General features: G+C 43.1%; 1 long non-coding RNA gene across 1 annotated transcript; it reads right to left on the bottom strand.

The window, feature by feature from the left end:
- Positions 1-4,319: 4,319 nt before the first annotated feature.
- Positions 4,320-48,487, bottom strand: LOC148136658 (uncharacterized). The gene is made up of 4 exons (XR_015754440.1): positions 48,449-48,487; positions 47,705-47,811; positions 6,494-6,563; positions 4,320-4,755 (listed from the first exon to the last, which is right to left on the bottom strand). It is a non-coding gene; the product is annotated as an uncharacterized LOC148136658 (long non-coding RNA).
- Between the last annotated feature and the right edge of the window lie 23,602 nt (positions 48,488-72,089).

The raw sequence follows: 72,089 nt of genomic DNA on the forward strand, positions 1-72,089 counted from the left end.
AGATTTTACATTGACATGTCCTTGTAATAGTTATTATATGGAACCATAATTCCACAGTTACATCCTTGGCCAAATAGACAATTATTAGATATTAGCAACAAATTGATTTTGAAACTACTATTAATGAATTTAAGAATAATGAGGTATATCATCTTACTATTCCACTGAGTAATGTGCAGAAATGAAGAGAAATATTGCAGTGTAAAGTAACTGGTGTTCTCTGAATATCAGTGCCTGAGATGACTGTGATCTTTCAAATGAGCAAAAGTCAGATATTTACAAAGGATGTCGCAAGGGCAGTTATTGGTCTTTTCTGGGTGTATTGGCCCGACCAAACAGGTTTTTATATTGTAGCATTCAATAAGAAATATGGAAGATATTAAAAACACATTAACTTAGACTTCGTAAAAGCACAAAGTGCTATGTAATTATTATAATTGTTCATTGTTTCTAGAATATTGATAGATAAATTAACTTAATATTTTGAAAGCACTTTGCTCTGACGTCGATTGCGTAATAATTAAGATTGATAAACAGAAAATTAATATATAAAAAGTGGCTTTAATAATTCTAAAAAATAAATCAGCAACAATTGACACAGTTCAACATAGGGGATGTTTGGTGAGTCATATTTATTTACTTAATTTTTATCATGATAAATGTTTAGATATCTATGTCAGAATAAGGAAGATAATAATTAGACCGGGAAAGTGAGTACTATTGTGAACAAAAGGTCGAGTTAATGACATTTGGGACAGAAAATTATTTTGCTCAAAATGACTGATAATTACGTTCATTGACAACTAATGCTGAAAGTAAAAAAAACAGATTCTAACATTTCCAAAGCACATTTTTTTCTTATAATGAAATTAAAATACAAATCATTTTAGAGGTCACATGATTTGAAAAACTGTCATTTAATGTGATATTTGAGTTGAAGATTCATTCTTTTTGCCTCAGTGTAGTCTTTTCAATAATTTAAAATTTAGTGTTATTTGAGCTAAAGAACAGATGGGTGTACCTACATTGTTTTCCTCACACAAAATAAGTAAAGTCAACAACATTTTTAAGTTTCGTAGAGTTGATTAGCAAAATGCATTGAAGCTATCATGCACGAAGTGAGATAAGTGAGAGAGAGACAAATTAAATGTTCAAATGAACACGTCGATATTTTGAAAGCATATCAATCTTATGAATTATGAATAGGTGAATGGAAAATAAAAACAAATTCCTGACAATTCATGAATGAATAGTAATAAGAAATTTAATGTTTTCAAAGCATATAACAATATTTAGATGAATTGCAATATTTAGTTACAATTGTAGGTGATCAACTGACCAATGAATAATATGAAGTTGCATTTGGTTATTTTGCTGAAGAGGAATTTCGACTGTTTATTTTTTTCATCTTTATAATAGTGGAGAATAAGGATTTATGTGCTTGAAATGTCAGAACTAGGTTCTTTCAAACAGAAAAAAAAACAGTGAGTATCATTTCTTAGACTCTTCCGACATTAAGATTACGACATTCTCAACTACTTTTCCAAGGAATTTTGAACCAGCAGAATTAGATGCATCGTTTTATTAGTGACCTGAAGAAAATAAGTAGTAGATACGGTGGTGATTGAAATGCACAGCAGATTGAAGTATATTTCATGTTGTTTTGAAAAGCAGTTCAGTCTATGCTCAGGTATTTTCTCAGGAATATTTGGAGCCGTTCTGACACATCTCTGCTGAAGATGGGAATTTAAATCATTCCTCCTGATCTTGTCGTAGAGACACTGTCAGAGCTCCACAAGGACCCTTCATAATTTTCCCACCCCGGAAGGGTAGGACCATAGTCACATGCTTACTGTGGCAACACAAATGAAAACAAATCAGATGTTTATTGTAATAATTTGTATGGGAATTAATTACATATTTCTTGTGTGTAATGAACTGACAAGATGAATTAGTAATTTACAGTAATGATGTAACAAAGCAATAATGACTTTAATTAAATATGAATCTCATGAAGATCCATGATAGGAAAAAAATGCCTAATCATTTGATCATTGTACACTGATGAACAAAGATCAATAAAATAGTTCCATATGTTCAAAGCAAGTTTTTACAGAATAAAAAGAAAATTAAAATGCTTTTGCAACATAAATGAATAGGAAAATAAATGAATTAGTCACACAATAGGACTATTCATCTGAAGACAACTTCCCTTCTTTCCAGAAATGTTCACTTCCCAAAGTTCACAATATATTGTGACTATTTCATGAAACAATAGAGATGTTAGTTCCTTTTGTTGTACTTCAAAACGTCGCAAGAATTTTAAATGATTTTGTTCCATGAAAAATGATTAACTTGTACTGCGTTTATAAATACAGTAAATGTTAACATGTAAACAAAACATAATTAATTCAATTCAACTTTTGCTAGGGTTAAAATAAAAATTGATATTTACAACACACACTGCAAATCTTTACATTATTTCATACATGAGCCATATTCCACAGATATACCCTGAACTATATTGAACAATGATTAGATAATAGCAGCAATTGGATTGTCAAAATTCTATCAGTTAATTTAAGAATACTGAGAAATCTTAGTTGATTATTTCACTGAACAATGTGGAGAAACGACCAGGAATTATTCTAATGAAAAGTAATTACAGTTCTCTGAACGCATCAGGCTGAGATTACCGTGATCATTCAAATGAGCATCATCAAATATTTACAATGAGGCATCGAATGGGATGTCATTGGTTCCAATATAGGATCGTTCACCTGAACAGTAAATGGATTTTTATATTGTAGTGTTCGTAGTCAGAAACAATTGATGCAATTAAAATGCGATTCTCACTATATTTGTTAGAAAGATTAACTCCAATAATTGTGCAATTAATGTAATGGCAGTGACTGGAAAAATAACATTCTAATCTGAAAAGATAAATTGATTTAATATTCTAAAAGCACTTTGCTGTGATGATTATTGGATATTCATTAAGATCGATAAACTGAGGATTACAATATAATGGCTAGCTTTATGGATTCACAAAAATGATCCATTCAGTTCTTATTCAGCAGTATTGTTTTTGGGTCAAACATGCAGGATTACAAGAATGACATGTTTCCATCCATTGGTTTGATTCTTGAGACGTGCTTTTAATTTATATACTTTTGTTCATGACCAATGTTTAGCCATTCCTGTCAGAAGTAAGAAGTTAATCAGTAGATAGTGAAAGTGCGTATGACAGTGAACGTAAGATGCAGGGAACTTCCATAATTTTGTGATGATTGTACATTGATAAATAACTTTGGAGTAAAAAAAATCAGCATGTTCAAAGCAGTTTTTTTGCTCATAACAAATTGAAAATTTAAAAAATCCTTCTGCAGTGCACATGATTTGAAAACACATCAGTCACTAGTCAAAAAAATACCAGTCACAGAAAACATCGGCTTGAGACAGTAAGACCCTTATGAAGAGTATTCTACTCAACAGTAATTCGAGGACCTTGAACATCTTCATGTCGTCCTTGCAAAGAGCACTCTTATTATTCCTAAAGTTTTATTATCGTAAATATTTCGACATTTATACCAGAGCTAAGAAGAAAATGAGAAGCGATTCACATGAGTATTTTCGTGAGTGAAAGTCAAAATAAATTTACAGTGCCAAGTTTCACTATTTTGTCTGAATAAGCAGATAAAGATTTTTAAGGTGCGAGCTCAAAATGTTTTCACCTACAGGTTGTACTAAGCCAAAATGCATTATTTTATTTTGCGATACTTCAACTGGATTGGAAATCTATGTATGCTGATGTTAGCGTCCTCGCTCATTGTTATTGGTTTTAGCGAAATATTTCGTGTGCAATTACTGAAGTGAAATGTAAGAAATCAAGTGCATTTATTGGTTGGAACTGCTCACCAAATGTTTACTGTGGTTCTTGTTCTCAGAAACAATAAGATATTTACTCAGGTTTTTCTCTTGAGAAGTAATTAGATAACCAGGAAGACATTTGAGTGGTTGTATGTGCCGTGTTCAGTGAGCATTTCTTTTCAATTACAATTATATTATATTAATATAGGACGGGATTAATAATCGTGTGTTAAAGATCTTAATTAATGTCATATTTTCTTTTAAAAATTACGAGAATTCCTTTGTGCAACAATAATTTGGAGATGTCGGTGTTGGACTAGGGTGGACAAAGTTAAAAATCACATGACACCAGGTTATAGTCCAACAGGTTTATTTGGAAGCACGAGCTTTCAAGGCTATGGCTCTGCATCTGGTTATCTGGTCTCTTAGGAGACACACTACGACAGCTACACAAGTGCCTTTCATGATCTTCCCAGCAAGGAAGGTTGGGATTATTATCAATTGGGGTTAATCAAATGAAAACTAACCAGCGTTCATTCCGATAATTGGGCTGGGAATTAATTAGACTGTTTCTGTGTAATGGACTGAGAATGAACTTGTAATTCACAATAATGACGGTACTAAGCACATATGCTCTTACTTACATATTAATATCAGAATAATTGGAAGAAAGATAAATCGACATATCATGAGCTTATTGTAAATTCATAAAAAATACAACTGCTGAATACGTTTAAAGCAGTTTTTCTTATAAAGAAAAAGATAATGAGAATGTTTAGCAGTCGGACGGAATCGGAAGAAAAGGTCATTCACTGTGACTATTCAGCTGCAGACATATTCTCTTCCTTCCACAAATGTATAACTTGCAACAATTCCAAATGTATTCTGATTGATAAAGGAAAGAGCAAACACCTGTAAATTCTTTTGTTTTGTTTACAAAAAATGTCACGAATTTAAATTTTTTTAGCTTTAAAATATTTAAATCTTACTGTGATCAGAATTACAATAAATCTTTGTGTTGAAGAAAAATATAATCAAATCAATCAAAATATACATCGATATTCACAATAATTGGGAGAGTGAACACTGCAATATCTTCCCATCAGTTGATGTACTGAGCCATAATTCCACTTTTCTATCCTTTACTAGATTGATCAGTGGTTAGATATTAGCAATAACTAAATTATTAGTATGCTGTCAGTGAACTGCATGTTAATAAGAAACTTCCCAATGTGTTTGTTCGAAATAAAGAGTAATTATTCGTGAAATGTCATTAGATATCTCTTAATCGATGAGGCTGTGATTACTTGATTTTGAAATGAGCAATATTCCAATATTTCCAATGAGCATTGGATGGAAAATCGATGCTTTTTGGTGTAGACCTGTTTTTTTTTATTGTAGTATTGACAGTAATAATCAATGGATTAAAATATGATGTGCATCACACCTTACTGAATATTTTCAAGTTTTCTAACAGGTTTCTAGTCCACTCTTCAGTTTAAAAAGGGTAATTTTGGCTCAGTACATCAGTAACTGCAAAAGGTTTCAACTCATCTCCAAAGTTATTAATCTTATAATTTAAAAAAAATCAAAAAATTATCTCTGTAAATGTCATTGACTCTAACTTTAGATTATAGTCAAGTTCGTTCTCTACTTATTTTCTTTCTATTTCTGACACCAGTGGCTAAATATTGATTAGATTAAATGTCATATGAGTGAGACATTAGTTTTCTCTCAAAGATCTGTGCAGCACAGGAATGGGTCCTTTGGCCCATAACGTTATGCTGAACATAATGCAAAAGGAACTCATCCCTTCTGCCGACCCTTGATCCATATCCATCCAAATTATCTAAATGAACATTAAATAGCCTTAATGTATCTGCCTCCACCACCGACCCTTGAAGTTCCCAGCCATCTACCACTCCCTGTGTAAAAAATAATTGCCCCTCACATGCCCCTTGAACTTTTCCCCCTAGCCTTAAATGCATGCCTCATAGTTCTGATGTTCGCAACTCTGGTGAGAAACCTCCTGACTGACAACTCTACCTATGTATCTCATGATTGTATAGACTTCAATCAATTCTTCCCCCAGCAACCGCCACTCCACAAAAAAGCAGCCTGAGTTTTTTCTCGCCTCTCAAATCCAGGCAGCATCCTGGTAAATGCCCTCTGTACCCTCTCCAAATCCTCCATATCCTTCCTGTAATGTGGCGAACAGAAGTGAATACAATACTTTAAGTATGCCTTAACCAAAGTCTTATGAAGTTGCAACATGATATCCTGACTTTTGTAACCAGTTCCCTGACCGATAAAGGCAAGCATGCCATTTGCCTTCCTTACCATCCTATCTACTTGCATGGACAATTTCAGGGAGCCATGGTCTTGAATGCCAAGATCCCTTTGAACAACAAAGTTGTTCAAGGTCCAGCCATTAACTATCTACTTTTCCTTAACATTTGAACTCCCAAAATGAGACACCTCACACTTGTATGGATTAAGCTTTATCTTTAATTTCTCTGCCCATAGCTGCAGTTTATCTTTTCCTTGCTGCATTCTTTGACAACCTTCTACATTATTCACAATTGCACTGAACTTTGTATCATCTGCAAGCTTATTAACTCACCCAATTAGATTTTAATTCATGTCACTTCTATATATTTGTATCGTGAAAAGAAGGGTTCCAGTGCAGATCACTGTGGAAAAAAGACAGAAAATGAGGGAAATGCAGAATTCTTGAATAAATGAGGTTTTTTTCAATGACATAACAATCCTGATGAATAATCTCTGAAGTTGTGGTTTTTGTTTTCAAATTAATTCTCAGTTTACTGATCTTAATGAATATCCAGTACAAACTGCTTTGAATATATTGAATCATTTTAAGTGTTGAGTTCTAACATTATGGCACAGCAGTTAGCACTGCTGCCTCACAGCGCCAGAGACCCGGGTTCAATTCCCGCCTCAGGCGACTGACTGTGTGGAGTTTGCACATTCTCCCTGTGTCTGCGTGGGTTTCCTCCCACAGTCCAAAGATGTGCAGGTCAGGTGAATTGGCCATGCTAAATCGCCCGTAGTGTTAGATAAGGGGTAGATGTAGGAGTATGGGTGGGTTGCACTTCGGCGGGGCAGTGTGGACTTGTAGGGCCGAAGGGCCTGTTTCCACACTGTAAGTAATCTAATTTAATTGTCATTTCAATTCTCACGCCATCATGAGATTCTCATTTTAGTTGAATCCATTATTTTTTAATGCCAGTGTCATAATGAAATATTAATATTATTTTCAGGTCAACACACCTGCAATTAACCAACGTTTTCTCACCCAACACTCATAGTAACTATCTCATTCTCTTTCATTTGAATTCTCATATTAATTGATGGATTATTAATCAGCCTTATCAATTAAGAGATGGCTAATTATTTTTCACTTCACTATTTCAGTTTTTTCCGATATACTGCACAATTACATTGCAATAAGGATTTTCTTATCAACCTTAAATTTGGTTTCAGCCATTTTAAAACTAATTATTGCGAATGTGTAACTGGTAATCATTGTTTAAATGCAATATATCCAGCTGCCGATGTGGAACAATGGTTCAATACATCAACTGACAAACAATATTGCACTCTACACTCTCTTAATCTTAGCAAGATAATTTTCAGTGTGGGAGCTTAGTTGGATTGAATTGGCTGTGAGCAAAAATACATTCTGAGGAAGGGTCACTGGACCCAAAGTATTAACACTGAATGCTCCCCACAGATGCTGCCTGACCTGCTGAGTTGTTTTCCAGCAATTACTGATTTTGTTTCTGAGTTCCATCATCCACAGTTTTTTGCATTCTTGTACTGATTGTATTTCACTTCAATGCTAACATTTCTATATTTCTGATTATTACAAAAGAGATAACCATTTTTCACATTAAACATTATTTAAATTTCATGTGGTTCTTGTGTAAACAAACCAGAATTAACAAATGTTTGATCTATTATTTTACAATAAATCTTGAATTCTTAGAAATCACAATTTTGTGAAACTGAGGGAAGTTGTCTTTCGCTGAGTAGTCACATTGAATGACCAATGCTTTATTTCCAAATCATGTGCTTTACAAAGCAGTTTAATTTCAATTTATGTATGTGAATAACTGCTTCAAACATATTGAATTATTTGATTATCATGAAACTTATATTTATTTAAGATCATTGTCGCTTCGTTCCATCATTATTAGAAATTACAAATTCTTTTTATCCATTACACACTGGAACTGTCTAATACAATCCTAGTCCAATTATCACAATAAATATCTGAGCAGATTTCCCTGAGAGTAACCACAGTAAGTTTGTGATTATAGTCCTGCCCTTCCTGCATGGGAACATTATGGAGGGATCTGGTAATGTCTGTACTAATAGAACAGAAGGCAGGCGTTCAATTCCTACCTTAAACAGAGATGTGTCAAAGCACCTCAGAGTTGATTTGAAAATATCTAAGTGTCAATTGAATTATTTTTCAATCCAACATTTTCTCAACTTGTATCTGTTGTTCATTATAATGATCACAATATCTTGAATTTATTTGCTTCAGGTCACTGATTAAAGTATGAATGTTATTAAGGTGAGGGGGAAAGTTTTAAAAGGGATCTGAGGGGCAACTCTTTTCACAACGCGTGTTTGGCATATTGAGATGAGCTGTGAGAGGAAAGGCAGCAGCTGGTACGATTACAATATCTAAAAGACATTTGGACAGTTACATGGATAGAAAACATCCAGAGCGATATGGGACAAACACAGGAAAATGGGACTAGTTTAGTTTCGGAAACCTGGCCGGAATGCCAAGTTGGGCTGAATGGCCTGTTTCCGTTCTGTATCAGTCTAACTTTTTACAATTCAAACTTGACTGTGATGGGTACAGGAAAGCAAAAACGGGTGTTAATTCTATTTTCTGTCCATGAAAAAGAGACATAAATTTTAAATAATTGTGTCACATGAAATAGTTCACTCTTATTGTGATTAGAAATACAATGAATCCGAGCATTAAAGTGAAATATAATTAAATTAATTCAACTGTGTTTCCATGGTTAAAATAAAAATTGATATTCACAATGATGAAGAGTTTGTACACTGCAATATATTCACATCAGTTCATTTACGGAGCTATTATTGAACATTTATACCTCTTACTGAACTGAATAATAATTACATATTAACAACACAGATTTTTGAAAATGTATCAGTGCACTTCAAAGAAGGAGATATTTAATGTTACTATGTGACTGTGCAATGTGTAGACATGAACAGCAATCATTGCAGTGAAAAGTAATTACAGTTCTCTGAATTTATAAGGCTGAGATTGCTGTGATTATTCAAATGAACAAAAGTCAGTTTTCAAAGTGTGTTGGATGCAAAATCATTGGTTCCACTGTGGGATAGTTGACCTGAAAACAATAGCATTGCTGCAATGGATTAAATGAAACAATGGATTAAATTAAAATATGGATCTGACTATACACGTTAGAAAGACAAACAAATTATTCTGTAATTATTATAAGGATAATGAATTCATAATAAATGTTGTAATCTGAACAAATAAGTTGACTCAATATTTTAAAAGCACTTTGCTCTGATGTTGATTAGACATCATTAAGATCGGTAAACTGAAGACTAAAATATAACAGCTAGATTGATGGATTGAGGACAATAAATGAGCCATTCAGTAATTATTGAAAAGAAATGACTTTTGCTCAAAATGCAGACAATACAGAAGTAATGTATTTCATTCAATTAGCTTACATGTAGAAACGTATGTTTTTAATTTATTTAATTTTATCCTGATCGATATTCAAACATTTGTGTCTGAATGATGAAGAAAATAAGGACATAATGAAAGTGAATATCAGAGTGACCACAAGATACAGTCCATGACATTTGATAGAAAAAGGAATTTGCATAATTTTGTAATTATTGAACGTTGATAAATAATTAACATCTCAGGTACTGAAGCAGTCCAACAGCAAGAACTACAAAATCTGGACAATATCCAGGTTTGGGCTCACAAGGGGCAAGTAACATACATGCCACACAGATGCAGGCTGCGACCATCACATATAAGAAATGACCTAACCACCATCACTTGACATTCAATGCTGTTACCATCACTGAACACCCACTATCAACACTATCCTGGGGATAATCATTGATCAGAAACTGAATTGGTCTCACCACATAAACACAGTGGCTACAAGGGTAATTCAACTCCTGGCTCCTGAAAGCCTGCCCAACAGCTACCAGGCACAATTCAGGAGTGTGATGGAATACTCCCCACTTGCCTGGATGAGTGCAGCCCTAACAACACTCAAGGAACCCATGGCCTCTTCCATCTCGAAGGACAAGGCCAACAGCTATATGGAAAGACAACTACCTTCAAGTTCCCCTCCAAGGTACTAACCCACCCTGACTTGGGAATATATCGCCATTCCTTCACTGTCGGTGGGTGAATGTCCTGGAAATCCCCACCCCAATGGCATCGTGGGTCATCCCACAGCAGCTAGACTGCAGCAGCTCAAGAACACAGCTCACCACCAATTTCTCAAGGGTAACTAGGGATGGGCAATAAATGCTGGGCCCAGCCAATGACAATCAAATCACATCAAATAAATATTAAAATAATGTCTGCAAGATCAAAACAGCTTCAACTCTGTCCTAGCTGCAATCTCGGCCTCTTCTTATTGACAAAGATAAAAGGTTACCCTGCTCAACTTTCTCATCATTACAGTATTCACCCCAGCCTTCTCTTATACCAACCAGCAGCATTTCCATCACCAATAGCAACTCCACTTAAAATATTTTGTCAGTAACTTTTCATTAACTGGTTACTTCAACTACAATGCAATCTCTACAAACAGACCAAGTACCTTTTAGGCGTCAACAAATTTTGTAACAACTCTTCTTCATCTCTCTCTGCCATTCTTTTTGGTTATATGAGGTAGGGAGGGATGGGATCACCACAGTGATGTAAGATATATGTAATACAGTGAGACAGGAAAGGTAGTATTGCTCACGTTGACTCTTAGACCCCACAGTGTGGAACAACGCATTCACTGCATAATAAACACAACACAGAATTTCAACCCAGCGTGACAGTAATAAAATGTGGATCGGTTGAACCGGCTGGATTTGTTTCAGCTGGAGTTTGTGAGAGTGAGGGATGACATGACTGAAGGGTCTAAGATCTTGAATGGTTTGGTAAGGAGGACGTGGACAGGATGTTTCCTCTTGTGGGTCATACGTGAACTCGAGAGAACTGCTTTAAAATTAGATTCACTCTTTCAGGACGAGATGAGGAGATTTATTTCCTCACAGAGGGCTGTGCAACTTTGGAACTCTCTGCCCCAGAAGGTGGGCTCAATGAATATTTTTAAGACACAGGTTGATAGATTCTTGCTAAGGGACGTTGGGGGAAGATGGAACATCAATCACTAACAGATCAGGCCTGGCCTTATTGAATGATGGAGTGGACTTGAGGGGCTGAATGGTCTCCACCTGCTTCTTTCTCACATGACCCAGGACTAAGAGCTTTGTTGAAAATTCATTCACTGGATGTAGGTGCCACTGGCTATGGGCAGCATTTATTACCCAGAGGGCAGGTAAGAGTCAACCACATTGCTGTGGGTCAGGGGTCACATGTAGACTAGATCAGGTAAGGATGGCAGCTTCCTTCCCTAAAGGACATCAGTGACTGAGATGGGTTTTTCCTGACAATCGAGAATAATTTCATCAATAGAATCATAATTCTAGATGATTATTAAATTCAAACTCCTGAAACTGACTGACCATGTGGCTGTCAGTGAATCCAACACAAGTGAATGGAAATATTGCTCAGAGTCTGGTTCTGGAACATTCAACACAACTAGGAAATGGAAAGTGAATAATTAGCTGAAAACAAGGCCACTGCTCTGATAGGAACACAATCATTCAATGTTCAGTTATTGACCATTATTGACTCTCAGAATATTCTAACCTGCAGAATCACAGTAAAAGGGAAAAGTAAACAACATTCTTGGCAAAGACATAATGAACCAACTGCTTGTATAAAACAGCTCCGAACAAAGGGGCTGAATCCTCCACAAACTGACAAATCAGATTTGTAGATAGAGATTGGAAATCTTTAGAAAAAAAACCCTTCCCTGCTGATGGTGTGTGCTAGAAACCATTCTCAGAGTGATCTGCCACTTATTTCCTTTGAAGAGAATCTGTTTCCCCTCACAAAAGGAGGTGTGTTGCTCACTTACAGACTGACTTACAGACAAAGGAAACCTGATCTGAGACTCGCAAGTTAATTAAGCTATTCGTGACAGTCCACTGCACACAACAAGAGCTCAGACCACAACAGATTCTAGTGAAACCAACAATGCAATGAAAAAGGCGAATTGCTCTTTATAATCATGCAGCCTCTCTCAATCAAATAATCCCAGTCAACTTCTAAACATTTTAAAACTATTAATATCAATGAATATATATTTATTTCCATTCCTAATTTCCTCCAAAAATGCATCTGATTATTCTCTTCAAAATATATTTTAAATGGTGAATTCCAAATCACAATTCATTTCCAATTATTCTTAGAGCAAAACAACTTGCAAACTAAAATAGTTTTCATGTCAATAATGACACTGGAAACTTTGTTATGTCGTTGAACCATATTTCCAAATATTGTTTTGGTTCATTATTGCAGTGAAGCTAAAATTAAAGTCTATTTATTTTCTCTGATATCCTTCCATTACTTTATTCCCTAATAACAATGCATGACGTAATGGGTGACAAGCATTAAAATAAAATCGAATTTTCAATGCAAGAACTGGGACAAGTAATCACATATTATTCAGTTCATTCATTGTCGTTGATTATCAGAGTTATTTTCATTGTATGATCACGTTAAATTCACTTAAATAATCACAGTACAATTTTCACCTCTATAGATAAGTGAAGTGAATGTCAAATTATTAAAATTTCAAGTCAAACCAAATTCACATTTTGTTCTGTTTTATTCAAGGAATGATGGAACATATTACATTATTATGAGAAACAGGAACAAGTGAAGGTGGTGGCTCTCAGATGTGAAGCCTTAAATCCAAAGGGCCAGGTGGTAGTTACAGTGGGGGAGGTACCTAGTCTCTCTCTCTCCTCAGAAGGCAGTGAGGATGGTGACACTGGCAGGAACGGGTTAGATGACAAAGCGCCTACGTATGAACAGAGGGACGGCAATGGGTGGGATGACCCACCGCCCCGTAAGGCCCAGAAGGCCGTGTCTATAGCATCGCTGGGCATCAAAGCTCAAACTTGGACAGACAGGAGGGGGGGCAACAAAGGGAACTGACAGAAACTAAACCTGAACCATTCACCCACTGAACGACAGATGTTGGTGGATGAACACACAGCCTGATAGAAAAAATGGTAATAATGGACCTTATTGGGACAATATGGATGAATTAGTAGAGGTACACAGTCTCACCGAAGATGATGTATGGACCCTCCCTCGGGCCAAGATGCCCTGAAGTGTACAACAGAAACTGTCCCTGCAATGAGAGGATGGGATACAAGCCGGTTCCTCCCAGAGTACAGCCGATCAGTGTCTCCAGGCATTTACAGATATTGCAGGGACACACTGCGGACGGGACAGGCTGAATGGGCTAAAATAACCTTGGTGACTCAGGGGCCCAAGGATAATATCGAGGATTATACAGAGAGGAAGCCTGAGGTGTGTAAGCACCACGGAAGATTACCAAACCCCAACCTGTGACGATGAAATAGGTTTGATGTGTTTAAAAGATGACATGGGATCCTATTTAACTGTAATTATAAACATGGGACTCCCAGTGGGAGATAATTCTAACCACACTCTGAATTGCGTCATGAGAGCTGAGGCAAATGCAGAAACACAGGGGAATAGCTGCAGTACAGGGAGGGTAATCAGACCCACAATGTTACAAGGGAAGCAGGAAAGGGCACATAGACAAGGAACGTAGGCACAGAGAGGGAGATAGGTGTTCATATTGTGAGTGGCCTGTGTTCACCTAAGTATATGCATAGCCCATGAATATTCATTGACGCGCTGTTGAAGGGCCAAAACTGCATGATGCTAACACCGGAGCATCTTTGTCAGTTACCGATAAGCATTTACCCCTCACTCCCCCAATTACTAAAATGAGAGCAGACAGAGAGGGAACCTAGGAAGCTGGATGAAGTAAACCTGCCCCGATGTAGACCGGGAGTATGACAAAATGTATTCAGATATGGAGGTGTGAAACTCAAGAAGGGACCTTCTGGGAGTTGCTCCTATTCATGCAACTATTGACATCAACACCTGAATTTAAACATGGGGATGCTCCGGCCAGGACTGGGACAGAAAGAAAAGGAGAGGCAACCTCTCCGGAGTAGCTACATTGCAGGGAGACTGGGACAGTCAAAGAATCTGGTAGGTTATAGCTCGGACGAACTCAGCAGTGTGCGTAACTCAAACAGGAAAGTGGGTTGTTATCTATCGACCCTGTAGAGATCGATGGCCCTCTCACTCCCCACACAAACAGGATCTCAACAAAACTGGGGATGAGGGGGCAATAATTGTGAGAGTGATAGATTGACAGAAGCTGGAAATAGTCTGGGTCCATACCTGTGGACATTGAATGGCAGATGAAAGTGGTGTTTACTGACTGAGGAGAACAGTCCACCAGGATACTATTACCTCAGGGATCCTGCAATATTCCAGTATATCCCACCGATGTGTGTTTGATGGATTTAGTCACACTGATCTTACCAACACCTCATCACCTCAAACAGTGAGAAAGAACATATCCAGATATTATACAGAGTATTGGATCAGGTTAGCCAGGCTATGCTTAAACATAACGCACAGAGAGTGCAACTGGAAAGGTAGGGAGAGACGGAACTGGGACATCATATTGGGGAGATCAAATCAGGAAGGGAGAGGGGACAGTCCCAGCGGGAACAAAAACTATGATTATAAAACTATCCACCCGCACACTGTAAAAGGATCAGGCAAACTTTAGGATTGTTTAATTATTGTGGGAATTTTGTGAGGAATTATCCAGAAATAGAGAACCATCACGAGCCCTGGCAGAAGCGCGGACATTAACCAGGGGTGAGGGAGGCAAAATGCACACAGTCAGCATGCCTTTGGTATAGTTCAGGACTGGGCTCGGTGAAGGTGTATCACCCTGTCTGGGGGCCACATTGAGCATGAAGGACAGATCAGAGAGTTAGTGGAAGCAGCTAACTTTCCCAGGAAGCAGTAATAATGAAGATTAGAGCTCACAGGAAAGTAGAAACCCCACACCAACGGGGTAGTGAGCATGGGTAGCATACTTACTGAAACAGTGCAAGACATTTGAGGAGGATGCAGTGGCAGCAGCTACAGAAGTGAGAAAGGAAAGTTTAAAGACATTTCCAGAAACAGTCCCATAGCAGGAGAAACAGGAAGGGGAAAAGGGTGGGGCAGTAATAGGACATAGGATGATCCAGCAGTGCCACTGTATAAGACAAACATTATGAAAAACATATCATGGGCTGGCCCATATTGAGCAGGATAAAATGCAATATCAGATGATCAACTACAGGGGTGTTCTGGAACAAGAAGGTTTTGTCAAAGGGGTGTAGTCTGTACACAGTGTGAGCCAGGGAAAACAATCAGGATAAAATGCAGGAAGCCGCAGGGACCCAGGGGCCCACGGGAACAATTACAGATGGATTTTACGTACACCCCCATCCCAATCCCAGGGAAGGAAATCCTGCTGGGTCTTAATAAACAGGTTTACTCAGTGGGCGGGAGCATTACCCTGCAGATTCTGACCAACGGACACCCGTTCCAGGAAACTAAGTTAAGCAGCTCTGTGGCCTGTTTGGTACTGAGCAGAAATCCCATCTCACATACCACCCCCAGAGCTCAGGGACAGGAGAAGGAATGAAGCAGACACTGAAAGCTAGTCTGACTAAGGCCCTGACAGAGACAGGCAGGGATGGGTTAGTGTCCTCCCCACAATCCTAATGAAACTGACGTCAACCCCAGCAAAGGGAACTGAGCAATCCCCCTTTGAATTAGTGACCGGATGGACTATGCAGATGCCAGAGGGTATGGTAGTGGGAGGGCAGGAGATGTACAATGGCAAGGATAGGGTGAAACAATTTGTGTAAGAACTGACAAAGCAACTGCATGAGCTGAGAGGGGAAGTTGCAGACGGACAGAGAATCAGAGACTGGGAAAGGGAGCTCATAAACATCCGAGCTGACATCCCGAACCCAGGAGATCGGGTCAGGGGGGAAGTATTAGTGGAACGTATGAAAGAAACACATCAAAATGCTGGACTTGGCTGGGGGAGTCACAGAATTCCAAAGAGGGAACTCTTCCATCATGCATTAGTAAGGAGCTCTGAATAAACATTGGTCGTGCTGCTCAGCACAGAACTCAAGGCTCCTCTTTGATATTTCCCCCCGCAACAGATGTGCAGGGGTATGTTACCGGCTGGAGGTCTGTGACCAGTGCCTCTGTTCCACAAGGATCAGAGCTGGGACATCTGTTGTTTGTAATACATATAAATGATTAGCCTGAAAATGTAAACGATTTAATTAGCAAGTTTGTAGATGGCACAAAGTGAAGAAGTTGTGAATCGTGAAGAATGTTGTCAAAGGAAACATCAAGGACGCGATCAGTTGGAAGGTTATGCGGAGAAATTGCAGATAGGTTTTAATTCAGACAAGTGTGACGTGATGCGTTTTGGGCGGCTCATTGTCAGAGGAATGTGTACACTAAAAGGAAGTGCCCTGAGCAGCATTGATATACAGAGGTGCAAGTTCACAGCTCCCTGAATGTGGTGAAGGAGGTGGATGGCAGGCTTGCCTTCTTCTGTCAGGGGACTGAATATAAAACTGTCATTAGGCCACCTTTGCAGTATTGTGTACTGTTTTGAGCACCGCATTATAAGGAGGATGTGGAGGCTTTGGAGAGGGTGGAAATGGGTTTACCAGGATGTTGCCTGGATTAGGAGAGGTGGCTGTTGAGTGATCCGAGAGGCACAGACAGAGTGAATAATCTGAATCTTTTTCCAAGTGGAAATTACCAATTCCACAGGCCATAGATTTAAGGGGAGAGGGGGCAAGTTTAAAGGGAATGAAAACCGAAAGAACAGCAGATGCTGTAAACCAGAAAGAAAAACAGAAGTTTCTGAAAAAGCTCATCAGTTCTAGCAGCATCTGTGAAGAGAAATTAGTTAACATTTCTGAGGAAGGGGGACCGGACCAGAAACATTAACTGATATTTCTTCACAGATGCTGCATGACCTGCTGAGCATTCCCAACAACATCTGTGCAAGTTAAAAGGGAGTTGTGTCAGACAAGTTTCTTATGCAGGAGGTGGTCAGTGACTAGAATGTACTTGCCTGAGAGATGGTAAAAGCAGAAACAATCACAATGTTTAAGAGGCATTTCGACAGACACATAAGCGGGCATGGGTTGTCAGGGATATGGATCATATACAGGCAGATGGAATCAGTTTGGAATGGCATCATAATCCACACAGACATGGTGGGCCGATTATTCCGGTGCTGTACTGTTCTGTTTTCCAGGGGGGAGAATGTGTGGAGCGAGAGATAATATTTTGAGTGGATATGTTTCTTCTTTAGAACACACAGTAAGTTGATGCATTTTGAGAGAAGCAATGTAGAAAGGGAATATATATTTGAATGGCACAGACACAGAGAGCAGGAGAGCAGGAATGGGGGACAATGTGTACAAATCCTTAAAGAAGAGAGAACATAAAGTGTTTTGAGTAAACGTATAGGATGCTGGGCTTCATTAATAGAGGGAATGATAACATACTCATGGAAAAGATGCTGACCGTTGACAAAGTTCTAGTTAGGTCACAGTCAATCATTGCATCCAATTGTGGTCAACAGATTCCTGGTCAGGATGAGGAAGTTAAAATACCACAGAGGGGCCTGTTCCATACTTTGCTTCTCTTTCAGGATGCATTGGCGACTCAAGGGTTAAACATTCTCATGCCAAAGGTCTTACTGCCGTATTGTAAGAGTACAAGGCCTGTACTCTTACAATACAGACTGAACACCTCAGTTGGGGTGAGGTGGACTGTATCTTCGAAATAGAACCTCTTGCAGCCACACATGTGGATTCTCCCGTAACCCCAGACAGAGGAATATGCTCTTTCCAGACAAGACTGACAGTCCTGGGCACAACCCTGTTAAACTGCCTCCCGCTCCCATTGTCTTACCTTCCCTCCATATGAGCTTAGGTAAGTGAATCCCACATTTACTGAAGGAAGAACCCTTCTGCCTTAATCTCTTCCCGTCAACACATAATCATGAACAATACGATAATCAGTTTCTGTAATCCATCACACATTATCACAGGGCATTGGCATTCATCAAGCTTTGTAAATTCATAATTACCAGCTTTAAACTACGTAATGGCAATCGCCCATGTGACTGATATGCCTTTGTCTAATTCTTATTAAATACACTGTCTCTGTGGGTAAGGCAGAGATTCGTGAAGATGAGTCTGTTTAGGTAGACACTCGGCTACTTTAGAGATGCTTCGAAATTCTTGCCAGCTGTCCGATAATAAAGCTACTGCTGTTGTACAGAAAACTTGTGTCGTCTGGATTTGTGGAACAAAACAGACATTAACAAGGAAGGATATGAGTGATCTTCAGGGTGTGGAGTAGACTTACTGGAGTGGTTCACTGATGAAGAAAATGCAGTCACTGGATTGATTTGAAGAAATTGCTATTTTATTTGAAATAAACAAGTTAAATATATTTTTGATAAAGCTGTATAAGATTATAACAGACCTAGATATAGCAGACAAAAATATCTGCATTTGATAGGTGATGGCACAAGAATTAAGACCAGATATGAGGTTTTGAGACAATGGGAGATGAGTAAGTGTCTCTGCTGACTGTATTGGCTGGAAATATGCAGAACATGCTGTCTATTACAGTGGTGCAAGCGGAGAAGATGAATGATTGATAAAAACAATTATATCAGATCTGAGGGAAATAAAATCGCAGAGTTTGGGGTACGGATGGGGAATGAGAATGTTGGATTCTGCTACAGAGAGCCAGCTTGGATTTGATGGGCCTCTTTCTGTGCTATAATGCATTTTATTGGACTTGCTTAACTTGCTCTGGTCACCGATTAAGTTGTCATAAATCTGCTCAGTGTTCCTACTCAGACCAACACAGGCTGTCCCCCTACAGCAAGAGATAATGTTTACTGCTTTATACTGGATTCTGGGCGTGGTGGGGGGTGTGGGGGGAGGGTGTAACGGTGTGTGTAACAGTTTGCTAGCATTTATCTGAAATGGCAAAACACAAGTGCAGCCAGACTAGGGACAGACTCTGGAAATGTGGGGAATACCAGAAGGGAATACTTTACCCATCCCATCTGGAAACTGGCCAAACCAGTCAGACTGGGGAGAAGCTGTTCACCTGTTCTGTGTGTGTGTGTGTGTGTGTGTGGAGGAGGGGGGGGGGGGGTGTAGGGATTCACTCAGGCATCCATCCTGCTGAGACACCAGTCAATTTACTCATAACCACAAGTTGAAGGATTTATTTTCTCTTGTACACACCAAGTAATGAACAATAGTTTTGGCAGTTCATACAGTTTTGCATATAGAGAACTTAGCTTTGGAAATGTTCACAACATCGTTGAACGTGTACAGATTCACATTGGGTAGAGACTTATATTTCCCTTTGTTCATTCACAGGAGGAGGGTGTCGCTGGCACGGCAGCATTTTCTGCCCATCCCTAATTGCCCAGAGGACAGGTAAGAGTCGACCACATTGCTGTGGGTCTGAAGTCACAATGTAGGCCAGACCAGGTAAGGATGGCAGCTTCCTTCCTGAAAGGGCATTAGTGATCCAGATGGGTTTTTCTGACAAGCGATTAATGGTGAACATTAGATTCTTAAATTCCAGAGTTTTTTTTATTGAATTCAAATTCCCCCAAGTGCTGCAGTAGGCTTTGAACCCAGGTCTTCAGAACTTTATCTGGGGCTTTGGATTAACTGTCTAGTGACAATACCACGAGGCCAATCCTTCCCCACATCGCTGTCCATCTGCACAGAGTGAACAGCGGTTTTCTGGTTCATCAGAACAGGGTAATTACACATACGTTTGCTCAATGATTGCAAGAGTTGGATGTTGATGGGCTATTGACATCCATCTCTGAACCATGTATTCTGGGGTTTGTTTCTATTGTCTTGTTATCTTTTGGGGATAAAAACAGTTTCAATTAGCTTTCTATTAAATGCATGGCAATCAAGTCGATCCCATAACTCTCAGGCAGATTAGTTTCTTTTGAAGGGCTCTCCATCTCCCCAACCTCCTCTACCCTCACCTCCAACAGTACAAAAATCTCAGAGTCTCTTTGTGACTATGAATGAGACAATCTGATCAGCTTCTTTCCCTACTCCTATGTCAAGTTGGCTCTTAATCTCCCCTTGCTGCAGTTGTGATCCTGCATCATTGCACAGTGATGCTCACATTTCATTTCTTGGTCTATCAGTGTTCATGATACTGCATGTAGCTTCTTGCATATACGGCTTACAGTGCAAGAGTTCAGCTCTTTCCTTCCACCAACAGCAGTAGAATTGTACTCCAACAAAACTTACAGAATCACTACCCAGCATATTCCCCAACTTGCCTCTTACCATCAAACCAGAGAATCAATCCTTATTCAACTGAGAGAATTCAGGAGGGCGTGTCAGTAACAGCAGCATGAATACCTAAAAATGAGGTGTTAACCTGATGAAGTTACCAAAGAGGACTACTTGTGTGCCTAACAGCATAAGCAGCAAGTGAGAGACAGAGTGAAGCAATCCGGGAAACAACAGAACAGATCTAAGATCTGCAGTCCAACCACATCCAGTTGTGAATGAAGTCAGAGCACAGCTGGAGCTCTGAGGACAGTTCTCTTCAAGATATTAACCAACAAGAATGTCAGACTGGATTAATCATCATAAAACTCAAGTCCTTTTGATATTCATATATTTACAATCAGTGATCAATTCACCAAATGTAGCTGAAGGTAAAGATAATCTTCAAGTGATTGTAACAGTGGAGACATCTGAATACTTGATCAGCAAATTAAAGCCTGTTGTGTTTAGATAGTAATAATTTTAAAGAGATTTTTAAAAGTAAGGTGACTTGAGTATAATGGAAGAAGTTGATTGGTGTGTAGCTGATAATCTTGTTTTAATTTGAAGTTAATTTAGGGTTAGTTAACAAATAAACACATGGTAGGGAATTCCAGCCCCATGGAGTGCACATCCAGTTCCATGTGGAAAAACCAGGACACTTCTTGTATCAGCGACAATCACAAGAACACGGAGGTGACACGGGAAATGTCAGGAACACTCGTTTGACCACAGCTAAAGTACTGCACACATTTCTAATCTCCATATTCCAGGGTTGATGTGATCACACCAAAGAGGGTACACAGGAGACTGATCAGAATGTTTCTACAATTGGAAAATTTCTGCTCTGAGGAAAGGTTGGATAGGCTGGGGATGTTTACTGAGGAAGATGAGCTGAGATATAATTGAAGTGACAAAATGCTGAGGAATCCAGATCAAGTGGATAGGAAGGAGCTATTTATAACAGAGAGGTCGGTAACTGGAGGTTTTAGATTGAAACTAATTCTCAGAAAGGTCGGGGAAAGAATTCATTTAACTCGGAGATGGTGGGAGACAGGTGGCAGAGGCAGTAACCAGCATCACATTAGAATAAAAGGACATGGATGTAACTGAAATGCTGGAACATGCAGGGCAATGGACTAAAGTCTGCAGAATGGGATCAATGTGATTTATTTGACATTTCCCTAGAATATTAAACTCCAGTCAAATTTCAGAATTTATGAGCATCATCAGACTTGAACTCTAAATGTCGGAATAAATTTATCAGAAATTTGCAGCACAGATATAGGCCACTTGGCCCATCCTGTATGTGTTGGCTGTAATAGAATTACCCAGGCTTTACAGCATTCTGTCCTCATCATTCAGAGCAATAACGTCAGACTGCGTACTCTGCCCACCATGTTGTTATAATCTGTTTTTTCAATGTATTTCTTTGATAGCTGCTCACCTTGTTTCCTGGTTTCTTTCCCAGCCCTAACGCCATTCCCCGTGGCCTTGAGGGACTACCATTTCTGCAATTTAATCTCTCCTGCCTTCCCCCATGTGACAGACTGTCTTTTTGTCGTCTCATCCCCACCTTACTCACAACCTGTTACATTTCTGATGGTTCCCAGACCGCTGTAACTTTCACTGCGTCCCCCGGGTCAATGGCACGAGTTTTGAATGCTCTTCCTCCAGAGATAATTGGAAATCCTTCTGGTTGCAGTTTCCCCCAGATTTTATTTTTAAAAAGAGCATTTATGTCAGATTGAAGTATTCGTAAACCTTCATCCGCAATTCTGCCCATTTGGATGTAATCTGTGACCCTCCCACAGATATGCAGGTTTGTTCTATTGGCCGGGCAACATGGCCTGTAGTGTGCAGGTTCAGCGGGTTGGGTTAGCCATGGTAAATGTGGGGTTATGGCGGTAGGGTGGGAAAGCAGGTCATTGCAGGCTCGATAGATAGAATAGCCTTTTTCTGCACCTACGGGATTCTGTGACTCTAAATAGTTGTGATTGTCATCACGTTTTCCTAACGGCAGGTTCATTCAGCTCAGGTAGACATGCTGCCTTTGTGTTTCTGTTGGTTCTCACTCAATCCTTTCCTTCTGTTTTACAGCAATTTCACACTGTACGTGAGGATGAGAATGAATTTGTAAATACAAATACACCAACCGAAACCCGCATAGGTCAGGAACTGTTTCTGCTGCTGGCATCACTCACAAGGAACAGAAAAATAATAAAGGATTCGTCACAAATCTTACAGGAACATAGAGGTTATAATCACGAGGAAAGGCTTAACAACTCAAAATGTTTTTCTCAAGAAAAGAGGAGGCTGAGGGACAACCTGGCATAAGTAGGAAGCTTTGTTTTTGAGGGTTCAGAGATTTGAGGTTGGGTCTGAAGCATGGTTCATTGCCCCAAATCAAAGTTGCTATCTGGATGTGTATCTTTCTTTTGTATTTCTGTCTGAGTTAACAATCAGATGGGTAGGTCAGTGTCTGAGTGTTTTCCCAAATCCCTGATTGAATTGGCCTCCTCAATAATCTCAGGTGCCTCACCACTCACTGGGTCATGGAGAAACTCTGCCGTTACAATGAGAATGGTCTTTGCTGTCACCTCTCCTCGTGCTTCCGCCTAATCCCAACTTCCCTTCATTAAATCCCAGCTGCCTCTAGCTCACCCACATGGACATGCTGAAGAGCATGACAGGAGAATGGATTGAAACCGAGAGTTCAATAGCCAGAATGAAAGAGGAAGAAGGAAATAAACTGGGTTTGTCGATCCCAGGGGATACAGACTCCAGGCTGAGTCCTTTGTGGGCATTCCCGCAGTAATACGAGACAGCATTCCATGATGAGAGTTAAACCTGGGTGGCAAGACAGAGAGCCACTGAACATTAGCAGGTGTAGCTCAAACACAGGAAGTTTGTTCAGTCAGTAACAGTGTATTAGACATGGAGGTGAAGCGAACAGTGAGGGGAAATGTTGCCAAAAGCTGCAGATGGACAACTTTCATTGGAACAGGAGGAGGCCATTCAGCCCTTCAACCCTGCTCTGCCATTCAATGGATCATGGCTGATTTGTGGCCTAACTTGCAATTTTCAAAACCCTCCAAACTCATCAATAAACTCCTCTGCAACAGACAAGATGAATATGAAAAACTAACCATCTGCGAATGCTGGGAATTCAGAAACAAAAACAGACATTGCTGGAAAAATTCAACAGATCTGGCAGCATCTGTGGAGAGTGGAACAGGTTCTGGTGTGAGGGGAATGAGATTGTCAATAGCAACTGAGAAAACAGGAGGACATGCTCAATCAGAATAAAACCCATTTTGGTCTTGCACTTTTAATTCAACTGCAAAAATTATTCATTATTATTTCCGAAATAGCATAATAGACCAGAAATCAACTCTTCATGTCATTGGGCCTGGGAAACTATTAATTCTGACCCTGACCAGCCAACATGTGAATCCAGACCCTGAATAATGTGGTTGACTCTGAACCATTTCCTGGGCAGTCAGAATGGATGACAAATGTTGCCCCAGTAAGTGATGCTGTGATCCCACGAACAAACAAAACAAATCCAATCGCTATGGTTCCTTGTGAACTCGCTGGTGTTTCATCAAGCTGGATATCTGAGTGAATTGCTTCCCACACTCAGAGCAAGTGAATGGCCTCTCCCCAGTCTGTATTCATTGGAGTACAGTGAGGCTGGATGGTGTACTGAACCCAATCCTACAGTGAGAGCACCTGAATGGTCTCGCACTCGTCTCCTGTGACAGGAAGAGATGATATTCACCATCCCGGGGGATACTGGGTAAAGATACCTCCAAGAGGGATCCAGTGAGAGTTGATTGGGACAAACTGTTCGCATGCATGATAGAATCAATAATGAGGAGGCACCGATGTAAAGGGATTGACAAAGGAAGCACATGTGACATGAGACAAAACAATTTCATGCAGAGAACGTTTATGGTCAGGAATGCACTGCCAAAGAGTGTGGTGAGTCAGGTACAATGAAGAGAATCGAATTGAACAGTTATTGGAGAGGACGAATGGGAAGGTTTATGGGGTTAAGGTAAAGAATGGCATTCAGTGAGGTGATGAGCCCATCAGCCTCCTTTTGTCCTTCTGTGAACATTTAATTCTGAGCCCTCTACGGAAATATCAGAGCAGGGATTGTGAAGGGGTCAGATTGAGTGACGGTCTCGGTGAACAAAAGTGAGACACAGACACAGAGGGGTGTTGGGATTGATTGAATCAAATGTTATCAATTTGCATGGCCCCCAACACTACAGCAGTTTCAAACGGGAATGATCAAGAGAGTGGAATTAGAGCAGCAAATATATCTTAAACATTTATGCAGCTAAAGGGGATGCTGGGTAAAGATCCCACAGTTAGTGCTGATTTAATTCCAGACACACCAGCCAGGGAGCACATCCTTCCTGTATCTGTCCTATCGAGCTCTTGAAGAATTTTGTTCATTTCAAGTGTTTCTTAGATACTCCAGAGAAGACAGTTTCATGCTCTTCAATCTCTCCTGCCAGGGAAATGCTGTCGTCAGAATTCAAGTCACTGGTGCATGTAACTGGCTGCTTCATGGACTGGAAATGGCAATTGAGACTGTAAGGTTACTGTATAAAATATCTTCAATTGTATTGCCAGATTGCCAGATGCATGAGGGGCTTTAAGAAAAAAACACAACTTAAGGGCATTGAGTGCCAGAGCACATCCTGTTGTGGGACATTCTGTTCAGGTACAATTTATTGATAACTGTTACAATTGACCTGCACTGGCTCCGTAGAAGTGGTCAGAGCATTATAACCATTACCATAGAGATAATCCTGATCAAGTTAAAACTCACAGCACACTCCAAAAGCTTGTACTTCCAAATAAACCTGTTGGACTATAACCTGGTGATGTGTGGTTTTTAACTTTACCCACCCCGCTCCAACACCGGCTCCTCCACATCAGAATCCTGACAGACAGCCCCACTGAAACTGAAGTGCCTGTCAGATACCTGACTGAGCCACAGGGGCGTGGGGGAGGGGTATTTGGTTTAACCACACAGTGCTGGGCTGAACTCAACTTTTTAACTGCCAGTGCCATGGAGATAATATTGAGACACAGCATCCATTCAAAGCCACAAACCACAAAGGTATAAGAATGGGAGTGGCACATCGGACAGGTGGGGAGTTACCTGATGCTGCCTGGAGGTGTTCTGCATGTACACTATCCAGGTAACTGCCGTGTCTCATCAATAAAGACTCAAAGAAGACCTCTCAGAGTTCTGTGCCCAGTTATTGCTATCCAGCAGGGTTCAGGAAGTCTTCACAGCAGTCAGTCTTCACAGTGAAGAACACGAAGAAGATGCCAGTAATTGATAAGGAAACTGAGGAAGGTGAGGAACAAGAAACAACCTTCATCATGAAAGTGTTAGAGCTGGGCAAGTTAATGGAGCTAAAGGTGGACAAGTCTCGTCGCTCGGATGGAATACATCCCAGGGTGCTACCAGAGATAGCGTGAGAAATAGTAAATATACTTGGAGTCAGAGTCCTACAGCAGAGACAGGCCCTTTGGCCCAAACTGGCCCATGCCGACCAGAATGTCCATCCATGCTAACCCCATTTCCCTGCACTTGACCCATCTGCTTCTGACCCTTTCCTATCCATGTGTTTGTCCAAATGTATTTTACATGTTGTTAATGTACCCACCTCAAGCACTTCCACTGGTAGCTCAGTCCATATACATACCACCCTCTGTGTAGAACTGTTGACCCTCAGGTTCCCTTTCATAATTTCTCCTCTAACCGTAAACTGATGCCCTCCACTCCTTGATTCCCTGGGCAAAAGACTGAATGCATTCACCTTACCCAGGCCTCCCATGGTCTTATACACTTCCAGAAAATATCCCCCCTCTGTTTCCTCTGCTCTAAGCAAAAAAAAATCCTCGCTTGTCCAACCTCTCCTTACAACTCAGACCCCTGAGCCCGAGCAAAAATTCTTGTAAATTTCTTCTGCACTTTTTCCAGGTTAATAATTGAAACTTACACTGCACTCATCACATTTCCAGTGTTTCCCCATGGCACTGGAACCGACGTGACAACGCCAATGGATTACAAGCCATGATCGATAATTAACTCCTTTACAACAATCCCGTTTTCATCATTTGTTCCATGGTGCAGGTATCCTTGTGTCTTTCTGGTTGCATGGTTAATTAAAATTTGTCCTCATACAAAACAAATCTGTAGCTTAATTGTTTTTGGGAAATGTGCCATGTTTTTTCAGACTTTTAACCATAAATGAACTCTTTCACCGCAGTCACCACACTAACATGAACTTGGCTGTGTCTCAGTAATTTTTCCAGACACACTGACATTTGAAATATTCGCCCACGGACAGAATACACACCTTTCCTTCCACATGAAAAGGCCAATGATATTCAGATTGGCACAGATCAAGTAACTATCAAAACTGAACGTGAAGTTCAATTTGAATTTCCCATCCACAAATCCGCCCTTTCAGAACCCTACAACAGAGAAAACAGGTCACCACCGTTAACACAGGATGGAAATTCATAAGACAGAGATAGTATTAAATTGTAGGTTCTTTGTTCCCCCAAAGCTTTAAATCTCAGTCTCACAATTGCTCTCTTCTGTGAACTGAAATCCAAACCAATCTCCTCACCCCTTTTCCTCCACACCCAGTTCTCATACACTCTCTCTTCTCTTTGAAATCAGCTTCCGAGCTCCTAACTGCAGACTAAGAACCAAAAAAAGGTTTCCTCCCACAATCCAAATATGCGCAGGTCAGGTGAATTGGCCATGCTAAATTGCCCATAGCGTTAGGTGCATTAGTCAGGGGGAAATGGGTCTGGGTGGGTTACTCTTCCGACGGTCGGTGTGGACTGGTTGGGCCGAAGGGCCTGTTTCCACACTGAAGGAAATCTAATCTAATCAAATCAAAGAGTCTGACTCGGAGCCTCCTGGATGTTGGTGAATCCTTACCCCACCTCCCAGGTTTCCGTCCTGGTCAGAACCAAACTGATTTTTTTTTTCCCCAATCTGGAATCTCTTATTTATTTCCCCCACACGGACCCTCTGATAAGAACCATCCTGCACACACTGGCCAAGTCATGTCTGATTGAACTAAGATGAACCAAATTAGAATTTAATTGCAGGCCCATCCTTGTTCCTTTCCATAACATTCCTGAATCTTCACACGAGTTCTGATAACTTTCTGCAAAATGCTCCCCCCACTGATAGCCGACCACTTGTCACGATATCAGGGCAGGGGCCATTTCCCTGGGTCCTATTCCCAGAGGGAGGAAACTGCCAATGACAGATTAATCCCATACACGCACAGCCTCCCTCCTGGCCCTGACCAGCCCTGCACATACACCAACAATTGCCCAGCACTGCGCCCGTGCACTGGTCTCCCCTCCTACAGCACATGCTCCAGATCACACACGAATCTGGGTGATTGACAGCAGCTGCTGCCCAATAGGGTGGAGGGTTCAGGGCTGGAGATTGTAAGCAATGAATGAATGTGGAGGATCCTGGGGGATTGACAGGTCAGTGAGGGACAGGATCAGCGCAGCAGTAGGAGGGGACCCTGGACAAAGTTAGCAATGGGAGAATTTGACAGGAGAGAAACTACAGGAAGGTTCTGTTGAGGCTCAGGCAGGGACAGCTGGGAGACAGTATGGCCTGGCGGCTTGGGCTCGTTTTCCAATCAGCCTTTTCAAAGATGCTGTTACTCAACTCTGAGCCCGATCCTCCTGGTTCAGAGGTAAGGACACTATCACCATTTCCTGGTGGGCTAGTGGAAAGAAGGGAAGATTTTCTCAATCTCTCTCACATGGAAACTCCATGAGCTCCTCCCACTTACTGTCTATGGTGGGGATGGAGACAGAGCAGATGGGAGCGGGGTTCGGGATATAGGGACTGCCTTTCAAATGGAACTTACCTGTGTGGGTGATATTAACAAGACTCAATACACAGTCACCAACACAAACCTGGTGTACGTGAACTTTATCCAGAATATTAACACTCATAACTGGGTGACACAGATCCCAATGTACAGAGTTAAGTCCTGGATATTAATAACGGCTTTGTGTATGAGAAATCACGTCTCATGAACTTGAGTCAATTTTGTGAAGTAACAAAGAGGATTCATGAGGGCAAAGCAGTGGAAATGATCTACATGGACTTCAGTAAGACGTTCAACATGGGAGACTGGTTATCAAGGTTGATCTCATGGAATACAGAGAGAACTAACCATTTGGATATAAAACTGGCTCAAAGGTAGAAGACAGATGGTGGTGGTGGAAGGTTGCTTTTCAGATTGGAGACCTGTGACCAGTGGGGTGTCACAAAGGATCGGTGAATCCACTAATTTTCATAATTTATATCAATGATTTGGATGTGAATATAGGAAGTATTGTTAGTAAGATGACACCAAAATTGGAGGTGTAGTGGACAGTGAAGAGGATTACCTCAGATTACAACGGGATCTTGATCAGAGGGTCGAATGTGCTGAGGACTGGCAGATGGAGTTTAATTTAGATAAATGTGAGGTACTGCATTTTGGGAAAGCAAATATTAGCAGGATGTATACACTTAATGGTAAGGTCCACGGGAGTGCTGCTGAACAATGAGACCTTGGAGTGTAGGTTCATAGCTCCTTGAAAGCAGAATCGCAGGTAGATAGGATAGTGAAGAAGGTGTTTAGTATGCTTTCCTTTATTGGTCAGAGCACTGAGTATAGGATTTGGGAGGTCATATTGCGGCTGTGCAGGGACATTGGTTAGGTCACGCTTGGAATATTGTGTGCAATTCTGGTCTCCTTCCTCTCAAAACAATATTGTGAAAGTTGAAAGTGGCCAGAAAAGAATTACAAGCATGTTGCTAGGGTTGGAGGATTTGAGCTATAGGGAGAGGCTGAATACACTGTTTTCCCTGGAGCGTCAGAGGCTGATGGATGACCTTATAGAGGTTTATAAAATCAGTAGGGGCATAGATAGGGTAAATACACAGGTCTTTTCCCTGTGGTGGGGAGGAGGCATGATGGGGGATGGGAGACAGACGGGGGAGACCGAGAGCGGAGGGTGACGTTATTTTGTAGATCTACAACACAACCCTGTTCCTGTTTTCTCCCTATCCCCTTCAATCCTTCTGAAGGGATCAGAACAAGTGCACAGGCCCTGGAAAGAAGAGCTTCAGGGTGATCAGGTGCTGAAGGTTGCATTTGGGACACTGACCTTTATTGGTCTGTGCACTTATCAATAAATGGACCTGGGTTCAATTCCACTGTCCTGGATTCATGTCTGTGGCCACATACACGCCTGTCTCTGACCCTGACTAGTGGATCCCCTGTCACTACAGCTCTGCCATTCTCCTTCCTCCAGTTCTGTGCAGCGGAGCTATCTGTGGGGTCATGAACCTGGCTGTTGCTGATTTCCCATGAGAGTCCACTCCACCTGTTCCCCCCGTTATAGAATCCCAAGCGGTGCACAATATCTGTTTGAGAAGGGGAATGATCACTGGGGCGTCCTGCACTTTCTTCCTGAGCCTTTTACTTGATCTGATGGTCACCCATTCCTTTTCTGCCTGTGTAACCCTCACCTGCAGTGTGACTAACTCACTAAACGTGCTGTCCATAACATTCTTAGTATCGGAGATTCTCAACAGTGAGTCCACTCTCAGCTCAAGGTCTGAAAAGCAGTTTCCCAGTAGCTGCAAATGGACACACTTCCTGCACACACAGCCATCAGGGAGACTGGAAGCGTCCCTTATTTCCCAAATTGTACAACAGGAGCATACCACAGGTCTGAGGGCTCCTGTCACAATGTCTCTCTAGTTTCAGCTAGTTACTCTCATTAAGAGAATTTAAATGAGCTAGCAACCTTTCTTCATTTCAAACATTTCCATTATAATCTAAAGGCCCGATCTTTATTTAAGTTGACATTTTATACTTTTAAAAACTTAAAAAAAAACTCAGCAGGTTTCACTTACAAACTGGCTGTTCCCATTGGGACCATGTGAATTTCTGAATGGCCTGAAATAAAACTGAAGCTGAGGTTCACCTTCTCCCTTGTCTCCCCTCCCTCTGTTTACATCCAACTCCAAAACATTCTCATTGAGCTAAGCAGCCGTCACAGTGCAGCCCTGTCATTTTCATTGTCTGCTCACACCTACACTGCCCTCAGCCTCCTGTACTGTTCCAATGCATCTCAATGGGAGCTCAGGGACAGCACCTCATCTTTCAATTCAGCCCTTTGTAACCCCTGAGTCAACATGGACTTCAGCAGTTTCTGAATGAACAGACAGTTGTCAGAATCTGGAACATTCCACCTGAAATGGTGCTGGAATTTGAGTCCATAAGGAATTTTAATGAGAAGTTTGCAGGGAATTGAAAATAAGGAGTTTACAGGTAACATCATGAAGTGGGTGACTGGGACCAAATCTGACAGTTCCTAGAAAGAGACGAGGTGTAATTTGGATAAATCTGTGCTTCCTCTCAGGGCAATATCTCCTTCCTTAGCTGCAGAGCACAAACCCCAAGGGTGAGCCAACCACTAATTTGAACATCTTTCTAATTTTTGCTTAAAATAATAGATACTTTCCCACAGAAAGAACAGGCACACCTTTCTCCTTCCACAGTTAAATGTCAATGGTATTCAGATCCTGATGACCTGCTGACGATAGAAAATTGCTTTTGAGATCCCTGTCTCAATTATTCTCAATTAATATTCTATAAAATGAATTCAAAAAACAAAACTCACAGTCAATGCAAGATGAATAGTGAAGGCAAACACTTCTCTTGGTATGTGTTTGGTGTGTAAATGCTCCTCTTGAAATCACCCCGCCCCCACCCAGGAAGAGGACATATCCATGTGCCTCGCTGTACCTTGCCCCCAATAAAGATGGTGGCCATAACCCAGGACCCATCATCGCCTGAGGGCCACAGCCATTTTCCCATTTGCTGTAAACGTGGGACAAGAGTTTCTAATTCAGGCCTAACTACCTGTACAGAGTGTAATTAAACCCAGTCAGTCTAAACTGAATCCAACTCCCCTTTCCGGTTTCCTCCTCCTGCACACACCAAGGGTCATTCTAGATCCAGTGACCCTTCCTCAGAACCGATGGCAGCTGGGAAAATTAGAATCCCTACAGTGTGGTAACAGGCCATTCGGCCCAACAAGTCCACACCCACCCTCTGAAGAGTTTCTCAACCAAACTCATTCCCTGACCCTATTATTTTACATTTCTCTTGAATAATGCACCTGACGTTTACATCCCTGAGCACGATGGGAAATTTAGCTTGGCCAATTCACCGAACCTGCATATCTTTGGACTGCAGGAGATAGGGTTTAAAGGGTAAATAATAGGTGGGGACAGAGCCCAAAGAGAGACAGGAACGTTTGGAAAGACAAAGGAGTGGATAGCAATCTGTTTGGGAGGGTGCATAGCTGTTAATGGAGGGGACAGGAACCTGTGTCTGGCAGCATCTCAGTGGAGGTGCTGGAAATGGCAGCTGATGAGCTACATTCTGCTGCAAAACAGACCCTAAGCTTCCAGTTGCCTGTTACTTTAACACACAAGTCTGTTGCCTGGCCATAATCTGTCTCATGCTTACTGCAGTGTTCCAGTGAAGCTTGATGCAAGCTGGCAGAACACTCCAGAAACATACCAAAACGCCCCGTGTTTCAAGGACTGCAATTTCCCCTCCCATGTGGTCAACAATACTCTCCAGTCCATCCCCACCACTTCCCACACGTCTGCCATTGAACCACACCTCTCCAACTGCAACAAGGATAGAACCCCCCAGTCCTCACCTTCCACCCAGATACAATGCATCATCCTCCGGCATTTCCACCATCTACTATCAGATCCCACCAGAGGTATATTTCCCTCTCCATTCCTTTCAGCATTCCACAGAGACCATTCCCTGTGAATTCCAAGTCAGATCCATGCTCCCCAACAACACAACTCCCAGACCCTTCACTTGCCAATGCAAGAGGTGTAAAACCTGTGTCCACACCTCCTCCCTCACCCCCAAAGGACCCTTCCACATCCAGCAGAGATTTTCCTGCACATCCAAACACCTCACCTATTATGGCCTTTGCTTTCGACGTGGTCTCCTCTCCATTGGGGAGTCAGGACACCAACTTGCGGAATGTTTCAAGGAACATTTCTGCAATGCATGCACCAACCAACCCCACCATCCTGTGGTCGAACACTTCAACTTCCCCACCCACTCCGCCAAGGACATGCAAGCCCTGGACCACCTCCACCACCAAATCCCAGCCACCCGACGCCTGGAGAAAGAAAACCTCATCATCCACATTGGAACCCTTTAACCACAGAATCAAGGTTTCCTCATCTCCCCTCCCTTACCTTATCCCAGATCCAACCCTCCAACTCGACACAACCCTCTTGAATTGTCCCACCTGTCCATCTTCCTTTCCAATTATCCACTCCACCATCTCTCCATTACCCTCCACCTACATCTACCTATTGCCTTCCTAGCTCCCTTCCGACCAATCCCACACATCCCTCTTATTTATTTATCAGCCCTCTTACTACTCCCCCTCCCCCTACAATCCCGGCATTCCTGATGAAAATAATATACCCAAAACGTGTTGGCCTGCTGGACCCATCCCAATTCACTCCCATTGGCTGGAGGATGACGCCAATTCTCCTATTGGTCTGGTACAATTGCACCATTCGGCATCTGGATGGGTATGTGAATATGAAGGGTGTAGAGGGATATGTGTCAAATGTTGGCATATGGGACTAGATTAGGTTGGGATATCTGGTCGGCATGGACCAGTTCGACCAAAGGGTCTAATTCCATGCTGTAGGTCTCTATGACTCTGCCCTGGGATGAGCTTCATCATTCACAGTGAATGGGGCAGTAACACAGAGCACAGGGGTTTGGGGCTATTCAGCCCATTGGGGCTGTACTCCTCCCCATTGGAGATGGTACCAGTCTATCCCAACTCACCTCCCATTTGTCTGTAGCCCTCCAAATCCTTCCTTAAAAAAGTTAAATTCCAAATTTGTTTTGACAATAACTACTGAATCTGCATCCAGCTGTCGGTCAAACTGTTCCAGATGCTCAGAATTTAGTGAGTAAAATAATCTTCACATTTTTAACCTGCATTATTTGCCAGTTACCTGAAGGTAGTGACTAAAAATTGTGACGTTAATAATTTCTCCCTCTGTCTCTCTGTAAATAATATATCCTGGAAACAAATCTGCTCCTGGTCGAAATCACTGCCTAAACTTCTCAGCTCCAAGGAGAATTATCTGATCTTCTGCTAACTCTACCTAAAACAGAAGCCCTTGGATTTCACCCTATCCATGCCCCTCACAATTGTATCCGATGCTCCAGGGAAAACAGCCCCAGCCTATTCAGCCTCTACTTACATAGCTCAAACCCTCAACCCTGGCAACATCCTTGCGGATCTTTTCTGAACCCTTTCAAGTTTCACAATATCATTCCGATAGCAGAGAGACCAGAACTGAAAGCAGAATTCCAGAAGTGGCTGCATCAATGTGCTGTGTAGCCGCAAAATGGCGTCCCAACTCCACTACTCAATGCACTGACCAGTAAAGGCAAGTACACCAAACACCTTCTTCACTACCCTGCCTATAATTCTACTTTCAAGGATCTATGAACCTGCACTCCAAGGTCTCTTTGTTCAGCAACACTCCCCAGGACCTTCCCATTAAGTGTATAATTCCTGCCCTCATTTGCTTTTCCAAAATGGAGGACCTCACATTTATCTGAAATAAACTCGATCTGACAATCCTCAGCCCATTTGATTGAAGTCCCATTGTACTCGGAGGTAACCTTCTTTGCTGTCCAGTGCACCTCCAATTTTGATGTCTACTGTAAACCTACTAACTATATCTCATATATTCACATAGAAATCACTGATATAAATGATGACAAGCAGTGGACCCAGCACCGATCCTTACACCATATTGCTCATCACAGGCCTCCAGTCCGAAAAGCACTACCCTCCATCACCAACCTTGCAGCCAATTTGTATCCAAACAGCTGGTTCTCTCTGTATCCCATGGTGTCTAACTCGCTAACCAGTCTGTCATGTGGAACCTTTTTGAATGTCTTTCTGAAGTCCAAGTTAGTGATTTATGTACAAAGCCATGCTGACTATCCCTAATCACTTCTTGCCTTTCCAATTACATATAAACCAGCCCTTTAGAATTCCTTCCAACACCTTGTCTGTCACTAACTTCAGGCTCACCAGTGTATTGTTCCCTGGCCTTTCCTCATCACCTTTCTCAAATAATGGCGCCTATCTTGCAGCACCTCACCTGTGGCTATCGGTGATTGAAATATCTCACTGAGGGGCCCAGCAATCACTTCCCTAACTTCCCATAAAGATTTGGGATACATCTGATCAGGTCCCACAGATTTACTCAGCTTTATGTGTAAGACATCCAGTACAACCTCCTCTGTAATATGAACAGATGTCAAGTTCTCAATATTTATTTCACCAAAGTCTCTAGCTTCCATATCCTCTTTCAGTAAAAGCTGACAAGAAATCCTCAGATAGTATCTCTCCCACCTTCTGTGGTTCCACAGACAGCCTTGTTGATCTTTGAGGGTCCCTATTCTCTGCCTGGTTACAATTTTGTCCTTAGTGTTTTGTAGAATCTCTTTGGATTGTCCTTAAACCTCTTTCCCCCACAAAGCTATCTCATGTATCCATTTTACCTCCTGTTTTCCCTCCTACTGCCCCTATACTCTGAGGGATTCACTTAAACCCAGCTGTCTGTACCTGCCATATCCCTCCTTCAGCTTGCTGACCAGACCCTCAATTTTTCGAGACACACAGCATTCTCTACACCTACCAGCCTTGGCAATAACAGGAACATACTGTCTATGTACTCTTGTTGTCTCATTTTCAGAGGCCTATGGAGGAAATGGCAGATGAGGACATGGAAACTGTCATTCTCAGTAAAGAGGTAGTGTTGGGAAAGATAACAGCCCAAAAGTACATGGGTCTCCTGGCCGTGATGGAATGCATCCCAGGGGACTAAAAGAGATGGTGAAGGGTCTAATGTCCTTCCTTGCTAGAGGGATGGTTATGCTGCAGCTGTACAGGGTGCTGGTGAGGCCACACCTGGAGTACTGTGTACAGGTTTGATCTCCTTACTTCAGCAAAGATATACTGACACTGGAGGGGGTGCAGAGGAGGGTCACTAGTTTGAGTCGGGAGTTGAGAGGGTTGGTGTATGTGGAGAGATGGAGTAGACTGGGACTATACTTGTTGGAATTTAGAAGAATGGGAAGTTGTATTGGAAAAAATAAAATTAAGAAGGGAATAGATAAGATAGAAGAAGGGAGTTTATTTCCATTTGGGGGGGTAGCGGGTCAAACTAGAGAGCATAGCGTCAAAATAAGGGGGTATCTGATTTAGGACAGAGTTGAGGAGGAACTTCTTCAGCTAAAGGGTTATGAATCTGTGGAATTCCCTGCTGAGTGCAGCAGTTGACGTTATCAACCTGAATGCCTTTAAGACAAAATGTAGATTTGTGAACAGGAAAGGAATTAAGGATTATGGTGAGAGAGCGGGAAAGTGGAGCTGAGGCCATGAAAAGATCAGCCCTGATCTTATTGAATGGCAATGCAGGCTTGAGGGGCCAGATGGCCTCCTCCTGCTCCTATTCCTTCTGTTCTTATGTTCCCACTTTCCAGCCGTCCCTTTACCTGGGGGGGTCGCAAAGAAATATTGAAAGTTCTCGCCTTGTACCGTCAAAATTCACCTTTGTCCAATTTAGAACAACAATTTTTAGATCTGGTCTATTATTTTCTGTAACTATTTTAAAACTAGTAGAATTATCGTCAGAGAGTCCCAAGTGTGGAAGCAGGCCATTCAGCCCATCACATCCACACTGACCCTCTGAGCCTCCTATCTTAACCCTGTACCGCTGCATTTCACATGGCCAATCCACCCAACCTGCACATCCCTGAACAATATGGGTAATTTCACATGGCCAATCCACACAACCTGCACAGCTTGGACTGTGAGAGGAAACCAGAGCACCCGGACGAAATCCACACAGGCAACCTCAATAAGGTGATCATCCTGTTCCTATTTCGCAGTTCCACCCAAGTAATTTCACCGGGCGAACTCCCATGAATATCCTCCCTAAGCACAACAATAATGTTATCCCTAATCAAAAACACCATTCCACCTTCTCTCTTATCCCCCTTTCTATCCTTCCTCTTACATCTACTCCCTGGAACATTAAGCTACCTGTCCTGTCCAACCTAAGCCACTTTTCTGTAATACCCACTATATCCCAGTCCCATGTTCAAAACCATATCTTAAGCTCATCTGCTTTCCCTGTCAAACCTCTTGCATTGACATAAATGCAGTGCAATGCTATCAAAAGGACAGACTGATGGGCAGAGGGGGTAAGATGGCCCTGTTGGTGAGGGATGACGTTCAGTCCCTTGCGAAGGGGGAGACACAGAATCAGGAGATGTAGAGTCAGATTGGAGGGTGGCTAATGATTAGATTAGTTTACAGTGTGGAAACAGGCCCTTCGGCCCAACAAGTCCACACCGACCCGCCGAAGCGCACCCACCCAGACCTAACACTACGGGCAATTTAGCATGGCCAATTCACCTGACCTGCACGTTTTTTTGGGACTGTGGGAGGAAACCGGAGCATCCGGAGAAAACCCACGCAGATACGGGGAGAATGTGCAAACTCCACACAATCAGTTGCCTGAGGCGGGATTTGAACCCGGGTCTCTGGCGCTGTGAAGCAGCAGTGCTAACCACTGTGCCACGGTGCCGCCCTAATGTTGTCCCACTTTTCAAGAAAGGTGGGAGAGAGAAAACAAGGAATTATAGACCGGTTAGCCTGATGTCAGTGGTGAGAAAGATGCTGGAGTCAATTATAAAAGATGAAGTTACAGCTCATTCGGATAGCAGTAATAGGATTCGTCAGAGTCAGCATGGATTTACAAAGGGGAATATACTGACTTGGATTGAAAATTGGCTGGCTGACAGGAAGCAAACAGTAGTGATAAACGCTTCCTTTCGGAATGGCAGGCAGTGACTAGTGGGGTACCACAAGGTTCGGTGCTGTTTCCAATATACATTAATAATATAAATGAACATATTAAAAGTAATATTAGCAAATTTGCTGATGACACAAAGCTGGGTGGCAGGGTAAAATGTGAGGAGGATGTTATGAGAATACAGGTTAACTTGGACAGGCTCGGTGAGTGGACGGATGCATAGCAGATGCAGTTTAATGTGGATAAATGTGTGGTTATCCACTTTGGAGATAAGAACAGGAAGGCAGATTACTATCTAAAGGAGTCAGGTTTGATCAAGTGGAAGTACCACGAGATCTAGGTGTTCTTGTACATCAGTCAATGAAAGCAATCACGCAAGTACAGCAGGTAGTGAAGAAAGCTCACTGCATGCTGGCCTTCATAACAAGAGGAATTGAGTATAGGAACAAAGAGGTCCTTCTGCAGCTGTACAGGGCCCTGGTAAGACCGCACCTGGAGTATTGTGTGCAGTTTTAGTCTCCACATTTGAGGAAGAGCATTGTGGCTATTGAGAGAGTGTTGGGTAGGTTCATGAGGTCAATTCCCGGAATGGCGGAATGATCATATGTTGAAAGATTGGAGCGACTGAGCTTGTATACACTTGAGTTTAGGAGAATGAGAGGGGATCTGATTGAGACCTACAAGATTATTAAAGGCTTGGACACTCTGGAGGCGGGAAGCATGCTTCCACGGATGGGTGAGTCCAGAACCAGAGGACACAGTTTAAAAATAAGGGAGAGGCCATTTAGAACAGAGTTGAGGAGAAACGTCTTCACCCAGAGAGTAGTGAAACATGGAATGCTCTGATCCAGAAGGCAGTGGAGGCCAAGTCTCTGGATACTTTCAAGAAAGAGATGGATAGAGCTGTTAAACATAATGGAATCAAGTGTTACAGAAATAAGACAGGAACAGGATACTGATTGTGGATGATCAGCCATGATCATAATGAATGGTGGTGCTGACTCAAAGGGCAGAATGGCCTATTCCTGCACCTATTGTCTGTTGTACCTTGTCAGTCCGATCTCATTCTGTGTCTTACCCTTGGCTGCCTTGCCTGTCTAACTTCTCAACTGTACCAGTCTCAGACTTACCTCCTTTCTCACTATCTCTTTAGGTTTACCCCCCACTCCCTCACTGGTCTAATGCCTCCCGTGTAGCACTAGCAAATCTCCCTGCTTGGATATTAGACATCTTCCAATTCAGGTGTAATCCATCCTTCTTATGCACGTCAATTCTACCCCAGCAGAGATTCCAATGATCCAAAAATGTGAATCCTTCTTACCTGTATCAGATCCTTGGCCACGCATTCATCTGCTGTACCCTGCTAGTCCTACTCTCACTAGCATGTGGTACCGGGAGTAATCCAGATATTACTACCCACAAGGACCTGCTTATTATCCTACAGGCTAATTTGATTAGATTAGATTAGTAGATTACATTACAGTGTGGAAACAGGCCCTTCGGCCCAACAAGTCCACACCGACCCGCTGAAGCGCAACCCACCCATACCCCTGCAGTTACCCCTTACCTAACACTACGGTGTAATTTAGCATGGCCAATTTACCTGACCTGCACATCTTTGGACTGTGGGAGGAAACCGGAGCACCCCGAGCAAACCCACGCAGACACGGGGAGAATGTGCAAACTCCACACAGTCAGTCGCCTGAGGCGGGAATTGAACCCGGGTCTCAGGCGCTGTGAGGCAGCAGTGCTAACCACTGTGCCACCGTGCCACCCACAATTTGCTATATTCTCTCATCAGGACTTCATACTTCTCTCTTATGTCATTGGTACCAATGTACAGCGACCTCCCACTGATCATTCTCCCCTTTCAGAATACTCTGCACCCTCAGAGCCATCCTTCACCCAGACAGTAGGGAGGCACCAGCCCATTCTGATGTCTCACTGTTAGGTACAGAAACTGCAGTCTGTGCTGCAGACTAGAGAGCCCCCTATCACCATCAATTGCGTGGAACCTGATATACCTCACTAGATCCATTCCACTCGGAACTTGGCTGTCAGTGCGATAGTCCCCTGAGAGTCTGTAACCCCCGACGCTTTCCAAAACAGTATACTTGTTTGAGATGGAAATAACCACAGGAGACTCCTGCACTACTTGCCCTCCACTCCTCCCTTTCCGAGAGGAAACCCATCTACCTGACTGGATCGGCAGTTTTCTTACCTTTCTGCAACTGCCACCTATCACATCCCCCGGCACCTGTAAATTCTTCATTAACTTTAACCATCGCTCCATCTGGTCCATGAAATCCTACAGGATTTGCATCCTCACTTCCTGCAGACAATCAGGATCATTGAAACTTTTCTTAATCTCCTACATCCAACAGGAAGAGCACATCACTGTACAAATGGCCATCTCTGCACCATAACAGTCCACAGACCCAGAAAAAGGCATACAGTCTTACAGCTTTACAAAACACTACTCTAGAATAAATTAGTACCAATATTTTATATTAAAAAACTTAATCAAAGTATCATAAGATGTGTATTTAAAGAAATAAACCATCACCCTACTGAATGTTGTAGCTTTACTAAAATAAAACAGACTAAGATTTATCTTTGAAGAGACCGAAACCCACAGAGCTGTGAGTCACAGATGAACAGCACTAAACAGAACCTTCGCTCAAATTTGTCCATGCCGATCAGATATCCGAACCTAATCTTATCCCTCTTGGCAGCACCTGGGCCATATCCCTCTAAATCTTTCCTATTCATGTCAAGTATCCAAATGCCTTTAAAATGCTATAATTGTCAGCCTCCACCACTTCTTCTGGCAACTTATTCCATACACGCACCACTCTGCGTGAAAAAGTTGCTCCTTAGTTCCCTTTTATATCTTTCCCCTCTCACCCTCAACCTATGCTCTCTATTTCTGGACTCTCCTACTCAGGGAAAAGACCTTGTCTGTTTACCCTATCCATGTTACTAATGATTTTATAAACCATCCAAGGAGGTCACTCCTCAGTCTCTGATGCTCCAGGGAAAGAAAGCCCCAGCCTTTTTGCTCTCTTCCTGCAGCTCAAACCCTGGCAATATCCTTGTACATCTTTGTTGAACCCTTTCAAGGTTCACAACATCCTTCCGATTAACGGAGACCAGAATTGCACACAATATTCCAAAAGAGGCCTAACCAATGTCCTGTCAATGACCTTCCAACTTTCATACTCAATGCTCTGATCAATAAAGGAATGTATTCCAAACACTTTCTTCAATATCCTATCTACCTGCAACTCTACGTTCAAGGAAATATGAATCTGCACTGCAAGATATCTTTGTTCATCAACACTATCTAAGAATTTGCTACGAAGTGTATCAGTCCTGTTAAGATTTGCTTTTCCAAAATGCAGCACGTCACATTCATCTGAATTAAACTCCATCTGCCACTTCTCACCCATCTGAACAACATCCTGTTGTAATCTGAGGTAACCCTCTTCGCTGTCCACTCTACCTCCAATTTTGGTGTCATCTGCAAACTTACTAACTATACCTCCTATGCTCATATCTAAATCATATATATAAACGACGAAAAGTAGTAGACCCAGCACCAATCCTTGCGGCACTCCACTGGTCACATGCCTCCAATCTGAAAAAACAACCCTCCACCACCACCCTGCCTTCTACATTTGAGCCAGTTCTGTATCCAAACGGCTAGTTCTCCCTGTATTCCATGAGATCGAACCTTGCTAACCAGTCTACCATGGGGAAGCTTGTCGAGCGCCTTACTGAATTCCATAGATCATGTCCACCTCTCTGCCCTCATCAATCCTCTTTGATACATCTTCAAATCACTCAATCGAGTTTGTGAGACATGATTTCCCACGCACATAGTCATGCTGACTATCACTAATCAGTCCTTGCTTTTCAGAATACACACGCATCTTGTTCCTCAGGATTCCCTCCAACAACTTGCCCAACATCAATGTCAGGCTCACCAGTCGATCGTTCCCTGGCTTGTCCTTACCACCTTTCTTAAATAGCGGCACCATGTTAACCAACCTCTAGTCTTTTCGCATCTCACCTGTGATAATCGATGATACAAATATCTCAGCAAGATGCCCAGCAATCACATTCCCAGCTTCCTAGAGTTCGAGGGTTCACCTGATCAGGTGCTGGGGATTAACCAAGCTTTAACGGTTACAAGACACCCAGTACGTCCTCCTCTGTAAGATGGACATATTTAACATGTCGACATCTATTTCCCCACATTCTATATTGCCCATGTCCTTCTCCACAGTCAACACAGATGCAAAATATTCAGTTAGTATCGCTCCCATCTCCTGCAGCTCCACGCATAGGCTACCTTACTGATCTTTGAGGAGCCCTATTCTCTCTCGAGTTACCCTTTTGTTCTTAATGTATTTATAAACACCCTTGGGATTATTCATAACCCTATTTGCTAAAGCCATCTCATGTCCCCTTTTTGCCCTCCTGATTTCCCTCTTAAGTATACTCCTACTGTCTTTAATGCTCAGGGTTTTTGGGGATTTTTGGATTGGAATAAATGCAAAATATTACATCTTGATAAAACAAACGAGGGCAGACTGACACTAATTAAAAACAGGGCCTCGAGTAGTGATATGGAACAAAGTGGCCGAGGGGTTCGGGTCTTTCAAGTCTGTGTCACATGTAGACAGGGTGGTTAAGAAGGTGCTTAGCACACTTGCCTTCATTGCTCAAACCTTTGAGTACAAGAGTTGGGACATTATTTTGGATGTTGGGGAGGCCTTTTCTGGAATTCCGTGTCCAGTTCTGGTCATGCTGATATCGGGAGGACATTATGTAGTTGGAGCGGATTCAGAAGAGATTTACCAGGATTTGATGGGAATGGATAGTTTGAATTATAAGCAGAGGCTGGATAGGCTGCGACTTCTTTCACTGGCGCGCAGGAGGCTGAGGAGTGACCTTATTAGGCGTTTCACAATTCATGGAGGGTTGGTATCAGTAATGTGAACAGCAGGTGTCCTTTCGAGGAAGGGACACGATTCAAGACTGGGTACATACCTTTTAAGGTGTCAGCAGAACGGCTTTAAAAAGGCTTTCGGGAATTTTTTTTTACTTTTGTTCAGACAATGGTTTATGTGTGGAATGAACTATCAGAGGAATTAGTAGTTGTGAATCAAATTACAATTTTAGGGTGGCACAGTGGGTCAGTGATTAGCACTGCTGCCAGGGCCCCAGGTTCGATTCCAGCTTTGGACAACTGTCTCTGTGGGACTTGCACATTCTCCCAGTGTCTGCATGGGTTTCTTCCAGGGGCTCCAGTTTCCTCCCTAATGAGAGAGCAGCCCTATGGTCTGGTAGGGCAATGCTACCTTTACCTTTTACACAGTGATGCCACTGTGTCTCTGGGGTGGGGAGAGGGAATGCTGAAGGTGGTGGATGGGACACCACTCAGGCACAATGCTTTGTCCTGGAGGATGTTTACTTTCTTTAATATTGTTGGGGGCTGCACCGATGCAGGCATTTGGAGAACGTTCCAACACAATCCTGATGTGTGCCTTATAGAGAGCAAACAGACATTGGGGAATCAGGGGTTTGGGAAAATGGAGATTGTTCTCCTTGTAGCAAAGGAAACTGTGGGTGTGCTGTGACAGAGGGGTTTAGAAAAGTTACACGTTATAACAATAAACCTTACACCCATCAGCTCATTATACAAGGATTACAGGACACACATTAAAGGTTTGGGAAGATTCAAAGGAGAACTTTTATGCAGCAAATGGGATTCAGATGGATTACAATACTCACACACAATGCAAATACCAAGGTCCTGATAAATTGACTAATTCAATCGGAGTTTGATATTACAATGACTGAGATTACCATCTGAATGTATTACAGGATACTACAAGTGGACAAGTTTATAAAATCCATCACTGTCAGTTCAGGTTAGAAACTTGCATCATCCCCTCCTCCTGGGCCAGGATGACTGGACACATTACCCCTTGTGGAGGTCAGCAATCAGTACAGAGGGAAATCTATGTGGGTTTCTAGGAGTTTCCACCTTAGAATTTCATGTGACTGAACAGGGCAGATCTTTGACACATGGGACAGAATATTCCAAGAGTCAGTGAGATGTGCAGAACAGGATTTGCTTCTTTTTTTCTACCTTCCGTGCTGCCGCTGTGCCTCATCAATAAGACATGGGGTGGGAAAGGCTCATGCAACTTGATGGGCAAGTTGCCTCCACTCTGACCAATGGGCAGCAAGCTCCTGCATGCTTCACACTGCGCAGTGCTCCCAGTAAATGTTTAGAAAAATTGGCGGGGAGAGGGGGGGGGGGGGGGGAGCTCGTACAAAAGGCATAACTGTAAAGTTCTAAGAGAATTGTGAAGAGTGAGAGATGCACAGGAGAAGGGGGCAACAAGTTGTCAGATGGAGTATAATTTGGGAAAATGAGAAGTCGGTCATTTTGGAGGGGATATTTAAGAGTACAGAGTGCTACTTACATGGTGAAAACTGTAGAAAGCTGCACCACAAAGGGACCGGGGGGTAATTGTGCAGGAAACACAGAAAGCTAGCAGATTCTGGGTCAGTCACAAAATCAAGGGTTCTGTTTCAGATTCATCAAGTTTAAGGCAACACCGACACGGGTATGGGGTTTCAGGAGCAATGGAGCTGGGGTGAGGTGGAGACAACCAACATTTTAGAGATTGGTATTCCTGGTGTTTGTGATTGCGTAGATGTCTGATCAGAAGGTCACCTTGGGGTTACAGATATGACAGCAATGTTGTGAAGAGTCTAGTTCTACCTCAGACTGCACCCAGTGAGAGGGAGGGGCGCAGCAGTAAGGGAAAGGAATTTGTAATAGCAACTGACGGCAATGGGTTTACCCATTACAATGTCTCATTGGAGGAAATTGCAGCTAATTGAGTAGTGGGAGTGTGATAAGCAGTTGGATAACAGAGTAACAGTGGAGCAATGGAGAGGGATGATGGGGAGGGAGAGCTGGGCATCGTCAGTGTACATGTGAAACCTCACACTGTGCTTTTGGATGATGTCACCTCCTGGCAGTATGTAGGTGAGAAACAGGAGAGAGCAAGGATAGATCATTGAGGGACACCAAATACAAGGAATTCAGAAAGGAAAGGGAGAGTGCAGATGGAGCAGGATTTACAAATGATAGTGAGGTCAAATGTTAGGTTTTTTTTGCAGAATGGATGAGAATGACATAACCAGAAAAGACAGACAGACAGAACAAGGAACAATACCTGTGAATTGGCGAGGGGGAGTGATGAGGAGGAAACAGAGTTGGAATGTCTGTAGTTTAGCGAGATTAGGGTAAAGAGTCAAGATGAGCTCTGATAAGGCTTGACAAGAGACTGGAGAAAGATGTAAGTTTGGGACAAAAATCAGGAACACCATGTGAGGCAGTTTGTCTTGGTGGGCTAGTGGGAGGGAGGGAAGTAGCAGAGGCAGCTGATCGGATTCTCTCAGTCTTAGTGACAGAGAAACTCAATGTGCTCCTTGCTCTTGTTGTTGGAGGGAAGGATGAAGTAGACAGGATGATGGACAGGGTTTTACAGAGGAACAAGACCAGGGTTAGTCATATTTAAAATGAGTGAACAAACCTAATGTATTTAAAGTTTGGGAGAAGATTTGGGACACCATCACACAAACTGGCTAAAGAACTACAGCAGAAACTGAAACACCTGATCAGCGGATCCAGACACTCTATACAATCAACACAGGAATTCTTGGACATGATCAGAAATATACACATAGACATGGTCTCATTCGATGTAACGGCACTGTTCACCTCTATCGACAAAACCCTAGCCAGAGAAACAATAGCCAACCTGCTGAACAGATATAACAGACAACAGGACGTTGAACACATCAACAAAGACGGCATACTTAAACTACTGGACCTGTGCCTCACAACACACTTCACATTCAACAACCAGATATACGAACAAATCAACGGCACCCCCATGGGCTCACCCATCTCTGGACTCATAGCAGAAGCGGTAATGCAAAGGTTAGAACAAACATTCTTACCGCAAATTCAACCCAAACTCTGGGTCAGATATGTGAATGACACCTTTGTAATCATTAAACACACAGAAATAGAGAACACACACCGGATCATCAACGCCACACTCACAGGAATCCGATTCACTAGAGAGGAAGAAAAGGACAATCAACTCCCATTCCTAGACGTGATGGCACAGAGAACACCGAATGGAGAATTCACCACAAAGGTATACGGGAAAGTCACACACACAGACCAAGTCCTGAACTTGGAAAGCAACCACCTCAACACACACAAAAGAAGTTGCATCAAGACACTGTTCAAAAGGGTCACAACACACTGCAGTACACCAGAACTGCAAAAAGAGGAAGAAGAACACCTATACAATGTATTCGCCAAAAACGGATACCCGCGCAATTTCATCAACAGATGCCTAAGGGAAAGACAACGGAATGAGAACATGCCACAACCCAAAGGACTAGCCACACTACCATACATCAGAAACATGTTTGAACTGACAGCCAGACTATTGCGACCATTAGGACTCATTACAGCAAACAAACCAACAGCCACTCTCAGACAACAACTCACCAGGACGAAGGACCCGATACCCAGCATGAGCAAAACCAATGTAGTGTACAAAATCCCATGCAAGGACTGCACTAAACACTACATAGGACAAACAGGAAGACAGCTAACGATCCGCATCCATGAACACCAACTAGCCACGAAACGACACGACCAGCTATCCTTAGTAGCCACACACTTAGATGACAAGCAACATGAGTTCGACTGGGACAACACTACTATTATAGGACAAGCCAAACAGAGAACAGCCAGGGAATTCCTAGAGGCGTGGCACTCATCCACAGATTCTATCAACAAACACATCGACCTGGACCCAATATACCGACCACTGCAGCGGACAGCTGGAACTGACAACCAGAAGCGGCAGAGAAAAACGACTACGAAACATCACAGAAGCGCTTCACAGGAGGCTCCCAAGCACTGAGGATGTCACCAAGAGAGGGGACGAAACGTTTGCAACACAAATTCCCAGCTCGGCGAACAGAACCACAACTAATGTATTTAACGTTTATCCAGAATATTAAAATGTACAACTGAAGAGCTTTTTCGAATCCCAGCTCGGCAGATAGTGGAATCTGAATTCAAGAAAAAATATCTGGAATTAGGAATCTCCTGATCTCCATGGAACCATTGTCAATGGCGAAAAAAATCCTGCCAACCTGACAGTCGCCCAACAAGCTACTCACTGTATTAATGACTGCAAAGTCTCAGCAAAGGAATGAAACTGGATGGACCACCTGGCATCTAACAAGGCATTAGGAAATACAATCCCAGAGGTGAGGGGAGAGTGACAGCCCAGTCCCACTCCAACACCACTATTTCTAGCTGATTCTACCCTCACCTCAGCTCATATACTGAAACTCTCATCCATCATGTGTTATCTCCAGACTTAATTATCCAAACACACTTCTGGCCAGCCTCCCAAATTCAACCTCCCTGTAATCTCAAGAAAAATTGAAAGCTCTATCGTCCACGTGCTCACTTCTCCCCAAACATGTTCATCCGTGAATAGGCTCCTATTCATAAGCAACAACAATTTAAAATTCTCATTCTTGATTTGATTCCTGGCTGTGATCATCCCTCGCTCCCTGCACCACACATCCTTTGAGACCTCGACAACCCATTTTCTTTGAGACTCCCAACGATTTGTTAATTCATTACTTCAACTGTGTGGCTGATTCTACAGTTACTAAAGCAACATGGTCTGGAATTTGCAGACAAAACCTCACAGGTCTGCTTTCCACCTTTCAGACATCCCTCAAAACCTGCTTTTTGGCAATGCTTTTGGTCACCTGACCTAATATCTCTATCTCTGGCTTTATATCTAAAGTTTTCAATAGTATTTTGGTGAAATTATAAGCATGATAATAAAACGACAAACTATTCTTGATTTGGACATTATCTTCAAATATTCACTGCTGCTGTAATGAATAATCTGTAATGTCTCTTACCCAACCACATTGTGGGAGCACCTTTACCACACAGACTGCAGCTGTACAATAAAGTCAAACATCACCCTCTCCACAGGCAACAGGGCTTTGGCATTAATCACTGGTATCTGTGGAAGGAGAAACACAGTTGATGTTTCAGGGAGTGCAAAATGGATTACAGGGAATGAAAATGGTGCAGAATTTGATAGTCAGAAATGGAAGGAAAATACACTTGCTTATTGGAAAAAAGAATTCTTGACTGTCAAAAATATTCAAGAAAAAAGTAATCTGATAATAGAGCAGCACAAGGTCAGGGGCTGGGCCACAGTGAAAAACTCATTTACAAAGGGTCTATAAAAATAATAATACAGTACTAAACAGACCAAAAATACACCCATGGTTCAGACTGAGGAAGCTAGACATTGACAAAGTGGTCATGAGGGAGCCCAGAGGTGAATCAGAGCTGTATTGGCTGCTATGATCACAAAGACTCTATACCAGAGAAAGGCTGTACATGCGCCTGGCTGCACCTTGCCCCCTACAAAGATGGCGGCCGCGCACGTGCCCAGTGAATCGTTGTCCCGAATAAAGATGGCGGCGCTCACTCAGGCCTGCAGCCGCGCTGAGGCCATTCCCCATTTACTGCAAACACGGGACTGGGACGTTCAAGTTTGTGTTTTCCGACGTGCACAATTTGTTTGTAAAACCTCTCCGCTCATAGAAACACAGTTTTTCTCCCGTTTCCCTGTTTATTTCTTTCCTTACCGTATCCTTTCTCTCCATAACTTCCCGAGCATTCATTACAGTTACTCTACGCCCCGCGCGAGGGTGATCACATGGTTTAGTTTAGCTCCGCCCTTCATTCACTTTGATTGGTTGGAGGACCAACCGCCCGCTAGGTCATCCAGCTCCGCCCACCGTCCTTTCATTGGTCCGGTGCTGACATCAATCACCCGGGGGTCCCTTTATTGGCTAGAGCATGCGCAGTGTGTCCACCTTTTGCTGATATGTTGGGTAATGTGATGGGAGAGTTTACTGAGGGTAAGAATTTCCTTTGTGTGAGGTCTGCAGTAGATTTCCTTTATTCATGGAGGGAATTGCCTTCCTACTCATGACTGTATAGCTGTGATTGATAAATCAGTACATAAACACCCCATTTTCACATCTGAGATCTTTCGCACATTGTATCACGCTCTTCCTTGGAGACAAAAAAAAACATGAAACGGAGCCTCAAGGAATCGGAGCAGGAGTAGGCAATTCATCCCTTTCAGCTTGTTCCCCCATTCTATCAGATCATGGCTGGGCCAACCCAGACCTCAACACCTCTTTTATGCTTGCTCCGCATAGCCCTCAACTGCCCAATATTTCAAAAATCTATCTGCCCTCTTTTAAAATAATTTGTGACAGAATCATAGATTCCCTCCTGTGGAAACAGGCCCTTCAGCCAACAAGCCAGACAACCCTCCGAAGAGTAACCCAACCATTCCCGTCCCACATTTAACTTTCACAAAAGTTTGGGCGAGAAAATTCTAGCAATTCACTGAGAGAAAAAAATATTTTCTTTTTCTAAAATGAATGTTCCCTTGTTTGAGACTTCACTGGTGCTAGAAGATCTAGTCAACATCCACCCTGTCAAGCTCTTCAGAATCTTGTTTCCATAAGATCACCCCTGCTTATCTATTTTTGATAGGTCAACCCTTTCGTCCTCGAAGCAGCTAAGTGAATCTTTTTTGAATGGTTTCTGATGTTGGTTTATCCTTTATTGAATATGGGAGCTAACATTGTATAAAGCACTGCAAGTGAGGACTCAGCAACAGCCAATGTGGTTAACCAATCCTCAATCCATGCTAATACATAACCCCGATACCATGAGCTTCTAAATTGTGCAATTAACTTTTATGTAGCACCTTATCATTTGCATTTTTAAAATCCAAATACAGAACATCATTGGATTGCCCTTTATCAGCCCTGCTTGTTATCTCCTCAATGAACTGTCGCAAATTTGTCAAATATAGTTTCTCTTTCACAAAACCCAGTCTACCATGTTTAATGATAAGCTTTTTTAAATGTCCTGGAATTTCTTACTTTAATATTCGACTCTGTAGGTTCTTTCAATAGATTTGCTAAGTATGATTCCCCTCTCTTAAATCCATGCGGACTCTGTCCAATCCTGTCACTGTTCAGTAAGAAACTTGACTGTACTCCAATATAGTTAGTAAATGTATCTATTTATTTTTAAAAATCAATTACTTATAAATGTTGGACCCATGCAATATCAATGAATTTGTGACTCTGAATTTGGGTTATAATGTTTTTTTCTGTTAATTCCTTTTCGTACTGTGTTATGCAGACAGTACCAAGTGATCACTCTTAATTGTGAGTAACTTTGAAAATATTTTTAAAAATGACATCCCAAAATGCTGCCTCATTATTGTGCAAGGAGGATTTTGCATTCAATAGTTTGCAGATAAACTATTGGGCGGCACGGTGGCTAGCACTGCTGCCGCACAGGGCCAGAGACCCGGGTTCAATTCCCGCCTCAGGCGACTGACTGTGTGGAGTTTGCACATTCTCCCTGTGTCTGCGTGGGTTTCCTCCGGGTGCTCCGGTTTCCTCCCACAGTCCAAAGCTGTGCAGGTCAGGTGAATTGGCTATGCTAAATTGCCCGTAGTGTTAGGCGAGGGGCAAATGTAGGGGTATGGGTGGGTTGCGCTTCGGCGGGTCGGTGTTGACATGTTGGGCCGAAGGGCCTGTTTCCACACTGTCAGTAATCTAATCTAAAATTGAACAGCTTTTTGCTGCAATTTAGCCAGACTGCAGGTTACACCAAAGTATCAGTGCCTCACCTTTATCAGGGCTCCCAGATATCGTGCAGCTGCAGTATTTTGTTTTGCACTCAGCTATATGTTGTTCTCACTTGTTTCTTTGTGAAAAATTACAAAATTAACTTGGATGAATGAACTTATGATTTCTTTAACCAATGTTGGGAGAAACAAAATGTCAGTGTTTCAAGTGCTGATAAAGTAAAATAAACTAATAATCAGGGTTTAAGATGGATATGGAACAAATGCTGGCAAATGGGACTAGATTAATTTTGGATATCTGGTCAGCATGGGCAAGTTGGACTGAAGGGTCTGATTTTGTGTTGTACAACTGTGACTTCATTCTCTCAATTATTCAAGAAGTTAAATTTTCCTTTTCCTCCTCGAAGTATTCATGCAGAGAATGCACTTGAAATGATGATTGAGGTAGATCAAACTCACATTGATTCATGACCTTTTCCTCTGGGTTCTTCAATGAACAAACTTGTTTTGTTCTCTGAATAACTATGTATCATGTGATTTGTTTTGCACAAAATATTTCATGAGGATCTCGTGAACTATTAAGAAGTATTCATTTTTAAAATTTAGGCAGCTTGATTATTAAGCAAGAAAAGGTTAGCATTTTACTCCCACTGAAATCATTGTTCTATAAAAGTAACAAGCTTTTTAATCTGTTCTGACACTGAATATATGGAAGTCAATTCTGAAGGAAAAAATCCTCGTCGGTAATGTTCCCACATTTGTGGAGTAATTGCTTCTGGTCACTCTTCAGGCTATAGAGGCTCGGAAAGAAATGAGTTGGTCAAAGTTAGCAACATCATTTGGATGTTCTATGCTCATTGGGGAAACTTGCAGGATCTGTAGAAGGAACACGTGTTTCAGAGTGTATGCAATCAACCTGAACATTGTTATTTTTTCACAGAGCTTGCGACCCGACTGGAGCAGCAATGAAGCTTGTATTGTTTTTTTAAATTTCCGAGCTTGCCAAATTATTGTTGGTAAATGCAGGTGACTTTATCAAAGCACATTTCACGTGCCCCAGCTAGGAATTCGATCCCAATTCTGCCAGTCCATCCATTCCTATGGATAAGAGGTATTTTAAATGTGAGCACTCCATTTAACTATTTGAATTGAATACTTCAGTGGTTAAGTCCTCTTGGATTCTTAATTTCAAATTACTCAATGTGATTTTTTTGTCCCCCCTGAATTTGCCCAGCACTGGGCAGTTCTGGAATATTCCAAATATTTACAATAGATGCATTCACACTATTGAAGGCAACCTGGCAGATTTGAATACCATTCAGGTTGTCAACAATACAGAAGTAACTTTATGAATTGCTTACTGTACACCAACAACACAAGCCCAGTACTACTGAAACCACAGATTGTCTCCCAAGGATTCCCAAATCTGAACAGTGCATTCCAGATATGCTCACTATCACCATCTGGGAGCAGTCTCCCAAAGTGCTCCCACAATTTAGAAAGCACATACACTGCCCTCCAAAGCTAAATCTGCTGTCACAGGCTTCACTCTTATTGTATACAATGACATTTATTATCCAGTTCTTTAATGTGAAATGATTCTACAAACAATTTGTAGAAGTGAATGGAAAGTGTGATGTTTGCTTGACCTTTGGCTCTATGTATCAGACTGAACTGAACCTTTAGCAAGATGTGGGATCTTTCCCACAAATATTGTTTAAAAAAGCAAAGATTATGCTCTGAGATATAAATGTTTAATCAGGTTTAATAAAAATCCTTCCAAAAAAATTGAGAGTTTGACTTCAGCTCCTTTAAAGAGACATGCTCTTGGCCTTCAATTTTGTGACGTGATCATTCTTTGGTAAAGGTGGCTTTGTGCAACACTGCAGGATGTTGTGCTGAAGTGCCTCATTGGGTGGATGAGCTTTATTACTGGTGTAACTCGGCTAATTTTGAGATGAAATGTCACTTTGAGTTAAATCTTGTTTTTAAACTGAGGCGTGCTTGTGTAACTCAAGTGTGGAAACTATGCTCATGTTTGCAATGAACCTTTCACTTTTGGAGATTATTTACAAAACAGATCGGAAAAATACTAAAGTTCAATATAGAAAGCACAGTGCTGGAGAATCACAGGTCCAGCAGCATCTCTGAGGGGAATAAAACATTGTAAGCTCCAAGTCTCATGACCATTTGTCCGTTCAGACGAAGAGTCACTGAAATTGAAATGTAACATTATTTTTCTCTGCACCGATGCCCTCAGAACTGCTGAGTTTCTCCAGCACTTTGTTTCTGGGGTTCAGATCTCAGCACCTGCAGTTTATTGTTTTGTTAGCGATCCTATGATTTGACTTGGGGAGCGAGAGGCAGCAACTGTGATCAACTAGAATAAAACTCCCCAACCATGGAAAAAAAAACAGTTCTTTATACGTTGCAAAACATGACTGTAAATAAGAAATGCAATTAAGCTAAGTGCAAGGCGGTATACCACCTGCCTTGTCTCAAACCTGCTACTCATCTTTGAGGACGAATCTGTCAGAATTGTGTTTGCTCCCTTCCTTTGAGATCACAGTCCACAAATGTCCCAGTCCCAGTTCCTGGGCTGGGCCCGGTTACCACATTGCAGTGGGGTGGGGAGCTTTGTGTCAGCCTGAAGTTTTTGTTAATAACAACATTGCGGGTTGAAGTTGACGGTTTTGACGAATATTGTGTCATCAAACTTGGAGGAAATCCTTCCGAATGTATTGATTAACTGGACTGAGCCTGTTTACATGCAGCCCTGTTAGTAGTACTGTAATATTCTAAGTTAAGAATCACACAACACCAGGTTATAGTTCATCAGGTTTATTTGGAAGCACACTAGCTTTCGGAGCACCGCTCCTTCATCAGGTGATTGTGGAGAGCACAATTCTAAGGCACAGAATTTATAGCAAATATTTACAGTGTGATGTAACTGAAATTATACATTGAAAAATACCTTGATTGTCTGTTGAGTCTTTCATGTGTTCGAATACCATGATAGTTTCACTTCTTTCATGTGGAAATCACAAAATATTTTTTTAAAAGTTGCATTCCTGACAGTGGCCCACCAAATCACTCACTGTATTAATCACTGCACAGTCTCAACAAAGAAATGAAACTGGATGGACCACATGACATCTACCAATGCACTGGAAATACAACAGCACAATCAGCCCTCTTGACCTTGCAACTTCTGTCTCACTGTGGGCAAACAGCAGCAGCAGAACTGTACTCCAGCCCAATATGAAATCTCATGGCTTGGTATATCCCCCACTCAACCATTAACATCAAGCCAGGGGAATCAATCATAGTTCAATGGAGAGTTCCGCAGGGCATGCCAGGAGCAATACCAGGCATACCTAAAAATGTGGTGCCAACCTGGTGAAGTTACAGTGCAAGCAACACCAAATAGAACTATGTGATCCAACAACCAATGGATCAGATCTGAGCTCTGCAGTTCTGCCACACCTAGTCAGGAATGGTGATGGACAATTAAACAACTCACTGCAGGACGCATCACAGATATCCCCACCCTTACTGATGGAGGGGTCTCACACATCCACGCAACAGACAAGACGACACCATTTGCAGCAATCTTCAGCAGTGCCAAGTGGATGAGCCTTCTCCATTTGTCCATGACATCACAGATGTGAAACGAATTGGTTGAAAACTCATTTCAAATCAGATCAAGAAATGGACAAGTAGTGTAAAGGCTGTGGGCCCTGCCAGCATTGTGGCAATAATACTGATGGCTGTGCTCCAGAACTTGCTGAAAATGTGTTGCTGGAAAAGCGCAGCAGGTCAGACAGCATCCAACGAGCAGGAGAATCGACGTTTCGGGCATGAGCCCTTCTTCAGGAATGAGTTCCTGAATGCTGCCTGACCTACTGCGCTTTTCCAGCAACGCATTTTCAGCTCTGATCTCCAGCATCTGCAGTCCTCACTTTCTCCTCCAGAACTTGCTGCCCATCAAGACAAGTACTGCTCCAGCACTGGCATGTACCACATTGGGAAATGTTTCCCAGTGTTGTTCAACACAAAAACGCAGGACACATCCAACCCAGCCAATTTCCCTCCATCAGACCACACTCGCTCAGCAGTGAAGTGATAGAAGTTGTCATCAACAGTGCTGTCAAGCACATGCTCACAATAACCTGCTAAGTGACACCCAGTTTGGGTGCTTCCAGGGCCAATCAGCTCCTGAGCTTGTTACAGACTTGATTCACAAACTGACAAACAGCTGAATCCCAGAGCTGAGGGTGACAGCCCAGTCCCACTCCAAGACCACTATTTCGACTTCAGTGATATCACCTGACTTCACCACAGTCTCAGCTCATTTACTGAAACTCTCCTTCATCCTTTTTGTTAATTCTAGATTTCATTATCTAAACCCACTCCTGGCCAGCATCCCACAATCACCCTCCCTATAATCTCCAGAATATTGAAAACTCGACCACCCAAGTGCTCACTTGTACCAGAACTTGCTGATCCATCAAAAGGCTCCCATTTATAAGCAACAACAATTTACTTTCACACCCTTGACTTAATTCCTGGCTGTAATCATTCCTATCTTCCTGCACCACACACCCTTTCATATCTCAATAACTCATTTTAGTTTAGACTCCCAATGATGTGTTTATTTTTGAGTTCAGCTGTGTGATTGTTTCTATAGATTTCAAGGCAACACGGTCTGGAATTCCCACCCTCTAAGATCTGCTTTCTTCCTTTAAGGCATTCCTGAAAAATTGCTTATTTGGCAATGGTTTTGGTCACTGGACATAATATTGTCCAGCTGTGGCCTTATGTCAAAAGTTCTCAATATTTTTGTGAAATTAAAAACATGTTGATTTGTACAGACATCTTCGACTTTTCACTATCGCTGAGTGAATAATCTGTAACGTCTCCTACCCAACCACGTTGTGGGAGCGCCTTCACCATTCAAACTGCAGCTGCATAAGGAAGTCAAACATCATCCTCTCCACAGGCAACAGGGCTTTGGAAATGATCACTGGTATCTGTGGAAGGAGAAATACACATGATGTTTCAGGGAGTGCAATATGAATTATAGGGAATGAAAATGGTGCAGAATTTGACTGTCAGAAATGGAAGAAAAATCCACTCACTATTGGAAAAAAGAATTCTTGACTGTCAAAGATATTGTGGAAAAATAATCTGATAATGGAGCAGCATACGGTCAGGAGTCGGGCAGCAGTGGACAATCCATTTACAAAAAGGTCTGTGAACGTAGTAGTAAAATACAAAAAATGGCAAAAATACACTCATGTGAGACTGAGGAAGCTAGATAACGAACAAGTGGACATCAAGGAGCCCAGAGTTGAATCAGAGCAGTGTTCACTTTTATGATCCCACAGTCAGAGATGTCTAGCACAAAAACAGACTCTTCAGTCCAACCTATCTATGCAAATCAGATATTCTAACCTAAACTATTCCCATTTGCCAGCACTTGACCGACATCCCTCTGAACCCCTCCTATTCAAATGCCTTTTAAATGTTACAATTTTGGTTGCCCTTTAGGCTCCTTTTGAATTTTCCCCTCTCACCCTAAACCTATATCCTCTAGTTCTGGGCTCCACAACCCCAGGGTAAACACCTCGTCTATTTATGCTATCCATGCCCCTCACAATTTTATAAACCTCTTCAACATCACACCTCAGCCTATGACACTCCAGAGAAAATGGCCCCAGCCTATTATGCCTCTCCCTGCAACTCAAATCCTCCAACCCTGGCAACATCTTTAAAAAAATCAATTCTCAAACCTTCCATGTTTCAGTGCCTCTTTCTGATGAGAGGGAGACCAGAATTGCACACAATATTCCAAAAGTGGCCTAACCAATGTCCTGTACAGCTCCTTTACTCAATGCTCTGACCAACGAAGGGAAGAAAACCAAACAATTTCTTCATTATCCTATCTACCTGTGACTCTACTTTCAAGGAACTATGAACATGCACTCCAAGGTCTCTTTGTTCAGGAAGACTCTCCAAGACCTTACAATTCAGTGTGAGTCCTGCTCTGATTTGCTTTTCTAAAATGCAGCACCTCACATTTATCTAAATTAAACCCTATCTGCCACTCTGCAGCCCATTGGCCCATCTAATCAATATCCCATTGTACTCTGAGACAACCTATACCACTGTCCACAATACCTCCAATTTTGGTGTCATCTGCAAACTTACGAACCGTACCGGCTCTGTTCACATCCAAATCATTTAAATGGATGAAGAAACAAATCCAGAAAAAAAAACAGTTTCTCTGGTTTTGAATGTGCTCTGGGTAAATCCTGCCCTTTGACTCTCTACCAGGGAGGGCTGCACATGCACACCTCTGAACTTTGCCCCCTACAAAGCTTGCGGCCGCGCTCGTGTCCAGTGAATCTTTATCCCGAATAAAGAGGGCGGCAATCACACGATGAGGCTATTTTCCCGTTTACTGCAAAAACGGGACTGTAAGTTTCAAATTTGTATTTTCCGATGTGCATCAAATGTATGTTAAACCTCTCTGCCCATACCAACACCATTTCCGTCCAACTTCCTGCTGTTTATTTCGTTCCTCTCCATCCACACGTCCCGCACACCCGCCCACCGTGAGGATGATCACATGGTATAGTCTAGTCCCGTCCCTCATTTACTCTGATTGGTCGGAGGACCAAATGCCCCGCCAGGTCCTCCAGCTCTGCCCCTGCTTTTCCATTCGTCTTCCACTGACATCAACCACCAGGGGCCCATTGTTGCCTGGAGCATGCGCACTGCTTCGTGGCTTTTGTTGCTGTTTATCAGTTACAAGAGTAGGACACAAAGTTAAAAATCACACAACCACCTGATGAAGAAGCTGCAAAGCGAGTGCTTCCAAATAAACCTGTTGGACTATAACCTGGTGTTCTGTGAATTTTAATTTTGTCCATCCTAATCCAACACCAGCACCTGAAAGTCAAGAGTGTGGGAGGAATGCAAAATATAACAACAAAAGAACTAGGAACAGGAGAAGGCCGTCCTGCCCTTTGAGCTTGCTCTGCCATTCATTAAGATCATGGCTGATCATTTCGTGGACGCAGAACCATTTACCAACGTTCTCACCATATCCCTTAATTAATTAGTTATTTCTTTAAAAAAAAACTTACCTTAGCTTTAAAAACGTTCACTGAACGAGCATCAACTACTTCCCTGGGCAATGAATTCCATAGAGGTCAAGAAGTCCCTTCTCAATTCAGTCCTAAATTTGCTGCCTCTAATCTTGAGGTGATGCCCTGTTGTCCTGGCTTCATCTGCCAGTGGAAGCATTCTCACTACTTCTGTTTTATCTATTCCATTCATTATTTTAGATGTTTCCCATTCTTCTGATTTCCAATGAATATAATCCTAATCTACTCAGTCTCTGTTAAGCCAACCCCCTCAACTCTGGGATCAACCTAGTTAACCTCCTCTGCACCCCCTCTAGTGCCGGTACATCCTTGAGCAAGTAAGGAGACAGAAACTGCATGAAGTACTCCAGGTGTGGCCTCACCAGAACCCAATACAGCTGGAACATAACCTCTGCTTTAAACACAATCCCTTCAGCAATGAAGGCCAAAATTCCATTTGCTTTCTCAATTGATTGTTGTACCTGGTGACCAACCTTCATGCAGAAGGTTACTCAGGTGACCCCTGCATAGCAAATGATGCACCTTTTTAAAATTCAAGTAGTAATCTCTTTTTTAATGTTACTCCAACCAAATAGTAGTTCTTTACATTTATGAACATTCTATTCCAAATGCCAGACCATTGCCCACTCACTCAATGTATTTATGTTCCTCTGCAAAGTTTCACAGTCCTCCGCACACTTTGTTCTGCTACTCATCTTCGTGTCATATGCAAACTTTGACACCCTACATGTGGTCGCCAACTCCAAATCATCTGTATCAATTCTAAATTATCACAGTCCCAACACTGATCCCTGAGGCACACTATTAGTCACTGATTGCCAGCCAGAATAGTATTCATTTATCCCCACACTTTGCTTTCTGTTAGTCAACCAATCTTCTATCCATGCTAATACTCTACTCCTAACGCCATGCGCCTTTATATTATGCAACAGCCTCTTGCACAGCACCTTGTTGAAGGCCTTTTGGAAATCCGAGTACACCGCATCCACTGGGTCCCCGTTGTCCACCTTGCTCGAAATGTCTTCATAGAATTCCAAAAGATTTGTGAAGCGTGACCTGCCCTACATGAACCCATGCTCTGTCTGTCCAATGGGACCATTTCTATTAAGATTCCCTGCTACTTCTTCCTTGATAATCGACCCAAGCATCTTTCCCACTACAGAGAATAAGCTAACTTGTGTATAATTCCCCACCTTTTGTCCACCTCCTTTTTAAAAATGTTACATCACTTTCGCTGCTTTCCAATCTGCTGGGACTGCCACAGAGTCCAGTGAATTTTGGAAAATTACTGCCAGTGCATTTTCTATTTCTCCTGGTATCTCCTTTAGTACCCAGGGATGCATTCCATCAGGGTCAGAAGACTTTTCTGTCATTAGCTCAATTAACTCCAACAGTCCAACACTAGCTGTTCCGTAATAATGATAGTTTCCAAATCCTCACCTATGTTTGTCTCTTTGCTAATTATTGGCAAGATATTAGTTTCCTCCACTGTGATATCGCATAATTAAATGTTCCTTCTCATTTTCCAAAGGACCAACATTTACTTTAGCCACTTTTCTCATTCAATATAACATTTTGCTATCTGTCTTTATAGTCTGTGCTAGTTTATTTTTCTCATGTTCTACCTTACTTTTCTTTATAGCTCTTCTGTGGCTTTCTGTTGACCTTTAAAGTTTTCCCAGTTCTAGTTTCAGGCTGTTTTTGGCCACTTTGCATGCCTTCTCTTTCAATTTGATTGCTTTCCTTAGATACCCATCGCAGAGTATGCCTTTTCTTACAGTCCTTCCTTTTCACTGAAATATATAATTGCTGAGCACTTTGTAAAATGCCTTTGAAAATCTTTCACTGCTCATCAACTGTCCCACCATAAAATCTTTGTTTCCAGGCTACTTTATCCTGGTTCTCCCTCATTCTATTGTAGTTCCCTGTGTACGCAGGTATTAGATTTTATCTTCACACTCTCCATATATATTCTAAATTCAACCATACAGTGATCATTTCTTTCAAGAGGATCCCTAACTGATTCCTGTCTCATTGCACAGGGCCAGATGCTGGATAGATTGCTCCCTTGTCAGTTCCATTTCATACTGTTCAAGAAAACTGTCATGGATACACTTAATAAACTCAAGGCTACCCTGACTGAGCTGGTTGTCAAGGGCAGGTCATGTCTCACAAACCTCTGAGTTTTTTGAGAAGGTAACCAAGCATGTAGATGAGGGTAGGGCATTTGACGTGGTACACGTGGACAAAAGTAAAGCCTTTGACAAGGTTCCACATGGTAGGCTGTTGTAGAAAATGCAGAGGCATAGAATTGAGGGTGATTTAGCAGTTTGGATTAGAAACTTGCTTTCTGAAAGAAGGCGGTGAGTGGTGGTTGATGGAAAATATTCAGCCTGGAGTCCAGTTACTCGTCACGTGCCACCAGGATCTGTTTTGGGACCACTGCAGGTATAGGTGAATGAATTAGGAAATTTGCAGACGACACTAAAGTCAGTGTAGTAGTGGACAGTGTGGAAGAATGTTACAGGTTGCAAGGGGACTTGGATAAACTGCAGAATTGGGCTGAGAGGTGGCAAATAGAGTTCAATGCAACTAAATGTGAGGTGATGCACTTTGCGAAGAATAACAGGAAGGCTGAATACTGGGTCAATAGAAAGATTCTTGGTAGTATGGTGGGCAGAGGGATCTTTGAGTCCATGTACATCGATCCCTGAAAGTTGCCACCCAGGTTGATAGTGCTGTTAGGTTTCATTCATGGAGGGATTGAGTTCCGAAGTTGAAATACCATACTGCAACTATACAAAACGCTGGTGCAGCCACACTTGGAATATTGTGTTCAGTTCTGGTGCCCATATTTCCAGAAGGATCTGGAAACATTGGAAAAGATACAGAGAAGATTTACCAGAACATTGCCTGGTGTGGAGAGAAGGTCTTGTGAGGAAAGGCTGAGAGACTTGAAACTCTTCTCATTGGCAAGAATAAGGCTAGAGGGGATTTGATAGAGACATACAAGATGATCAGAGGATTAGAAAGGTAGACAGTGGAAGTCTTTTTCCAAGGATGATGACGTCAGCGTGGGGGGAATGGGGGTGGAACCCTGCTCATGACTCCACCCCATTCCCCCACTCCAGTTACAGGCTCCGCCCCCACTCCCATCTCCACACCCACACCAGATCCCAGCTCCCAGCCCTGCTGAGTTTCCACCATCCCTCCAGACCTTCCCCTCACTGAGGATGAACGATCAGTCCTCAGCAAATGACTCACCTTCATCCCCCTCCGTCCATGCATCAATGAATTTAATACATTCCATGACGTCGAACCCTTCTTCTGCTGCCTCCACCTCCGAGCTTACTTTCACAATCAGGACTCCCACCCACCTTCCGAGGACTCCTTCGCCCACCTCCAACACACTACATCCACTTGGACACCCCGCGCTGGCTTATTACCTGCCCTCGACCTCTTCATTTCCAACTGCTACCGGGACATTAACCGCCTCAACCTGTTTGTCCCCCTCCCCCAATCCAAACTCTCACCCTCAACGCGCAGCCCTCCAATCCCAACCGCACCATCAAGCCAGCAGATAAAAGGGGTGCAGTGGTAGTCTGGCGCACTGACCTCTACACCGCTGAAGCGAAACCCCAACTCGAGGACACCTCTTCCTACCGCCCCTCGACCATGGCCCCACCCCCCTTACCAAACCATCATCTCCCAAACCATACAGAACCTCAATCTCAGGAGATCTCCCACCCACAGCTTCCAACCTCACAGTCCGGGAACCCCGCACTGCCCGGTTCTAACTCCTTACCAAGATCCACAAGCCTGACCACCCTCGCTGACCCATTGTCTCAGCATGCTTCTGCCCCACTGAACTCATCTCTACCTACCTCGACACTGTCCTATCCTCCCTTGTCCAGGAACTCCCCACGTACGTTCGATATACCACCCACGCCCTCCACCTCCACCAATACTTCTGTTTCCCCGGTGCCCAATGCCTCATCTTCACCATGGATATCCAATCCCTCTGCACCTCCATCCGCCATGACCAGGGCCTCCAAGGCCTCCAAGCCCTCCGTTTTTTCCTCTCCCAACGTCCCCAACAGTACCCTTCCACCGACACACTCATTCGTTTGGCCGAACTGGTTTCTCCTTTGAATCCTCCCACTTCCTCCAGACCAAAGGGGTAGCCATGGGAACACGTATGGGCCCCAGTTATGCCTGTCTCTTTGTTGTCTACGTAGAACAGTCGATCTTCCGTAATTACACGGCGCCACTCCCCATCTCTTCCTCCGCTACATTGATGACTGCATTGGCGCCACCTCATGCTCCCGCGAGGAGGTTGAGCAATTCATCAACGTCACCAACACATTCCACTCTGACCTTAAATTTACTTGGACCATCTGACACCTCCCTGCCCTTCATGGACCTCTCCATCTCCATTAATGACGACCGACTTGACAGTGACATTTTTTTACAAACCTACCGACTCCCACAGCTACCTGGATTACACCTCTTCCCACCCTACCTCTTGCAAAAATGCCATCCCGTATTTCCAATTCCTCCACCTCCGCCGTATCTGCTCCCAGGAGGATCAGTTCCACCACAGAACACACCAGGTGTCCTCCTTCTTTAGAGATCGCAATTTCCCTTCCCACGTGGTTAAAGATACCCTCCAACATATCTCGTCCACATCCCGCACCTCTGCCCTCAGACCCCACCCCTCCAACCGTAACAAGGACAGAACGCCCCTGGTGCTCACATTCCACCCCACCAAAATACCCAAATCATCCGCCGACATTTCCACCATCTCCAAAAAGACCCCACCACCAAGGATATATTTCCCTCCCCACCCCTTTCCGCCGTCCGCAAAAACCATTCCCTCTGCGACTACCTGGTCAGGTCCACGCCCCCCTACAACCCACTCTCCCATCCTGGCACCTCAGGAATTGCAAAACCTGGGCCCACACCTCCTCCCTCACCTCTATCCAAGGCCCTAAAGGAGCCTTCCACATCCATCAAAGTTTTACCTGCACATCCACTAATATCATTTATTACATCCGTTGCTCCCGATGTGGTCTCCTCTGCATTGGGGAGACTGGACGCCTCCTAGCAGAGCGCTTTAGGGAACATCTCCGAGACACCCGCACCAATCAACTCCACCGCCCTGTGGCCCAACATTTCAACTCTCCCTCCCACTCTGCCGAGGACATGGAGGTCCTGGGCCTTCTTCACCGCCGGTCCCTCACCACCAGACGCCTGAAGGAAGAACGCCTCATCTTCCGCCTTGCAAAACTTCAACCCCAGGGCATCAATGTAGACTTCAACAGTTTCCTCATTTCCCCTTCCCCCACCTCACCCCAGTTCCAAACTTCCAGCTCAGCACTGTCCCCGTGACTTGTCCTACCTGCCTATCTTCTTTTCCACGTATCCACTCCACCCTCCCCCGCCCCCGACCTATCACCTATCACCTTCATCCCCTCCCCCACTCAACCATTGTTATCTATGCTACTTTCTCCCCACCCCCACCCTCCTCTAACTTATCTCTCCACGCTTCAGGCTCTCTGCCTTTAATCCTGATGAAGGACTTTTGCCTGAAACGTCGATTTTACTGCTCCTCGGATGCTGCCTGAACTGCTGTGCTCTTCCAGCACCACTAATCCAGAATCTGTACCCCACCACATCACTTTGCCGCACAATCACGCCTGAATCAACTCTGCAATTGGGAGGAAGGGGCGGAACAGGAGGACCGAGCAGCGGCCGGTCCGCCAACCAGAGTGAGTGAGGAGCGGGGCCAAAGCATTCTCGGGGAGTGAACGCTTCAGGATTGGTCAGAAAGCAAACTATTTTGCAGGATTGATCATCCTCAGTACATAGTGGAGCATTAAACCTCTCCCATGAATCAATATGAGATTTTTAAGAAATAGTTGAGATGTAAATCTGATAACGTACATTAGGGAGATTTATCCTTAGATAAACACATAGGTGATTTTGCAATAGTGTAGGGGACGAGTAATTCATAGGTCGGTTTACACAACCCGAGTAGGAAACTTATTTTCAAATTCCCAGAACGATTGGTAATTTACATACCTGGCTCGTATGGTTAAGTTAGACCGAATATTCTATATACATACTAAACAGCTCAATGACTTTAACTCGACAGAGCAAATGTTAATGACTAATATTTCACCCATGATCCTGTGCGGATATGAATATTCTCGAAAAACTCACCGGTCATCTCAGACGCACGCGCAGTTTGGTTTCTATGTGGAGCATGCGCACTGTCACATTGATCAGGGTACAGAGAGAGAGAGAGACATGGAGCTGCTTTCTCCGGCAGCGGCTGCGATCGGCTTCAGAGAGCGGCGCTCAGAGCCGGTGTGTGGGAGCCTCGCTGGGAGAAAGGAGCCGAGAGATTTCACAGGTCCTGGATACAGGTTAAAAATAACTCGATAAAGACCCTCCAGGCCCGGGTAAGGAGGCGGCGGTCTCTGTTAGGGAAGGGGCCCCGGGTCACGGCCGCCATTTGTTTGAGGGAAGAGGGAGCGCGGGCCTCAGGGCCGCCACCTTGAGAAGGTCAAGTTGCAGGAGGGCGGGGCTCTCGGGGTCTGTAGAACAATCAGAGGAAACGGAAGACCCATTGTTACTGATTAATCCCACGGACACAGCGTCACTGGGCGGTCCCGCAGGAATATCCTCTCTCAGTCCTGCTGGGATGGTTCACCCAGTCAGAACCAGCAGCTCTCCTCCTCTCTCAGCTCCCCTTCTGTCCTTCCTGCAGCATCTGTCCCCTGGGACATTGAGCTGCCTGTCCTGTCCCTCCCTCAGCCGTTGTTCTGTAATATCTGTGTTATCCCTGTCCCATCTTAGATTACTTCACTAAAGACAGGAATGCACCCGATGGATTTTTCTTAACATCAGCAATTGTTTAATACTCATTTACAGGTTTTTAATTACATCGTTTTTGAAGCATTTACTTCACATTCAATCATTTGCAATGCTGGGATTTGGATTTGTGTCCAGAGAACACTTAGAACAACATAGAACATAGAACATAGAACAATACAGCACAGAACAGGCCCTTCGGCCCACGATGTTGTGCCGAACTTCTAACCTAGATTAAGTACCCATCCATGTACCTATCCAAATGCCGCTTAAAGGTCGCCAATGATTCGGACTCTACCACTCCCACAGGCAGCGCATTCCATGCCCCCACCACTCTCTGGGTAAAGAACCCACCCCTGACATCTCCCCTATACCTTCCACCCTTCACCTTAAATTTATGTCCCCTTGTAACACTCTGTTGTAACCGGGGAAAAAGTTTCTGACTGTCTACTCTATCTATTCCTCTGATCATCTTATAAACCTCTATCAAGTCAGCCCTCATCCTTCGCCGTTCCAACGAGAAAAGGCCAAGAACTCTCAACCTATCCTCGTACGACTTCCTCTCCATTCCAGGCAACATCCTGGTAAATCTTCTCTGCACCCTCTCCAAAGCTTCCACATCTTTCCTAAAGTGAGGCGAACAGAACTGCACACAGTACTCCAACTGTGGCCTAACCAAAGTCCTGTACAGCTGCAACATCACTTCACGACTCTTGAATTCAATCCCTCTGCTAATGAACGATAATACTCCATAGGCCTTCTTACAAACTCTATCCACCTGAGTGGCAACCTTCAAAGATCTATGTACATAGACCCCAAGATCCCTCTGTTCCTCCACCTGACTAAGAACCCTACCATTAACCCTGTATTCCGCATTCTTATTTGTTCTTCCAAAATGGACAACCTCACACTTGGCAGGGTTGAACTCCATCTGCCACTCCTCAGCCCAGCTCTGCATCATATCTAAGTCCCTCTGCAGCCGACAACAGCCCTCCTCACTGTCCACAACTCCACCTATCTTCGTATCATCTGCAAATTTACTGACCCACCCTTCGACTCCCTCATCTAAGTCATTAATAAAAATTACAAACAGCAGAGGAGCCAGAACTGATCCCTGCGGAACTCCACTTGTAACTGGGCTCCAGGCTGAATATTTACCATCTACCACCACTCTCTGCCTTCGACCGGTTAGCCAGTTTTCTATCCAATTGGCCAAATTTCCCTCTATCCCATGCCTCCTGACTTTCCGCATAAGCCTACCATGGCGAACCTTATCAAATGCCTTACTAAAATCCATGTACACTACATCCACTGCTCTACCCTCATCCACATGCTTGGTCACCTCCTCGAAGAATTCAATAAGACTTGTAAGGCAAGACCTACCCTTCACAAATCCGTGCTGGCTGTCCCTAATCAAGCAGTGTCTTTCCAGATACTCATAAATCCTATCCCTCAGTACCCTTTCCATTACTTTGCCTACCACAGAAGTAAGACTAACAGGCCTGTAATTCCCGGGGTTATCCCTATTCCCTTTTTTGAACAGGGGCACAACATTCGCCACTCTCCAGTCCCCTGGTACCACCCCCGTTGCCAGTGAAGACGAGAAGATCATTGCCAACGGTACTGCAATTTCCTCTCTTGCTTCCCACATAATCCTAGGATATATCCCGTCAGGCCCGGGGGACTTGTCTATCCTCAAGTTGTTCAAAATGTCCAACACATCTTCCTTCCTAACAGGTATCTCTTCTAGTTTACCAGTCCATTTCACACTCTCCTCTTCTACAATACGGTCCCTCTCGTTCGTAAATACTGAAGAGAAGTACTTGTTCAAGACCTCTCCTATCTCTTCCGACTCAATACACAGTCTCCCACTACTGTCCTTGATCGGACCTACCCTCGTTCTCGTATTGCATCTCCCAAATGTTGGCTGTTTCCTTGTTGTGCATTAGATTTAATTCTGTTTGTCAGAAAGAGTGATGATGACTGGGGAATATCATTGTACTCCCCATGCAGTCTCCACAGCCACTATCCCCATTCTGTCCAATCTCCCAGCCAATGTCATGTTCATTCGAACTTGACTTATTAATTCATAAATCTAAATGAATAGGTTCATTGTAATTTTCACGTTTGGTTTTGGGCTGCGGCCAAAATGCATAAAAAATACGGTTCACAGCAAATAAAACTGCATTCAGAAGATTGTCAATTTGTTTAAAAAAAATACTGAAGCATATTCTCTATGGAAGTTCCAAAGTTGTCTTATTGGAGCAGTGAGAGGAACATTCAGAGAAGTCCACACTTCCTGTCTATGTTCAGGGCGGCTGTGTCCAGTGACAGTCTGTTGGCTGGCGTTTGTTCCCGTGGCAGAGAGATCCGCACAGAGATCTTTTGCGGGGTGGAGGGATTTGGGGCGAGATGGTTACAGCATAGTAAACGGACAACAAATAAGAATCATCTGGCCTATGAAGAGACAACATCCATCATTCTCCCCCACTACTGACTTCACTAGAGCAATTGATGATGAGAGATTTTATCAATAGCCAGCAATGCCAACATGTAGTCCAGTTCAGTTATATTGTGAACTGAATGTGCTGGATTGACAGCTGGGATTGTTTGCTCACTGACTGTGATTGATGGCAGTCTCCATGCAATGTAACTGTGTCACTGGAGGGTTTCCCTCTCCTATTGGTGAGGGGCTTCATTCAATGTGCTATCCCACTGTAGCAGCAGATGCATCAGCTCCAACACTAACAGAGATCAACAGCTGCGTAGGCAGAGAGAGGACAGATCCGAATTTGAGAATAGCGGACTGGAACATCAGAACAATGGAAAGGAGGTTTATCTTGAGTCCTTTGAAGATTTCCCCCTATTTGGGAATTTCTACAATATCGGATATCAGCGGTGCTGATGATTATTCTGGGCGGGATGGATGGTGTGCTACTAACCTATTAGCGCTATTGTTGGTGTTCTCTACCTCTGTCTATTCATTAATCCCACAAGCAAGTTTGAACTTCGTTGCAATTTCTGTTATCGATATTTGTCAGAGAAAGACACTATTGTCTTCAGTTTCAATTGCAGTCTCCATTCATTATCCATGAATTGCAGACCATTCCCTCACATACATCTGAAAACAAAATTGCGCAAAAAATTCTGTGTTACGATCGATCCCTCCACTATCACCTGATGAAGGAGCGTCGCTCCAAAAGCTAATGTGCTTCCAATTAAACCTGTTGGACTATAACCTGGTGTTGTGTGAATTTTAACTTTGTACACCCCAGTCCAACACCGGCGTCTCCAAATCATGTGAATACAGGTATTCCCCACTTTTCAAAAGTTCCCTTTTCGCCACTTCCCTTTCCGAATGAATTATGTTCGGACCTTGTTTCGCTAACCAAAAGAAATCCGAAGAGGATTTTCACTTTTACGAAGAAAAGCGAAATTTTTTTCCCATATAAATTTGTGCTACTGCATGTGACACCATATCAGCTTGTGAACGGTTTTATAGGAACTCTCTACTTACAGATAGTGAGGGAAACCTGTATATATCTAAGATCATGTTTAAAGTGATTTGATTCCCCCTGTCTGTCTTCCCTGAGTGTGGTCATCTTATATTTGGTAATGGGATATGGGTATCTCTGACTGGGCCAGCATTAGTTCATTTTCACAGTTGCCCTTGAGAAGACCTTGAGTCACTGCAGTCCACGTGATTGACCTCATTTGATTTGATTTATTTTAGTCAAATGTACAATGGGAAGGTTTGTTTTGACAGGAGTGCAAGCACATGATAGTAAACAAGAAAACAGAGATCGTGAAATACTTACACTGAGTGAGGCATAAATGGTTACAGCTTCACAGGAGGTGGGCAAAGCAAAATCGACGTTAGCAAGATTAATATTATTTGAAAAGTAAGAGATGTCAATTCATCAGTCTAATAATAGTAGGGAAGGAAGTGTTCCTGAGCATGCTGGTCCATGTTTTCAAGCTTCTGTGTCTCCTCCCTTTTGGAAGAGGTTGTAGGAGATCATTATTGGTTTGGGAGAGGTCTTTGATGTTGTCAGCCTTTCTGCGACAATGACAAGTATAAATGGATGGAAGGCTATCTTCTTTGATGGTCTGGGCTGTGCACACAACAAGTTGTAGTTTCTTATGGTCCATCTCGGGCCATTATGCACGTGACTAGAATGCTTTGATTTGCCAGTATAGAGAGCACTGGGAGACGGGCGGCTCCAAAATAGTTAGATGTAACCATTGGCTGTTAAATGAATACCCACGTTCTAGTTGCTGTTTTGACAACATTTGAAATTTAACTGATAGTTTTAAATTATGCCACAATACCAAAAACCAGTTGAACTCATTGTATTGCCAACATCGAACCAATGAGCCATCACCTGCTTCAAACGAATAGAGAAGCCATCACTACCACAACGAAGGAGAAAGAGACAGACACGAAGGGAAGGAGAGAGAGAATACAGAGAGGGAAACATATGGACAGTCATCAAATAGAGAAAGGAAACAAAACAAGGAAACCAACAGTCACGTGGGAACGGAGAAGGGAAGATAATAGATTCAGGGAAAGAAACAGCAGACAGGGAAAAGGAAAACACAGGGAAACAGACAGCGTGAGAGAAACAGTGTGAAACAAAGGCCACGGGAAGCTGGGGATGGAGTCACGGGGTGCTGGGGGTGGGGAATTGGAGGAGCTGTGGGTGAGGACCAGAGAGACCTGGGCGTGAGCACTGGAGGGAGCTGGGAGGAGGGAGGTGAGGATTTATTTTGACCCGTACCAAAATGTCCAGGCAGATCATAGTAAGCAAGGATGTACAGAACGATGGCTGTAAAACATGTCTGAGAGGCATATAGGTTGCGCTGCACAGAGCGTGCCCTAGGCGAGATCACCATGAACAAGATCAGCATTATCTGAGATGTAAGAGTCCATTCATCAGTCTAATAACAGCCAGGAAAAAGCTGTTCCTGAACTTGCTGCTCGGTGTTTTCAAGCTTCTGTATCTTTTATCCTGATGGAAGAGGTTGTGGGAGATCTTTATAGGCATGTGATGGGTCTTTAGTCATGTTAGAACAAAGAAAATTCCAGCACAGGAACTGGAACATCTGGACAACAAGGACGCCTACACCAGACTCTGCTCATTGACTACAGCTCCACCTTCAACATCGTTATCCCCTCCAGACTTATCTCAATACTCCGGGACATTGATAATGGCTCCACCCCCTGCAACTGGATCCCCCGGTTTCTGACACATAGACCACAATCTGTGAAGATTGGTATCTGCACCTTCTCCACAATAAAACTCAACACTAGAACTCCAGTGTTCTCAGCCCTCTATTGTACTCTCCTTGCACCCACACCAGTATCCTCAGCCCCCTACTGTATTCCCTGTACACACAAGGCTGTGCCGTCAGCCCCCTACTGTACTCCTTGTACACCCACGGCCCAAGCCTGCGTCAATTCAAATCCTCTATCTATTACCATCGCCTATTTTCTAAGGGTCTGTACCCCTTTGCTCCCTGCTCATTCACGAATCTTTCTGAAACATCTTACATGGAACACCACTGGTCACAGTTCTCCATTTTCAGGAACTCTCTTCCTCTACTACGCTCTGCCTCCTGTTGCCCAGCCTTGCTTTATCCTTGAAGCCAGCACACTCTGGACACCACGTGACATCACCTTCTCCATACCCCGACCATCGGAAAATTTATCAAACGCCTTTCTGAAGTCCATGCACATGACAGCTATAGCCCCTCCCTCATCAATTAACTATGTCCCTTCCTCAAAGAATTCTATTAAGTTGGTAAGACATGACCTTCCCTGCACAAAACCTTGTTGCCTATCACTGATAAGATCATTTCATCCAAATGAGAATAGCTCCTATTCCTCAGTATCTTCTGTAGCAGCTTTCCTACCCCTAATGACAGGCTCACCGGTCTATAATTAACTGGATTATTCATGCTACCCTTCTTAAACAGGGGCATTCGCAATTTTCCAGTCCTCCAGGACCTCAGTTGTGTTCAAGGATGCTACAAAGATAACTATTAAGACCCTAGCTATTTCCTCTCTCCCTTCCGTCACGAATCTGGGATAGATGTTGGCAGCCTTTCTGCGGCAATGAGATGTGTAAATAGAGTCAATGATTGGGAGATTGGAGTCTTTTATAGTCTGGGCTGTGAACACAATCTTCTGTAGTTTCTGATGGTCTTGGGCTGAGCACTTGCCGTGCTACTTCTACAGAAACACCCGGACAGTACGCTCACAATGGTGCACCTGTAGAAGTCATACATGCTGAATTTCCTGAGCCACCTGAGGAAGGAGAGGTATTGTTGAGCCTTCTTAACTGTCACAGCTATGTGAGAAGTCCAGGGTAGTTTGTCAGTTATCGTCACTCCCAGGAACCTGATGCTCTGCACTCCCTCAACAGTTGATGTAGATAAGGATGTGTTCCCCTCCTTTCTTTCTGAAGTTAATGATCAGTTCCTTACTATTGCCGAATTTGAGAGAGAGGTTATGATCATTACACCATGCCACCAAGCCCTTGATCTACTTTCTGTATTCTGACTCATCGTTGTTTGCTATCCATCCTGATTTGGTGATGTCATCAGCGAACTTGTAGCTGGCGTTGTTTGGAATTTTGCAACACAGCCGTGGGTGTACAGGGAGTACATTAGGGGGCTGAGGGACACACCCGTGGGTGTACAGGGAGTACAGTATGGGGCTGAGGACACAACAGTGGGTGTACAGGGAGAACATTAGGGGGCTGACGGATGCAGCCATGGGTGTGCAGGGAGTACAATATGGGGCTGAGGACACAACAGTCAGTGTACATGGAGTAGAGTAGGGGGCAGAGGGCACAGCCATGAGTGTACAGGGAGTACAGTAGGGGGCTGAGGACACAACCGTGAATGTACAGGGAGTATAGTAGGGGGCTGAGGACACAACTGTGAGTGTACAAGGAGTACAGTAGGGGGCTGAGGACACAGCCATGGGAGTGCAGGGAGTACAGTAGGGGCTGGGGACATAGCCATGGGGGTACAGGGAGAACAGTAGGGGGGTGTGGATACAGCCGTGTGTGTGCAGGGAGTACAGCAGGGGGCTGAGGACACAGACGTGGATGTACATGGAGTACAATAGGGGCCTGAGTGCACAGCCTTGGATATACAGGGAGTACAGTACGGGGCTGAGGATACAGCCGTGGGTGTACAGGGAATGCAGTAAGAGGCTGAGGGCACAGCTGTGGATGTAAAAGCAGTACAGTAAGGGGCTGAGGGCACAGCCATGGATGTACAGGAAATAGAGTAGGGGTCTGTGGACACTACTGAGATGCACGGAGAGTACAATAGGAGGCTGAGAACACTGTAGTTCCAGTGTTGTGTTTTATTATGGAGAAGGTTCCGATACCTATCTTCACAGATTGTGGTCTGTTGTCAGAAACCAGGGGCTCCAGTTGCAGAGGGTGGAGCCGTGATCAATGTCCCGGAGTATTGAGATAAGTCTGGAGGGGATAATGTTGTTGAAGGTGAAGCTGTAGTCAATGAGCAGAG

The sequence above is a fragment of the Chiloscyllium plagiosum genome, unplaced genomic scaffold (assembly GCF_037043375.1).
Source record: "Chiloscyllium plagiosum isolate Xiang-an unplaced genomic scaffold, Cpla_swu_hap1 HiC_scaffold_45, whole genome shotgun sequence".
Classification (NCBI taxonomy): Eukaryota; Metazoa; Chordata; class Chondrichthyes; order Orectolobiformes; family Hemiscylliidae; genus Chiloscyllium; species Chiloscyllium plagiosum.